The sequence below is a fragment of the Nicotiana tabacum genome, chromosome 5 (assembly GCF_000715075.1).
Source record: "Nicotiana tabacum cultivar K326 chromosome 5, ASM71507v2, whole genome shotgun sequence".
NCBI classification, from domain to species: domain Eukaryota; kingdom Viridiplantae; phylum Streptophyta; class Magnoliopsida; order Solanales; family Solanaceae; genus Nicotiana; species Nicotiana tabacum.
This window is the reverse complement of record NC_134084.1, coordinates 132,653,775-132,725,863: the sequence shown is the minus strand read 5'-3', so window position 1 is coordinate 132,725,863 and position 72,089 is coordinate 132,653,775. Positions and strand designations below refer to the sequence as shown.

The 72,089-nt window shown below is 38.3% G+C and overlaps 1 protein-coding gene and 1 pseudogene across 1 annotated transcript; one reads left to right on the top strand and one right to left on the bottom strand.

Moving 5' to 3' along the window:
- Nucleotides 1–22,141: 22,141 nt before the first annotated feature.
- Nucleotides 22,142–47,273, top strand: LOC107787922 (E3 ubiquitin-protein ligase PRT6-like; annotated as a pseudogene).
- Nucleotides 47,274–50,419: 3,146 nt separating this feature from the next.
- Nucleotides 50,420–56,101, bottom strand: LOC107787919 (uncharacterized). The gene is made up of 5 exons (XM_016609535.2): nucleotides 55,922–56,101; nucleotides 54,638–54,881; nucleotides 53,952–54,037; nucleotides 52,244–53,795; nucleotides 50,420–51,530 (listed from the first exon to the last, which is right to left on the bottom strand). The coding sequence occupies exons 2-5, from the start codon at nucleotides 54,801–54,803 to the stop codon at nucleotides 50,950–50,952; spliced, it is 2,385 nt and encodes a 794-aa protein (XP_016465021.1). The 5' UTR covers nucleotides 54,804–54,881; nucleotides 55,922–56,101; the 3' UTR covers nucleotides 50,420–50,949.
- Nucleotides 56,102–72,089: the final 15,988 nt, after the last annotated feature.

Here is a 72,089-nt window from a genome sequence, read left to right as displayed (position 1 = left end):
TATGTTCTAGCCTAGGGATTTTGCATCTGCGACCCAATTCTCGCTTCTGCAGTCAAGACCACCACATCTGCGGTCCTCACTTAAGTCCCACCTTCTGCATCTGCGATGCACAAGCCGCATATGTGCCATCGCAGGTGCGGTCCCATAATCGCTTCCGCGGTTCCTGCCAATTTCACCATCTTTCACTTCTGCGACCAATCTTCTGCATTTGCGGCATCGCACTTGTGGTCCCCAATCCACAGGTGTGGAAACAACAGAAGCAGCAAAAATCTGCAGCTCCTCCAAACTCCCAAACTTTCCGTCAACCATCCAAAATCACCTCGAGGCCCCCGGGACCTCAACAAAAAACACAAAAAAACCCCATAACCTTATTCAAACTTATACCTATCTTCAAAACACCTCAAACAACATCAAATCAATCAACACTTATCGGATTCAAGCCTAAGTTTCCAAAATCTTCCGAATTTCGCTTTTGATCAAAAATCCAACTAAACCACATCTGAATGACCAAAACTTTTGCACACACATCCCAAATGACACAATGGAACTACTGCAACTCTCGGAATTCCATTCCGACCCCTATATCAAAATCTCACCTATCAGCCGGAAAATGCCAAAAATCCACTTTTGCCAATTCAAGCCTAAATCTACTCCGGACCTTCAAAACACATTTTGATCATGCTCCTAAGTCCCAAATCACCTCCCGAAGCTATCCAAACCATCGGAATTCATATTCGAGCCCTCTAACACATAAGTCAACATCCGGTTGACTTTTCTAACTTAAGCTTCCTCAAAAGAGACTAAGTGTCTCAAACCTTACCAAAACCTTTCCGAACCCGAGCCAACTAACCCGATCACACATAGAACCAATAGACAAAGCAATAAAAAGCAGAAATAGAGAAAACGGAGCGGTAACTCATGAGGTAACTGGTCGGGTTATCACAATAATCCATGCTTAATTATAATTTTGGTACTTTATTGCTAGCCCATAGTAAGTGTCGAAGTCGACCCTTTGTCACAACTTCTTCGAGGTTAGACTAGATACTTACTGGGTATGCGTTGATTTATGTACTCATGCTATACTTGCTGCATATTTTGTGCATGTATATATATGTCTAGTGGTCTTGTGGGCGCAGAGGCACGGCTACTGCAGGGACTTACGGTGAGCTGCATTCCATGTATGAATCTGCAGCATACAGAGTCCCCATAAGAGTTATTTACATTCTCCTATCTAATTTGTATTCTAGACATGTGTTGTATGTTATCATATTTCCTAGTTGATGCTCATGCACTTGTAACACCGGGTCTTGGGATTCCTACTGGATGTTTAGTATGGTAGTTCACGTAATTATCATTGTTTTACCCTGTAAATTCTATTTCAAACTATTTAATTAATGGAAATTATGATTTCAAAAGTAATAAAAATGAGTAGTTAAGTGTATCAATCATCATTGGCTTGCCTAACGGCGGTGTTAGGTGCTATCACGACCTAGAGTGGATTTTGGGTCATGACAACTTGGTATCAGAGCGTTAGGTTCACTTAGGTCTCACGAGTCATGAGCAAGTCTAGTAGAGTCTTGCGGATCAATACGGAGACATCTGTACTTATCTTCGAGAGGCTACAAGGCTGTTAGGAGCACTTCCCTTCTTGATTCCTCATCGTGCGATTTGATTCCTTTGAGTCTTATGCCTTTATTTCCTTCCTTATCATTCTTATACGATGTTGAGCACTTGGGGCGATTTGGGCTTTGAGGAGTTGTAGTGGTACTATAGATGTGGTGCATGATGTTTTTCCCTGCGTGTTTGGTCAGGCTATTATCGTCGCCATGCAGAAGGATATTCTTTTATTCCAGCTCAGTATCTGTATTCTCTATGGTTTTGAGGTTGTACACAAATTGCTATAATGTTCATGAGTTGTTATCGCACAGTATTGATGTAATGGTGGGGTGCTTGATTATGCGTAGAGGCGGTGAAGGACTTGAAAGGAAGATTTCTCAACGCGTGATTTAGAGGTTCAGCGTTTAATTCCAGCAAAGGAAAGTCAATCAGACTATGAATGTTTAGGTTTAGGGTTGATGGAGTAACGAGATTTGGTATTTTCAAATGTGGTGGAATTTTTAACTATGATGTAGTGTCGATGTCCTTTTTTAAAGTATTATGGTTCACCGGTGTTATGGCCTCTTTGATTCGCCTACGGGGTAGAGTGCTATGAAATGGTGCCTGAGAAGCAGTTGTTAGATATAGCGGTATGTAGAGGTTCGGGATCGAATCAGTGTTTCTAATGTTGATGTATCGAGAAAGATGATCTTCAAGGAGTCTTAGAGTTGGTGGCAATTGGTCAGATCAGGGGCCACAAAGATGGATTATGCTTTGAGGCAGTATTTGGGGCGGGAAAATATGAGGAAGGACGTCGCGGAAAGAGTCTCACGGTGGTTGAATTACTAGTAGGTCAAGTATGAAAAGCAGAAGTAAAGAAGTTGCTTGAAGGAGAGGGTTTAACCAAAGTGGGAGAGTGGCAAAGTAACATATGGGTTCTGTGATTGGATAGCCACATGCTTTGAGGGAAGTTTAGAGCAATTTGGGGATCGTGATGGGCACTGACTAGGACCGCGGATTTTATTTGGATGCAACATGACTTCGAGTTTGGAATGTATTGCCAGGAGGGTTTTACTGATTTCGTAGAAATTGTACATAGAGCAGCGTCGTTGGAAGATGTCAGCATGGAATTTTCACATGTGGGCTATATCCTGAGGGCAGGTTAGCGGTGGCATGATGTTGATGGAGTTTCTACGAAGAATTCCACTGCAGAGGGTCAAATTTGTAATTATAGTTAATTATTCGGGATATTCTTAAAAAGTTTAACATAAGATTTCGAGAATTTTGGTGGGTTAAGGGTGAAAGCTCATGGTAATTGAGAAGAAGGAATCTTTATGGGCTTTAGAATTATGTGATTGTAGCTTAAAAGCTAAGTGGGGGAGCCCACCGTCTACGAATGGATTGCGTGGTTGTCTGCTTGTGTAGTTTCGGGTTATCAATGTATCTATAGGTTAATATGAAAAAGAAATAAAGCATTAGTGGTAATTCGAGCAAAGGTTTTGAGGAATGTGTGCTATATTTGGGCTTTATCGGTTCATGTGCAGGTTTTGGGAAGACTCAGAGTTTATGCTTTTTGCGGATGTGATATACAAGGAAAAGAATTTAGCTGGTTGCTTATTTGAGAAGGTGTTCATGTGCCAGCAGAGCGTCAGACTTGGTTATATTCGGGACTGGGTTAGAGTGGGTGACTCTCAATAATGGTCCAAGAGGGTTTAAGAATTTAAGCGCAGTGCCTAAGGATTTCGGGCTCATTGTGTAGTTAAGGATCAAGTTTTCGTAGTAAGTTGTGAATGAGACTTGGAGTGTTCTATGTTATCATCAGGTATGCGGTGTAGTAGAGGAAAGGAAGAAATAGCTTCGGATTCACGGAATGTTTTGCAGAATGGGTGTACCAGATGGAGATGCCATTATGCACATGAGAAAGGCATGCGATGATTCATTAGTAATGAGATGATGTAGTCTCGTGATGCGGGTCACTCTGGACAAGCATGGATTTGGTTCGTTACATTTATGAATGTAGCTATTGTTATCTCTAAGGCGAGTCGAGAATAAATGGGAAGAAGTTGGGTCAGTTAGTTATGGTTGAATCAGCATGATTGTAGTCGTGATCAGTTTCTTCAGCATGAAGTTATACAAGTCGTTTGAGGTTGTACACTTGGGCTTGAGCACCACCATAACTTGGTCAATTTGGAAGGTATTTGATTCGAATGGCTTTGTGGTGTAAATGGATTCTCAGGAGAGTCGTAGTGGTTTAGATCCCGACTTGAGGTTTGTATGTTTCTGCGGTTTAAGAATTTAGTTACATGTTGCATTGTTTCTTCTGAAATGAGCTAAGTGAGGATGTTTTCTAGCCAATGAAGTGACTATTCCACTAGTAGTTCTAGGGTTATGGTGAATACGTGTATTATCATGTAGCGGCACGATATGTGCAGTTAGCGGCATGGGAACTAGAAGTTGAAGGTCAAGATTGTGGTTCGGTGTTGATAGATGTCACGAGCTCGGATGAGCAGAGAGAATTCAGATTCAAAGTAAGATGGCATTTTCTTTAGTGTCACATGATAATGGTGTTCTGTGTAAGAGGCTTTGTGTATTGACTTATGGATTTTTGATTCGCTTTACTGAATTAGAACGGCTTGGTAGTATGGATGAGCAGACCTTGCTACCTGGTATGGAAGGTCGTAAGAGTGTATTCCATGGAGAAATTGGTATAAGTGTGGCATGTTGATCACTTGACTGTTAAAGATTGAAACCAAGCATGAAGATCATGGTACTATCGTTAATGTGAGGGTTTATACCTGGAAGGCGCTTTATTCCTTTGGTTGTGAACTTCGGGAGATTGTTCCTGTTTGGGACGGCTGCTCGTGTGTGGCATGAATAGGGATATTGTGGGCCCTTAGTAGGTTTTTGGCTCAGTATGGTATGATTAGAATTGGCTTGGGGTCTGTTGTTAGGTGTAACATGAATGTGTGCTCTACAATCAGGTCGGGTGTGTTCATTCAGCATGGCATTTCTTATGGAGGAGTCTTCGAGAATTGGATGTTATTCCTATCGTCAACTATCCCACGTACCACTATATTATGCCATGTGGGTTGTGAGATGGCTTGATCATTCACATATGTGTTGTGATCCCGTGTAGCTTGTGGTGTTATATGAGCGAGATGGCTCTCGAGATGCAGGTCATTTATTACACCTTAGTTGTGCCTGATTTCATTGCGTATGGCGCTATTCATCTCCGTAGGATCTGCATTATGCACTTGGCATGCTTGTGTTTGATACTCATGCATTTTGTGAGTATAAGCGTTATGCCTTGAAATGTGTTTTTTATCGTTATGTGCGGGTCGGGTGGCACGCCTCCACAGGTATGTTGTGTGGATCGGGTTGCACGCTGCGACATTGTCATGTTTGGATCGGGTTGCACACCGCAATAGTGTCATATTGGATCGGGTTGCATGCCGAAACAGTGAGATGCCAAGCACGATTCCTTATATTTATTATTGGGTGTCCTATTTCTTACCTCTGAGAAAGACTCATAGTATTTGATGGTCGTTCTATTCGTTACGCGGACTGGATAGTTCTTTTCCAAAGTTTGTTCTTCCTTATGTGTCATATTCAAGTTGTAGCTTGTTGGATCATTGATGGCATCATATGAAATCTTAGATAGTATTTGCGGTGGCTCATTGCCGGAGCAGCTTGTACTGGATGAGACGAGATTGTTAGACTTGGGATCAGTGCGATCGGATTTGTATGAGGCAGATTAAATAGCAAATATTGATATTTAGTTCAGAATGAGGTAATGGTTCTTGTCAGGAGGAGAGACTCAATGATTTGTTTATTCGGCAGGTGGTTAGGAATTTCTACACATCTCTTCCGATGGACAGTATTGCAAGAGTTGGAACATGATTTACATGTGTCATGAGGTGTGTTGCAGGCGTCAGATTCATGAAATTCAAGCTATTGTGGTCGGAGGATGTTATTATGGGTAACCGACTTATGTGATGCATGGTGTGATTTCAGAGTAGGTGCATAATCATATTTGGTACAGTGTGTGGTGGTTGATACGGTGCTCGTATGTTAGAATCAGGTCTTGTAGAGAAATTCGGAGGTTGGAATTTGGTTCTAAGGATTATTGACTAAATAACAAGGGAGAATCGTCAGTTTGGCTCGGGCTAATATACTCAACTGGGTTGTCGCATCACGGGAAGGCGTACGAGGTATTAAACAGTGATTTTGGACAACCCCAAAGCATTTCTTAGCACATTCGAGGACAAATGTATGTTTAAGTGGGAGAGAATGTAACGACCCCATCGGTCATTTTGAACTCTAGCACGTCGTTCGGCGGTTTAAGTCCATGAGTAGCTTTATTTCATGTATTAAGATTTGTACGCATGGTCGGAATTGAATTTTGGGAGGTTCAGAGTTGATCCGAATGGAACATTCTAAATTCAGAAGCTTTAAGTTGAAAGAGTTGACCAAGGTTTGATTTTGAGTAAATGATCTCAAAATCGAGATTTGAAAGTTATAATAGGTTCGTATGATGATTTTGGACTTAGGCGTGTGTCTGGATCAGATTTTGGATGACCCGAGAGCGTTTCGGCGCTTATTGAGGAAAGTTAGCATTTTGAAAGAATTTCATAATTTTGGGTTGAAATGTATTTTAATGTTATCGATGTCCATTTGGGATTCCGAGCCAAGGAATAGCTCCGAATGGTGATTCTGGTCTTAGGAGTGCGTCCGGATGTGGATTTGGAGGTCCGTAGTTCATTTCGGGGTCATTTGGTGATAGTTGAAAATTTGAAGGTTTTGGGAAGTGATGTTTTATAGTTCAATACCACACAAGAGGGGGGGTGATTTGTGTGGTACCCAATTTTTGCTTAACTGTATTATGGAAGGACCTGGTTCTTCTATGTGTTCCAACTACTACTGTTTGCTGAATAATAAGTAAAGAAAATAAGAACACAGATATTTTTACATGGAAAACACCTGGCTCAAAAGGTGAAAAAACCACGACCTACTACTCAGTAGGATTTTCCTAAACTTTCGCTAAAATCACTGAGCCAAAAACTGTATTTACAAAAACTCTTTTGTAAACCTAGGGTTAACCCTAATCCCGTTGTGGCACACAGCCTCAACTGTTGCGACAACTTCAAGTTAACTCTAACTTGAAAACTCTAAATACCTAATATAATTGCTTCTATAAAAGCTGAAAGGTACAATGTAAAATCACCTACTATAATTGAACTAGAATAAAAGATAGACACTTGAAACTGGTTCTTCTATCTCGTTCAAGTAGCTTCAGGATTGCACACTCGAATCACACATAAATTGCTTGCAAAATCGCCTTGCTCTTTTGCTCTCAATTTAAGTTTAACTTCTGCTTATGTGCATTACCTATAAAAGAGAACAACACTGATATTTAATGGGTTAGTAATTAAAGATTGACTGGGATTCAGATACTACTCTTCTATCGTAGAAGAGTTCTAGTTGATCTCATACTCTAACACTATCTGCTTCCTAAATTGTGTTCTCTTCATGTAAGGAGTTTTTCTCTCCTTATCCAATATGCAACCTTTTCGATCAGATTAGGAGATATTACTTCTGATAAGTTAGATTTATCTCCTTCACATGCCTCTCAAATGTTTGGGTTGATCATGACTGTACTTCACAAGATGGACCTGGTCCATGTCTGAGTTCTTTTGTCAGTCTTCAAAACTTCACTTGTTCTTGGTCCAACAGGAAGTTTGACCGAGAGTGGACTTTTTGATATCGGGTTGGATTCTAATTTCGAAAGTTGGAATGGGTCTGTAATGTGAAATGTGACTTGTGTGCAAAATTTAAGGTCAATCGGACGTGATTTGATAGAAATCAGACGTGCGGAAGTTTTTTTAGAAGTTTTGAGTTTCATGATTTGATTCATGCATTTTGGTATCCGATTTATGCTTTTAGATGTTATTTAGATGTTTCAATCATGCTAGCGAATTCGTATGATATTTTTAGACTTGTGTGGACGTTCGGTGTGGAGCCGCGAGGGCCCGGGTGAGTTTCGAGCGCGTTTGGGGTGGTGAAGAACTTCAATTCTGCACTTCTGCTGGTTTCTGGTCTGGGCTGCAGATCTTGCAAATGCGAGGTTTATTCGCATTTGTAAAGATAGGAAAACACTGAGGGGTTCGCATTTGCAAACATTTTGGTCGCTTTTGCAAAACTGCCCTCCTCGCATTTGCGAATATTTTAGTCGCAAATGCGGCCTTGGCAGGGATGGCTCTGCTTCGCATTTGCGATGCTTTTGTCGCCATTGCGAACAAGGTGTCACAAATGTGACATCTGCGACTGGTGCAAGAGCGTTTTTTATTTTGGGACTTAGTTTTATTTCTCACTTGGTCTTGGACGATTTTGAGAGCATTTTTTAGAGAGGTTACGTCAACATCAAGAGGTAAGTGATCCCTATCGATTCTTTAGCTAAATACACGAATCATAAGTAGATTTAACATGGAAAATGGTAGGATTTATGGGATTTTTGAGGAAAACCTAGAGTTTTGATAAAAATGGGATTTAACCACGAAAATGATTATGGAATGGGGTGAAAATTATACATTTGAGTTCATGAGGCTATGGGTGACAACTTTATTCGAAAGTTTTCAGAATCCGGGCATGTGGGCCCGGGGATGAATTTTAGAAACTCTTCAATTGGGATTTGCTAATTGCTCTAATAGTTAGGATATGAACTTTTGAACATGTATTGAGTATTTTACATAACATTGAATAGTTTCGAGTCGTTTGGTACCGAATTGAGAGTTTAAAGCACAATTGTGGATCGGAAAGTGAGCTTTAAGACGAGGTAAGTATCTTTTTCTATCCTTGTAAGAGGAAATTAACCCCATAGATGAATTGATTTAATATGTTCTTCTATTTGTGGGGGCTACATACGCACGACATGACGAGAGTCCGTACGTAGTTACTAATTATGCTTATATCTTGGTAGTTTAGGATCGAAATCATGTGATACTTGCAATATTTGCACCCTACTTGCTAATTTAAATGCTTAAATCATATCGAAACTTGATAAAGGAATTGTAAAAGGTCTAATTTCATTTTCTTGAGTATTGTACGGGTTACTTGACCGTTAATGAGAATTAGTATTTCTTTGAATATTAGCCTCTTAATAATCTTAAATCAATTGTTTATAAAGTATTTTCTCTTCTTGTGGAGCGGGTCGAGCGCCTCGGTAGCGGATGATGCATCCGTGCTTCGTGTCGTTCGACCCTCAACAATGCACAATTTATATATTTATATGTTGGATCGGATCGTATGACCTCGGCATAATTCGTGCGTAAAAAGAATTCTTGGAGGCCAATTATATTTGTATTGTTTCATTAGCTTGAGAGATTAATTTGGCAAATGATTGAAATTAATTTGGAATTTACTATTAGCGAAAGAATTGTTTATGTATTTCTTGTTATTGAGTTTTCAGCTGTATTTATATGATCCATACTTAATTATAATTCCGGTACTTTATTGTTAGCCCATAGTAAGTGTCAAAGCCGATCCCTTATCACTACTTCTTCAAGGTTAGATTATATATTTACTGGGTATGCGTTGATTTACGTACTCATATTACAGTTGTTGCATATTTTGTGCAGGTACATATATGTTTAGTGGTCTTGTGGGCATAGAGGCGCGACTATTGCGGGGACTTACGGTGAGCTACATTCCACGTACGAATCCGCAACATACATATCACGATCCTAAACCCGGACCGGTCGTGATGGTGCCTCTCGTGAAGACAAGGCCAGTCGACACTTCCCATTTCGATATTTAACAGTTAAACAGTAAGAAACAGTCTAAGTATGATAGAATAATCCAAAGTTTAAGCAGATAACAACATAATTTGCAGAATACAACCCAACACAGCCCGTTACCGTGGTGTCACTAGTCATGAGCATCTAAACAATCCGGAATACTCAGAGGAAACTACAAGGTTTAATACAGAAACTAAGAACATGAAGAAATAAGATAGGGAAGAGCTCCGAGCTGCGGACACCGATAACTACCTAGAGACTCCTCGGATCCGCCTGAGCTGGAAATGATCAGCACTCGGGAGCGGGACCAGATGCACCTGAATCTGCACACAGGGTGCAGGGAGTAAAGTGGGTACTCCAACTCAGTGAGTAATAATCATAAATAAGGACTGAAAGTAGGAAATCACGTAAAGCATATTTGTAGACTATAATGAAGCAGTAAAACCAGTGAAAGATATGTGAAAGCCATTTAACTCGAATTAAACTTTGCGAAAGCCTTTTTCAACAATTTAAACAGGTAAATGGCAGACAATCAAGTAAAATAAACACATAAAGGTTCGCCCCTCGGGCACAGTATCAACAAATCCGCCCCTCGGACACATTATCAACAAATCCGCCCCTCGGGCAATATCTCAGAATAATACCAGCCCCTCGGCCAATATCTCACATCACAATGGGTACCCGCGCTCACAGACTCCTGGAGGGGCCCCTTACGACCCAAGCGCAATATCAAGACATTTCGTGGCATCATCACTAGGCCCTCGGCCTCATATCAACAAGCCACCTCGTGGCGTACATATCTCAGGCCCTCAATCTCATAATCAATATCAAATGTTTCCTCACAACATAGGCCCTCGGCCTTACTCAGTCAAAATCCTCACAAGCCACTCGGGCAATAGTAAAATATGATTCTCAGCCCAAAATATCACTTAAAAGATCAATTAAGTGTTAAAATAGAGTAAACATGGCTGAGTACGAAAACAGTGAAATATAACATGACTGAGTTCAAGTATAAAGTCAAAACAGTGAGGAAATATCAATAAAAGTCCCTTAAGGGTTCAAATGGTTGGCACGAAGCCCAAATATGACATTCAACCCAAATAATGATGATAGCAAATAGATTTCAGTTAAATACGCGGCAAAATAGTCACTCGGTACGGACTAAGTCACAATCCTCAATAGTGCATGACCCCACGCTCGTCATCTAGCGTGTGTATCACCTCAATATAGCACAACGATGTGCAATTCGGGGTTTCATACACTCAGAACATTATTTACAATCATTACTCACCTCAATCCGGTCAAATCTCTAGCTCACGATGCCTTTGCCCCTCGAATCGGCCTCCACTCACGTCGAATCTAACAAAAATCAGAATCACAGCGTCAAAATATGTTAAAGGAACGAAGCCCAAGCGAAAATAATCAATTTACAACACAAATCCCAAAATTACCAAAACCTGACCCCCGGGCCCACATCTCGGAATTCAATAATTTTTACATCAATAGATTCCTTATCTCCCCACGAGTTCATACATATCAAAAGTACCGAAATTTGACCACAATAGGTCCCTCAAATCCTCAAGTCTAGGTCTCCAATACCAAGCCCTAGTTCCCCCAATTTTTAACCTTGAATTCCATTAATTATAGCTCTAATCCATGAAATAATAGCATAGGAACGAGTTTCAGGTCCAAATTCCTTACTTCAATGAAGTTCCCTTGAAATCCCTTTTCAAAATCATCAAAAAAGCTCCCAAGCCGAATTAGAAATGGTGAAAATAGCTCAAAATCGTGAAGGACACAATTTATACTTTTTGGCCCGGGCATTTTCGCATATGCGGCCACTTTACCGCTTCTATGGTACTGCATTTGCGGTCCTTGATTCACTTCTGCGAAAATCACTTAAACTACCCAAACCGCATCTGCGATGAAATATCCGCACTTGCGTCATCGTAATTGTGGCCCCTAGAACGCTTCTGCGGTTTCCTGCCAACTACCTAACTTCCGCTTCTGCGACCCTTCTCCCGCATCGGCGTCGCACCTGCGGTCTTCAATCCGTAGGTGCGGAAATACCAAAAGCAGCAAAAATCTGCAGCTCACCAAAAACTCCAACTCTCCGTCAACCATCCGAAATTACCCCGAAGCCCCCGGGATCTCAACCAAAAACACCAACACATCCAAAAACCTTATTCAAACTTGTCCAATCTTCAAAACACCTCAAACAACATCAAATCAACCAAAACACATCGGATTCAAGCCTAAGTCTCCAAAATCTTCCGAATTACGCTTTTAATCAAAAACCCAACCCAACCCAACCACGTCCGAATGACTTGAAATTTTGCATACACCTTCCAAATGACACAACAGAACTATTACAACTCTCGGAATTCCATTCCGAACCCTATATCAAAATCTCGCCTACCAACCGGAAATCGCCAAAATATCAACTTCGCCAATTCAAGCCTAAATCTAGTCCGAACCTCCAAAACTCATTTCGATCACGCTCTTAAGTCTCAAATCACCCCCCGAAGCTATCTGAACCATCAAAACTCATATCTGAGCCCTCTAACACATAAGTCAATATCCGGTAGACTTTTTCAACTTAAGCTTCCTTAAAGAGACTAAGTATTTCAAACCTTCTCAAAACCTTTCTGAACCCGAGCCAATCAACCTGATCACTCATAGAACCGACAGACAAAGTAGTAAGAAGCAGAAATGGGAGAAACAGAGTGGTAACTCATGAGACGACTGGTCGGGTCATCACAATATAGAGTCCTCATAAGAGTTATTTACATTCTCCTGTCTAATTTATATTCTAGACAGGTGTTCATATTTCCTAGTTGATGCTCATGCACTTGTGACACCGGGTCTCGGGGGTTCCTACTGGATGTTTAGTATGGTAGTTCACATAATTATCATTGTTTCACACTGTAAATTCTATTTCATACTATTTAATTAATGGAAATTATGATTTCAAAAGTAATAAAAATGAGTAATTAAGTGGATCAATCATCGTTGGCTTACCTGACGGCAACATTAGGCACCATCACGACCTATAGAAGATTTTGGGTCATGATAATAACACATAAAACTTATGCAAACTCTGAAATAACAAGGTAGAAGTTTATATACATCGCTCTGGTACCAACTGTTAGAGCAGATCACAACGAAAATTAAAGATCGGACATACCTCTACCCATTGTTGTGAAGTCGTTGTCGAAATCGACGTCGGTTTTTTCTACTCCAACAAGTCTTTTCCAGTTAGTCTTCTAAGCACTCTAAACCTCACTATTTAGATGGTATGAAGATTAACGGAAGATTTGTGCTTTAGGGATCCAACCAGAATATATATATATATATTGTTCTTCCATCAAGAATAATTTTGAAACAGTCACATAAATGAGCAGAAGTTTCTGCACAACTTGGGCAGTTATATAAATTGAAGAAGGGAGTTTCAACTAGTCCAAATTAAATGAAAAACCTTCTGAAACGTTCAATGTAAAAGAACGTTTATACCATGATATTTTTCCCTTAAAAAAGTAACTTTCAATAAAAATATCACTTGACCGCATCAACTTTAAAATTTGAAGTCTTCACTTGTAATTCGATAAAGTAATAATCAAATGAAACATGAAACATATATCCTTAATGTAGTAGTGCATTCATTTTATTGAATTCCTAGATCCACCATTGGCTCGAGTTCATGAAGAAATAGATTGATGAATTTTTCGTTGATAGACTTTTTTAGAACAGTCGATTGTATTCACACTCTTCAAAAGTCAATACTTTTGGAACAAGCACAAATAGTACTTTTTATGCTACTATCTTATATTTTGTCTCTGCTATTAAATTTTTTGTAAATATGACTCATGCGCGACACATCCGAAAGAGAAAAATTTGAACAAACATTTTCGAACAATGCTATGAAGTTTTGATCTTAATTTTTTTACAACTTTAGACCATTATATTGGACTAAAAGTTATCAGTGAACTTTCGTGGAAATTAAACCTTCTAAGACAACTTTAAATTAATCATGGTCTGAAGTTTGATCATAAATTATATTCTATTTATCGATAGTGTATTTCTTGGATCTTTGATATAATGTTCTATTGAACTTTCATATGTAAAACCTTCCAAACACCTTTATATCATTGTCTAAAGTTTGATCATAAATTTTTTATAAATAATTTAATTTTTAGGCCTTGGTTAAAAAGTTTATAGTTAATTTTGCGTGAGACTTCTAGACAACTTCATAACTCAGTCTAAAGTTTGTCCATGCATTTTTTGTAGGAAGTTTAATTTCTAACCCTATTCTAAAAGTTCTTATGAGTTTGTAACATAATTTAACAAGAAACCAAGCATAACAGATAAAAAAAATTCATAGAGCTTGATTGAGAATGTGGTTAATTGATAACATAATGACAAGAAACAAACACAAGTTTATAGCTTTTATTAATATACACAACATGATTTTGTATCTCTCTCTATATATATTACATAAGATGACATATTTTATTAGCTTTTGGGTATAAAATAGAGAGACAAGTATAAATATTGATTCAACTACAAAAGAGTATTTTTTGTAGTTAATCACTGGCCAAGAAAAATAAAATAAAGAGGAGGACTAAGAAGGAGGATGAGAAGATCTATATGCTAAAAAAAAACATAGCACGAGTATCATTTACTAAACAGTGGGTACCAAAAGAGATACTGGGTGAAATTTTTAGAGCACTTCATATTATAATAACCCGAAAAATTAAAGATTTACTTTTCGATATACTATTATTCTTAAGCTAGGCAGAAGAAGCGAATAGTCCCTAAAAGTAAATATATGTAAAAATCACTCATTGCAAAATTCACAAATGACAGAGAAATAATATTAAGAGTATCATCAAAGGATGTTTATAAAATATCCCATTTTTAAAGAATTATATACATAATACACAAATGTGATGACCCGATAGGTCATCTAGAGTTTTGAACGTTAATTTTGTGTTTCGAAACCTTACATATCTCGTTTTAGTTTTTTTTGATTTGTGTGTGCAGTCCGTCGGTTTTTTCGGAAGGCTTTTATGTTAAAAATTGATAAAACGTGAAATTTTATTTTAAAAATCCATTTGAGTTGACTTCGGTCAACGTTTTAAGCAAACGGACCCGGATCCGTATTTTGACGGTTCCGGTAGGTCCGTATCATGATTTAGGACCGGGCCGTATGCTCGGATTCAAATTCGGAGGTCCCTATCTCGATTTAACGCATATTGTCGAAAATTTGAAGTTCAAAGGTTTAATGAAATTAAAGATTTGACCAAGGTTTGATTTTATTGCTACCATGTCCGGAGCTTGTTATATGTTCATTACCATATTTATGACTTGTCTGCTAAATTTGATAAGAAATGGAGTTAGTTTGACGTGATTCATACGTCCAATTATTAAAATAGAATTTCTTAAGTTTTATTGAAAGTTCCATTTGAGTTGGTATCCGATTCATAGTTGTAGGTGTTATTTTGGTTTTTTGATTGCGTGAGTGAGTTCATATTATATTTTTGAACTTGCGTGCATATTTGGTTTGGAGCCCCGAGGGCTCGGGTGAGTTCCGGATAGCCTCCAGACCTTGTGATCTTTGAAAATTCTGGTTTCCCTTAGCTGCTAGTGTCATCTGATATTTCCTTCTTCGTGATCCCGAAGGAACTCACGCGATCACGAAGAGTGATATGGGTTAGGGTGGGAATAAACCTACGTGAACGCGAGGCATAGGACGCGAACGCGAAGCAGTGAGGGGACTACCCTTCGCGAATGTGTCCACATCCACGAGAACACGTAGCTTTGAGAGGAGGGAGCTGGGATTTGAAGTTACTCTACGCGAACACGAGCCCAGTCTCGCGAACGCGGAGGTGAGGCGGGCTAAACCTTCATGACCGCGTGGAGTCTCTTGTGATCGCGTAATCCAGTTAGGCCATGTTGTTCGTAAACGCGTTAAATATCACGCGAACACGATGAATACCTGACGCCAATGACTTAAAATAGTCCCAAAACGGGATTTCTCCAATTTTTCATAAACTTTCCATTAGAGCTCGACCTAGAGGTGATTTTGAAGAGAAAACTCAACATAAATTTATAGGTTTGTGCATTTAACTCATTTTCTTCCATTACTAACATCACCTATAATTTCTAGCCCTAATCTTTATTCTTCCATGGTAGAAATTGAGGATTTGGGTAGAATTAGAAATTTTGTAAAATTAGAATTTAGACCTCAAATTGAGGTCAAATTTCAAAATAATTTACATAACCATGCTCGGGGTGGGAGTGGTGGTGGTGGTGGTGAATGTATAATAGGATTTTGGTCCTAATTTTGTGTTTGGACCAAGCGGGTCCGGGAGTTGACTTTTGTTGACTTTTTCAATAATGACCTAAATTGAATCTCTTTCATTCGTGGATAGTTTTTAAGGTTTATTTTGAATCGCTTGGTTATTAAATTGCTAGATTTGATTGGTTCGGAGACTTGTTCGAAAGGCAAAATCGTGATTGAGCTTTGAGCCGATTTTGGAGCGAGGTAAGTATTGAGTTTAACCTTGATTTGAGGGAACTAGGAACCCTCATGTGCTATGTGAATTTCATACGTTGTGGTGTATATGCGAGGTGACGAGTGCTTATACGCCGCCGAATTACTTGTTTCCCCGATTCTCCGTTTTTCCTTAATTATTTCCTTCCATGCCTTAACTGTTATGTGCTTAAATGTCTCCCATGCTCTAATTGCCACTTCTCAATCATTGTTTTTCGTGTTAAAAATGTTAGACATTTCCATACTTTCATGACTCGCTACTATTTGTCTTAATTGACCTACTTGCACCTTTTAATTGTCATTTATTGGACTTGTCTTGTCGTGTAATATTTCATATGTGAATTCTCAAGTTAGTACGAGGTTTCCTTTCTGATTCAGATTTTTATTCATCAATCGTAGAGGTTTTTTTGTGATTTGAGTTGTTGATTTGATTGTACTCATTGAATATTTGATATCGATACAATGGGATCAGGTTGCACGCTGCAACATGTGAAATAAGGGTGTTGTGGGTTGATCACTTATTTTAAAAGTAAATTTTGTATTCTGAGGCCTCAAAAACCTCTTTTGGCATCATCTCGATTTGCGTGCGCAGTCCGGGCACGTAGTCGGAAAGCCATTATGTGAAAATCTGTGAAAAATGATGAATTTTGACTTAAAAAATGGATTTAAGTTGACTTCGGTCAACATTTTGGATAAACGGACCTGGACCCATGATTTGACGGTCCTGGAGGGTCCGTAAGAAAATATGGGACTACGGAATCGAATTCCGAGGTCCCAAGCCCGTGAAATGAATTTTTAAAGAAAATTATTTTCTGGAATTATTTATGAGTTTTGAAAATTAAATGTGTTTAAAACTTGATGGTATCAGGCCCGTATTTTGGTTCCGGCGCCCGGTACAGGTCTTATATGTGATTTAAGATAAATCTGTGAAATTTGGTAATAAACGGACTTGAGATGACGTGAATCGGATCGTAATTGAGAAATTTGGAAAATTTGAAGCTCTTAAGGAATTTTATGATTTTGATGCTAAATTCACAATTGTTGATGTTATTTTAGTGATTTGAATGCACGAGCAAGTCCGTATGATGTTTTTAGGTTGATGTGCATGTTTGGTTTGGAGCCCCGAGGGCTCAGGTGAGTTTTGGATAGGCCACGAGGTAGATTTTGGACTTGAGAAATTGCAGATTTCAGCTGTTGCATTGCAGGCCTGCAGGCTTCGCAAATGCGAAGACTATGTCGCAAATGCGAAAATAGCCCATGCCGGCCAACCTCGCAAATGCGAGGGATTTATCGCAAATGCGATTCCCCTCCCCCCCCAAGTTTTGCCAGTCATCGCAAATGCAACATACGGTTCGCAATTCCTACTTCACAAATATGAAAGCTTCTTCGCAAATGCGAAGTTAGCATATATCTGGGTTCGCAATTGCGAACCCTGGTCGCAATTGCGATATCTGCAACCTGCAATTTTATAAGTTAGCCGAAATTCTTTCATTTTTCACACTCTTTCAAAACCAAAACACTCTTGGGCGATTTTTCAAAGACAACTCTTCTTCCAAATCGATTATAAGTCAATTTTAACTCGTTTTCTTCAATCATTAACATCTTTTCACATGATTTCAACTCAAAATCAATGATTTTCATGGGGAAAATTGGGTTTTTTGGGTAGAACCTAGGTTTTTCAAAAATTGGGGATTTGGACCTCAATTTGAGGTCCGATTTCAAAACAAATTATATATTTGAGTTCTTGGGGGAATGGATAATCGGGTTTTGGTTTGAACACGGGTTTCGACCATGTGGGCCCGGAGGCGATTTTTGACTTTTTGGGTAAAACTTTAGAAAACTCATTTTCATGCATTAGAATTGATTCATTTAGCATTTATTGATGTAATTAAGTAACTTGTGCTAGATACGAGCGAATTGGTGGTGAAATCAAGAGGTAAAACAATAGTAGAGACTTGAATTGTGTCCGTGACATCGAGGTAAGTGTTTGGTCTAACCTTAGCTTGAGGGATTAGGAGTCGAGTCCTATTTGCTATATGGTATTTGTTGAGTACGACGTATAGGCATAGTGACGAGTATCTATACGTTAGTGTCAAGCATGCCTGTGAGTCTTGTATTGTGATTATTATGATTTCGTTGTATTATTCATGCTTTGATGATGATTTCTATTGTTGGGCAAAGTTTGTGGAAGTAATTGTGACATTTGAACATTGAGGAGCATTGACTCAAGTTGTATAATGAAACGTGAAAGTATAAGTGATAATTGAATCTCTTAGAGCATTGGCTCAAGCTGTGAAGTGAGTTGTGAAGTAAAAGTGAGAAAAAGAAGAGAATTATTACGTGGCCTCCCTTGCCGGGGGTATTGTTGCTTTTGATGTTATCTCCCTTGCCAGAATGTTGATGTTTTTTTTGATGTTATTCCCTTGCCAGGATTCTTATTGTAATTTCATTTATTCCCTTGCCCTATTTTTTGTGATTGTTGTTTGGGTGAGGAAGAGTGTCAAAGCACGAAAGGTGATGTCATGTATTGTTTGGTGAGAGAGTGTTAAAGCACGAAGGGTGATGCCGTGTATGATTTGTGAGGAAAGAGTGTAAAGCACGAAGGGTGATACCGTGCCACATGATGTACCATTCCGTGCCGATTATATTGATTATATGGTGAGGACGAGAGTAAAAGCACGAAGGGTGATGCCGTACACATTTTCATTACTTGATTGCTTTGGCGAGGACGAGAGTAAAAACACGAAGGGTGATGCCGTGCACTTATAGATTCGTGATTCTTTGTTGATATCTGAGATATGTTGTTTCTTTTAATTATCCGTTGTCTTTCTATTCTAAATTGATAGTTCCCCGCAACATGTTACCCCTCCCATACTTGACTGTATATTACTGTTCATCTTTTTCACTATATATAGTTAAATTGCACAGGTTTATTTGGTAGCCTGGTCCTAGCCTCGTCACTACTTCGCCGAGGTTAGGCTAGACACTTACCAGCACATAGGGTCGGTTGTGCTGATACTACACTCTGCACTATGTGCAGATCTCGCAGCAGCAGCTTTTGGATCGTAGATTGGGTGGCTGCCTTCAGTCCACGCGGAGATCCAAGGTAGTCCTGCAGGCGTCCGCAGGCCCCGACGTCTCCCTCTTCCCTCTACTTCTGTTTCATTTACTTAGTTCAGAAACAATTGTATATTGTATCTTTCAAACATTGTATGTAGTATTCTTAGATCGTCTGTGAAACTGTGACACCAGTTCTGGGTGGTCGAGGCTCAAACAATTGTATTAGATTCATATTTTAGATAGTTTACTGCATTTCTTCCGCTTATTGTAATTTTTGCTGTCTACACGTTATTTCTTTATAATTGTTAAAGAATATAAATTGGCAAAGAGGTAATTTGTTCAAACAGTCGGCTTGCCTAGATCACATTAGTAGGCGCCATCACGACATCCCGAGGGTGAAAAATTCGGGTCGTGACAGGTGGATTGATATGGTGAAATAAGGGTGAATTTGTACTAATATGGTGGAATTAGGTTGCACGACGCAAAAGGTAAAATAAGGGTGGATTGATACGGTAAAATAAGGGTGAATTATGTTACTGATTTTGTTATATGGTGGGATCGGGTTGTGTGCCGCAATATGTATTTATTCATGATTGTTGATATTGTTACGGTGGAATAGGGGATGATTGTGCTGTATGATGGGATCGAGTTGCGCGCCGCAAAAGTCTATGCGTTTCTATTTCCTTGTGTTGTGTTAGTTTTCGACATTTTTCATACGAGACTCTAAGGATTGGTAATTCTGACCTTCACTGGTTTTCTTTGAGGATTTAACTATTTTCTTCGGTTAACTGCCTTATTTCGCTCCGTATTTTCCTTTCATGTCTTTATTTATACTGCGTACAAGTTATAATGTAAGTGACCCGCCTTAGCCTCGTCACTACTTCGCCGAGGTTAGGCCTTACAGAGTACGTGGGGCCAGTTGTACTCGTACTATACTCTACACTTCTTGTGCAAATTTTGGAGTTGGTCCCAACGACGGTTGTTAGCGTGCTCGGGTTGACTAGCAGTGTGGAGACTTGAGGTACAACTGCTCGGTATCCGGAGCCCTTGGAGTCCCTTTTTTTTAATTAGTTGTGTATTTTCTCTCATATAGCTTTATGTTTTATTCAGATATTTTATTTGTACTATTCTAGTAGCTCGTGCACTTGTGACACCGGGTCTAGGGTTGTATTAGATATTTCAATTGCTATGATTTCCGCACCATACGTTAGATTATTGCAGTTATTTCAGTTCCTTTCTTATCATTTAATTTTAACTGTTAAAAATGGATAAATTGTTTTAACGTTGGCTTGGCTAGCAAATGAAATGTTAGGCGCCATCACGACTCCGAAGGTGGGAATTCTGAATCGTGAGAATAAATAACTCAACTTTTATAATATTTAAAATAACAATCCAAACACTAACATTTATAGCACATTTAAAGAAACAATTACATGCCTTTTGTAACTAATTAAAGCAGTCAAAACCCGCTAAAACATGTCATATAAATCATTATATCTCCAAGATAATCTCCACAATATTGTTAATGCAACTTTCATTGGTTGTGTTTATAAATTATGCGAGAATGTAATTTTATGCTGTATAAAATAGGGAAAAGAAATATATGTTGTAAACAAGAATATGGTTATCCAAAGACAAAAGTTCTCCAAATTAGAGAATTCATGTTTTTCAACAATCACAGTGTATACTCGTCACCAAAATTTACGTTATTGTTTATTCCATAATACCTATCATATTATTATTTACTGCATTAATAATTATTGCATCATAATTAATGAATAACTAGCCTATGAATAATTTCATATATTATTATGTGAATTTTGTGATACATAAATTATTAAGTTACTAATTAGTATTTCAATTCACATTTTACTTAAAAATATTATTAAGTGTACTCATATATAACAAAGATCAAAGTTAGAATTTATTAATAATTAAGGAGCAAAAGTGCTATTATTCCTTATTAATATACATATTCATAATTACACTAAATAACAAAAAGAAATTCATAATTCTCTAACTTATCTATACTATATTAAAAGCACGAAGGTTCTTAACAAAATATCATTCGCTTTTTTTAACCTTTTACAATAGAATTCATACTAGACAAAATTGTCATTTTATTATTTTCCTAAAATTTAGGATTTCAAAATTCACTAATAATTTTTACTATCAAGCATTTCTTTATTTAAATACAATTTCAAGATTTTAAAAACATTTCCTTCTTGAATACAATTTCAAGATTTTTAAAAGGCATAAGAGCAATATATTTTAACTAATTTAGACGCCTTTATTAAAGACATCGGAATTCAATTGCTACATTAAGTTTTAGTAATTAACTATCACTATTTAAATATTTGCTTCCAAGGCCTAATATTTAGGACTACTTGTTCTTTTCCTATATAAAAAGGAATCCTTCCAAACATAAAAAGGTAACGTGGTGTTGACCACTTTCTTTTTTTAACCAATTATATTTATTTTAATTTTTTAAATGCAAATTAAATTTGACAAAGTTTATATAGTGTTAGTTATAAGATGGTGATAATAACAAAATTTAGTAGCATTGTTGCAAGAAGATCAAAATAAGATCTCCGTTCTTCTTTGTATTCAGTTAATGATATTAAGGATATTATAACTAATGACCTTGAATTGGACATGATTTTTGATAATTTATCGTTATTTTTTATTGAGCGACGGAGTTTTGCTGCTTAGCTACATAATTTATATGTCGCGATTTCTTTTTTTATTAGTTGACCTATTTAAAATGCACAGTACCTAAAACAATTATTTTAATACAATATTAAAATAAAAGAGGCGGATACGTGATAGATCACGTATCTGAATTATCTGAATTGCTTTCATGCTTAGCTAGGTCATCTGTTATTTTTTAACTAAATAGAATCAATATATGTCATTTCAAGAGCTTATATTTTTTAAATTTTATTTTATAACTCAAATATATTATTTAATATTATTTATTAAATTTTTAAAAAGTTATACTCATATATACGTATCTAATACTAATTTACAAAAGTTAAGGGTTAAAAATAACAACATAGAAACTTTAACCAAACATTATGTCAGGAACAAAAGTGTGTGCTTCACATTTAAGAATCATGGTGAAGTGCAAAAGATCATAGGAGTAGTAGTTGTTACAAGTCGCAAAGGTGTTGGCCTATTTGCTATTTCTATTATTAAGACTGTCTTTTATTTTCATTTTGGCCTTTCATTTTGTAAGACGAATTACCAAAGGCTAAAGTCAAATAGTACTGCACATACGCAATTAGGCTTTATCCGAAAAAAATTAAAAAGAGTACTATTACAGATCGTTCCAGAGCGATGACACTGTTGTTAAAATTTCCCAATTTTACAAATAAAAGTTCAGTGCTTTGAACTCTAATTTAAGGATCTGATGCTCTATAATCAGCTAGGGTTCAATATATTTGATAGTACAACTATAAAGTATAACTGACACTGGTGTTTAACCCTGGGGAGACGAAATTGTGGAATTGTGAATTGTAATTGCACCGATTGGATTAGGTCAATGTTCCGAATGGAGATTGACTCATCGCCCGAGTCAAACACGCTCACTTTTCGGGACCGTATTCTTCAGGTAATCATATATTGGTCGTGTTTGAGGCAATTATAATTTACAAGATTCATTTTTTGATTCTATATTTGTTCTGTTTTTTTTTTTTTTTTTGTTTTCCTGTTTTCGAATTAAGCTCTGCAGCAAGACAATGACCGGGGGTGGGGGTGGGGGTGGGGGTGGGAGGGGAGCAAAACATTCAAATGGACCTTTTTCATAGTTCTCAGTAAATTGACATGTCAGCTGACCAAATGTGCGAATATTTAAACATTTGCATTGAGGTTATATGTTACTTAGAGTTTGCACCCGCTTATTTATCTGTAAGAAGAGGGAACAGACAAAGACGAATACACAATTTGAACTTTATGGGTTTGGGATTCTAGGACAAACAATGACCTCAAGTGCTAGTTACCGGGTTCATAATTTTAATATTTGTACATATCTAGTGAATTTCCTGACACATATTTAGGATTTGGGGAAAAGCTACTTTACTTCCTCCTCTGGGAACAGACCATGCAATATCATGGTCTACTGAGAGGACCCTATCTAAATTAGGAGCAGTTTTTCTTAAATCCTGTTCTTAAGTTGTTCAATAGAAGATCCAAAAACTGTTGTTGGATGAGAAGAAAATCATTCTCGTGTAATTGGCCATAACAAATGGAACTTTTTGGCTGAAGCTGATTTACTATTAATCCTATGATTAAGAAACAAGGTAGTCTTTTACTTTGGAAATTGAAGGATGGCTACATGGAGGCAGGATTTTAGGTAGCCAAAAAGGAGAGTGTTAACTTAGGGGATTATTCGAAGACTCTGCGTGCTTTTGAGGCTATATGGAGATTTAAATTGTTTGATGTACGAGTAGTTCTGCTATAAGGGGTCTTGACGTTTGACTAGGAGGAGCTTATGTTGTTGGACAAATGAATCAGACGGTTATCAGTGGGCGGTGGAGTTTTCATAATGGTGATTGGTGAGTGGTAAGACAATTAAAGTAAGGATCTGCAGGTGAAAATGGGAGAAGCATATCTGTTATTTGATGATTTGCAGATAGATATAGAAGAAAGATTTTGGTTGGTAAAGTGAAAATGCATGACCCCATTGTCACTATTTAAGGTGTTATGTAAATGGTGATATTGTAAGGCTTAGAACTGATTCATTGTAAAAAAAAGAAGGCTTAGAACTGATTTTTTAATGTTTGAAATTATTAGGGTCATAAATGGATCACCTTGTAACGAGGTCAGTAGTGGTCAGAGGCAAAAAAGAAGAAGAGTACCTTTGCTTAGAGATGGTCCTTTTCAGGTTGCATCAAGGAGGATTCTAAGTTTCGAGGAAAAGGAACATAGACACAGTTACAGAATTTGCAGCTTTCTTCCCCTCTCTTTTCTCTTTTATGCTTTCATGTATTGAAAGTTCAATTTCCAAGAGATGCAATGATGGCCTACATGTTTTTATTGCGATGGTACTTGTTGCTCTCTTAGTACTTACCAAAAAAAAAGGTACTTGTTGCTCTCATAATATCTGCTGCCTTCTTGTTAGATGATATCGATCAATCGAGCAACTACGCCACAATCCCAAACTAGTTGGGTTCGGCTGTATGAATCCTCTATATTTATCCCGCTCTATTCTCATTTCATTCCAATAGTTCTTTGTTCTTATTAGATGATATATTTAGGAAAAATAGTTTGGATATGTGTTGTGTATCTCTCGGAAACTGGCTCTTAAAGCACTAATGTTGGGACAACTCAAATGCTTCCTTATGGCTTTTGTGATTTTTATGGTTGAGAACTATGCTCGCCCTCTTCCCATTCTCAGAACTGTGCAGAATATCCCTTCGATCAACTATTGTTTTCCTTTCTTCCTTTGTTTATTTAGGGGGAGGGGGGTAGTTGGTTCTAGTTGGTGCTACTTTATTAACCCTAGTTGACTAGTTATTATATGTTTTAGCTGTCGAGATTAAAAGGAAAATCATAAACAATGATGGGTATATCGCATTTTCCCTGCTTTGATAGTAAATTCTGCCATTTCTAGATATTTTTGTATGGTGTGGAGGAATGACTATGAATAGGATAAGTGAACTGTGAGAATCAGAAAAGAAAAACAGATTTGATCTCTTGTTGATATTTTGTCTATTCCCTATTTGTTCTTGGTTTAAGAAGTGGGAATTGGTTCTTTCAAATGGATCTTAACATCTAACCCCTTGTTCTCTTGTCAGAGGCTTGACAGTCTTGGAGTTCCTGCAGAGAATTTGGAACAACTAGAGCCTGGTTTAGTTGCTTATGTGAAGAGTAATAAGTCTCAAATGGGAGAGTTGGTCTCTGCACTTTTGCCTACTAATGAGGAGGCAATGGAGGTTATTACAGAACAGCAAATAGAGTCTCCAAAATCCACCGGCAGCTCAAGCATTAATGTTAAAGATTTATTCGGAGAAAGTATGAATTGGTTACAGTGGTTGATGTTTGACGGTGAACCAAGTAGAGCACTGGAGCAACTGGCAGACACTGGTCAGCGTGGTGTTTGTGGGGCCGTTTGGGGTAACAATGACATTGCATATCGTTGCCGTACATGTGAGCATGATCCAACATGTGCAATTTGTGTTCCATGTTTCCAGAATGGGAACCACAAGGACCACGATTACTCTATCATTTATACAGGTGGGGGTTGCTGCGATTGTGGAGATGTTACTGCTTGGAAACGTGAAGGGTTCTGTTCCAAGCATAAAGGTGCTGAGCAGATACAACCTCTTCCAGAGGAGTTTGCAAACTCATTGGGGCCTGTACTTGATTTATTACTGTCTTCTTGGAGAAATAGGCTCCTATTTCCAGAAAGCGTCTCCGAGCAAAACCCAAGAGAAAATGATCATACTACTGAGCTCAAAACGGTTACAGATGAGTTGACATCTGCAGTGGTGGAGATGCTATTGAAGTTCTGTAAGCATAGTGAAAGTTTGCTTAGTTTTATCTCTAGGAGAGTATCTTCTTCAGCAGGGTTACTAGATATTCTGGTGAGGGCAGAGAGGTTCATGGTCACTGAAGAAAATGTGAAGAAGATTCATGAATTGCTATTGAAATTATTGGGCGAACCTCAATTTAAATACGAATTTGCAAAAGTATTTATGAGCTATTACCCAACTGTTGTGAATGAGGCAATAAGGGAATGTAATGATACAGTTTTCAACAAATATCCTCTACTATCAACATTCTCCGTGCAGATATTTACGGTGCCTACTTTGACCCCACGCCTTGTGAAGGAAATGAATCTTTTGTCCATGCTGTTGGGATGTTTAGGGGACATACTTGTGTCTTGCGCTGGAGAAGATGGTAAATTGCAGGTAATGCTCTATGCTTTCAATTTATCAATAAGCATGATTTGGATAATTATATTACATTAAGGATCATTGTTATTATTGTGCGAAATCTAAAGTTCTGATATAAGCATATTTATATACTTGTTTTTTTCCCGATAAAAAACATATTTATATACTTGTTAAACGTGTGTAAATAGCAATCCTCTTTCCTTCTCCGTTTAGACGTGTGTAAAAATCTCCTTGTGTAGCTTATGTTACTAAGACGGGGACGCTTGGGATAATAGTAAGAATTGCTGCCGTTGACCAGAAGGTTATGGTTCAAGCCGTGGAAAGAGCCTCCTATAGAAATGCAAGAAGGCTGTGTATAATCGATCCAATATGGTCCGATCTTTCCTTGGACCCGCACATAACGGGATCCTGGTGCACTAAGCTGCCCTTTAGCTTATTTTACTAAATATGTTCTTCCTTGTTCTTGGATGGAGATGTATGTATGATTCCTCTGCAAAATTTTGTATATTAGGTGTAGACTTCTTTGGATATCACCTCATAAATGCTCTAACTTTTCCTATGCATGGATAGATTAAGCTATAAATTACATCGAATATAGGAGTTGAAATGAAGTCATACAACATAACTTTTTTAATGAGTCGGAATCAGAATACATAAAATAGTTTTAGTTTCTGCGATATGTAGACAAATGCGTGAAATGAAGGCCATTAACTCCTGCACTAGAATCTGTTCTCATCTTATTTTAATAGAATAGCCTTGAATGGCCAAGTTTGGTTTTGAATCTCGTGTGTATTAGTTGACCTGACGTTCAAAAATAAATTTCTTTGCTCTGCTTTTTTCCTCCGTTGGTGGTTGGATCAACTTGCACAACTCGACTATTTTTTTTTTGATAAGGGCACAACTCGACTATTCTACTTAGTACCTCATACTCCCACTGGTTAATTAGGATTCTTTCTTTATATAGGGGGTTCCTTTTTGTTTAATGCATTGAACTTTATCCACTATATCTTACTTAAAGAAATACCTTACGAGTTAAGAGAATAATAGACACAACCATAATTAATAACGTAGAGGGTCCTTTATTTATTTATTTACTTATTTTTTAATTTAATTTCATCATATTTTGCCTTCTATATCTTTTATATACTTTTAGCATGTAATAGTTACCAATACAAGGAATATCGACTTCGGAGTAACTTTGCTACCAAAGCTTATGCATATGGAAGAAATCACCTAGCTTTTTGCCTCTGTTGGGATTCGAGATAAGATCTCCCATGATCTTCATTCTAACTTTATCAACCAATAGGGACACTGTTGGCTGCGAAAATTTCTTCTCTGTTTCGACGAAATAAGCAAAAAAAGCAATATCAGCTAGTATTTAAACATATAACTGCTAGATCATTTTTTCATGGGTCATTATATTTTTCCCAAGGTCAAATGCTCTTTAATGCATCCATTAATGCTGTGTTTTTGAGTGTGAATAATTATGTATAGTCATAGTTTAGTTGGCAATTCATTGTTTTAATGAATTTTACTGAACACCTTTGTCAGATTATTCACCATTGGGGTTTCTGATGTACACCTTGACCGATTTTTTATTTTTATTTTTTATGATAAGGGAAACACTTGACTAATTGATTAAGAGGAATTTTCAAGTGCTTCCGTCTTGGTTCTTTTCTCCTCTGTAGTGGAGTAAATGCTCTCCGTTGATGGCTGTCTTTAGCAGGTCATCTGAGCATAAATTGCGCTGGATGTAGTTTATCTGAAAGTTAATTAACGGTGGTTGGTATGTTGCTTCATAATCCATTTAAAAGAAACAATGAAGGAGAAATGTTCATGCTTGACAAAGGTGCTTGATAAAATTGTGCTCTTTTCTTGGGCTTACTTTCCGCCGATCAAACAAGGATGTCATCTGAAATATATGAACACTCAATATGAGTTTTATTTCTGGTGGACCTTAGGCTCTTTGCAAATGCAGAACTAGTTTGTTTTCTTTTCCTTTTCTTTCTTTTTACAGTTCTGTTCAGTGATGACATACCTAGTCTTGTTTGATTTTCTGCTCGTTTTACCTAGGTTTTATGATATTGTCAGTTCGCTTTTACTATTAGCTGTATTACCATATTTCTGTATTGCCAGCCATTGGTTTGCTGAGGTTGCTTGGTTATTCAGGTCATGAAATGGGCAAATTTGTATGAAACTACTCTCCGTGTGGTTGAAGATATCCGATTTGTCATGAGCCATTCTGCTGTACCCAGATATGTGACTTGTGATCGAAGAGATATATTGAGAACATGGATGAAACTACTGGCTTTTGTGCAAGGAATGAACCCACAAAAAAGAGAAACTGGTGTTCATGTAGAAGAAGAGGATGAGAATATGCATTTGCCTTTTGTTTTGGGTCATTCTATTGCAAATATTCATTCTCTTTTGGCGGGTGGTGCTTTCTCTATGAGTAGTGCAGAAGATGCTGATGATACTTTCTCCAATACACACACAGAAGATTTTGAAGAACAAGATAGCCAAAGACATGCAAAAGTGGGAAGGCTATCACAGGAAAGTTCTGTATGCAGTATGACTGGAAGGAGTCCACTAGAACACACATCCAGGCCCCCTGAAGTAATATCTGATAGTTTTTCAGTATCATCATCGGTTTTATGTTTAACATTCGAGTGCATAAAGGCCATTGAAAATTGGCTGGTAGTCGATAACTCTTTGGGACCTCTCCTTCAGATATTATGTCCAAAAAAAAGTTCTACTCCTGGCAATAATTTCTCCGTGTTTAAAAAGACACTTTCAAAGTTTAGAAGAGGCAGAGAAATCCTCAAGTCACAGAATCCTCCTTCAAATGGCGTTAGACTCTCGACTTCTGCTGAAGGTTCTAATAAAGAATATTTTTATCCTTCCCGGAATGGTGGCACTACCTTGGATTCTGGCCAAAGTTCCGGCCGAGAAGCAGCTTGCCTTGGTGGTCATGATGCCAGTTTGCTGGAAGGAGATCATGCATCTGAATTAGAAGCTCTCCGGTTGCTGAGTTTGTCTGATTGGCCTGATATAGTATATAAAGTTAGTTTGCAGGATATATCTGTTCACATTCCATTGCACGTTTACTTTCGATGGTTTTACAGAAGGCACTAGGAAAATGTTATGGGGAGACTGCACAACCAGGTGCTATTTCTGCTAATTTGTCATCTTCTATCCCTTGTGACTTTTTTGGACATATTCTGGGAGGCTACCACCCACATGGGTTTTCTGCCTTCATTATGGAACACACTCTTCGGATTAGGGTGTTTTGTGCTCAGGTTCATGCTGGAATGTGGCGTAAGAATGGTGATGCGGCCATATTATCCTGTGAGTGCTATCGCTCTGTTCGCTGGTACGTAAATGGTTCAATGTGCAATCTTTATACATGGCCCTACAATGTAGACTAAGGAATTTCTTTTGTTATGCTAATCTATATGAGATTTAATCTTTAAAGATTCCTCAGATAGTATTTAAACATTCTTCTTCTGAACTTTTTGTGCAGGTCTGAGCAGGGTCTGGAACTTGACCTCTTTCTGCTTCAATGCTGTGCTGCACTAGCCCCTGCTGATCTATTTATTAATAGAATCTTAGAACGTTTTGAGCTATCAAATTACTTATCCTTCAATCTTGAACGCCCTAGTGAGTATGTCTCACATTTCCTTTTCTTTCCTAGACGACTTCCGTTTTTCATCCACTATGTGTTTGCTTCAGCGGATTAAATATATAGCACTCTTTTCTTTAATTAATGATTTAGTCTTAAAGTACACCATCAGTACATATGGACGATCTTGACACTTAGATTGGTCATTGTCATAATAATCATATTCCATAATTTGTTCTTAATTGTACAAAAGTAATACTTGTGATTAATACTGGTCCTTTCAATTAGTCTTGTTAAGTGATATACACATTTATCATATGTTTAACAGTGGTTAGATCCTTATAGAAAGAAATGCTTGATTAGTTACATCTTTCCGAACTTTTTTAGCAACAATTCCATTTTGGAAAAGTGGTAGTGAAAAATGTTGATGGTTTTATATATTTTGAGATTTTCTGATGATAGTTTTGCTCTTGAGAATAAATTATTCTGATGGCTTTTTCTATTGAATATTTACATTACATGTGTTACTGAGTAGCATATAATCTTCCAGATTTTTTTGGTATGTCCTTACTAGTACTAAAAAGCAAAAAAGAAAATAACCCAAGAGATGATAGAAGAGTCACTGATCTTGTTAAAATTTGTAATTTTTATAGTTTCACTGGAGCCAAAGATGTTAAATTGTGTCTTATTTCATGAATCATGGGAGAGGTGTCTGCACAAATCTGCATATCCTGAAACTTAAAACAAATAAGATCAGAAAGAAGATTGGATAATAGCTAGGGACATGTTTTTTATATTTAACTTCTCCCTTGAAGAGAGAGAGTGCGTGTGGGGCGGGGGAGGGGTTAGACATTGTCCCCTACCTTGGATATTAATATCTAAAGATGAAATATTTGATAGGAGGGGAGGCGATAAGGTACCCCGTATGCTATTTTATAGTTGAACCTACTCAACTCTTTTCACTGTGAGTACTTTACAAAGGTTTCTAAAAATCATGCCTATAGTGATCATTATACATGTCGGGAAAAAAATGTATAGGGATGTGTCGGACATCTATGAATAGAGTCATCCTTGCATTCACATGATTTTGACGAGTCAAACAAAAAAAGAAACCCTTTTAAGATCGCTTGCTGGAGGATTTTTGGTTGCTTATTAGAGAACAGCGGGAGTTTGTATAGGGGTTCTTAGTTGCTATATACTCTTTGAGTTGATTGATGGTCCCTTCATTGAGGCTATTGCTGGACATAGATTGGCTAATATTCTTATTGGTTAACTAGACTTGAATTTTGATTCACTTGAGATCTGCACTGTATGTTTTTGCTTGATAGTGTATCTTGTTGTATATGTTCTGTATTGATAATGTGTGATGCTTTGGGATCTCACAAGTACTTTTTCCATGCATCTAATACTTGCTCTATCTAATACCATTTGCCATTCTTTTCAGGTATGAACCGGCTTTAGTTCAAGAGATGCTTACTCTAATTATTCAAATAGTGAAAGAACGACGGTTTTGTGGGCTAACCTTGAGTGGATGTTTGCAAAGAGAGTTGGTGTATAGACTATCAATTGGTGATGCCACTCATAGTCAGTTGGTGAAGTCTCTTCCTCGTGACCTCTCCAAGATTGATAAATTTCAGGAAGTTTTGGACAGAATAGCAATGTATTCAAATCCCTCTGGCATGAATCAGGTTTATGTCTAACATTTTGTTTATTCTTTAACCCTTGTACATTTCCAAAGGAAATCAATCTGATATTTTGATATCCTGTGATGTCCACTAATTCCTTATCTATCACAGGGTATGTACAAACTGCGGTTACCCTATTGGAAGGAACTGGATCTGTACCATCCTCGATGGAGTTCAAGGGACTTGCAAGTTGCCGAAGAAAGATATATGCGTTTCTGTAATGCATCAGCATTGACCACTCAGCTTCCAGGATGGAGCATGATTTATCAACCTCTTAGTCGAATAGCTGAAGTAGCTACCTGTAGGACGATCCTCCAAATTATCCGCACAGTTGTATCTTATGCTGCTTTTTCTGATAAATCAAATGCTTCACGTGCTCCAGATGGTGTTCTGTTAACATCACTGCATTTGCTATCACTAGCATTGGATATTTGTTATGCACATAGGGAATCTGGTGAACATTTTTGCTGTGAGGGTGACATTGTTCCTATTTTAGCACTAGCTTGTGAAGAAATATCAGTGGGTAGATTTGGTGATCAGAGCTTGCTGTCTCTACTCGTTTTCTTAATGAGGAAACATAAGAAAGTAAATGACTTTATGGAAGCTGGAATGTTTAATCTGTCATCTTTGATTGAAAGTCTCCTGAAGAAATTTGCTGAACTACAACCCGAATGCATGGACAAACTGCAAGACCTTGCTCCGGAAGTGGTCAATCAATTATCTCGATCCTTTCCAAGTGATGATACTAATAGCTTCAGATCATTTTCAGACAGTGATAAGCGTAAGGCTAAAGCTCGAGAGAGACAAGCTGCTATACTGGTGAGATTACACAAGAGAAAGTTAATGATATGTTGTTCAATAATTTGCTAAATATGGCCTGTTCAAAAAATAATTTGGTAGATATGGATAGTCTGTTTTCAGCTCTCTAAGCAATTAGCGGGAAGTTGTTGATTTTGCTGCTCTGTTGTGTCGACTGTTTGCTATGTATGTCAAGACTTGAGAATTGGAAATTCCTTCTTTGGCATACGGGCGAGGGATAGTCTAATGGTAAAGACCCACATCCAACCATAAGGTTTGGGGTTCGAGTCACATGCAACTGGACTTCTAGGTAGGGGGTTTGGGGGTAGTAGACGGTACCAAATCAAAAAATAATTATCCTTATCTGGCATACAGGTTTTAGCAATCTCCACATTAAATTCTACATGCTTGGTCAAAGCAACTTTCGTTTTTGTCTAATAGCAGTATTTAAAAAAAATACATGTTTGGTATAAAAATCTTTATGTACCAGAAAAGGATAATGTTAGTGGAATGAAAATAATAGGGTAAACTAACATCCCTCTAGTTACAATCACAAAAATACATTCTCTATTGTCTAAAATCACAATCTTCCCTGTTAGTGATTTGGCTGGTGGAGTTAACTTTGAGTCTATTGACTACGTTATGCCTTACCTGGACTATAGGCGTATAATGTTCAGAATAATATTTATTTTTTAAGTAAAATTATAAGCTAAAAATTCTTCAGTTGATTAGTGAAGGTATCTCTTTTCTTAACTCAGAAAAGTGTATTAACATCTTTTGTGTCAATATGTGTAATTACAATGACCAAATGAAAAATAATACAACTTAGTATTAATGACAAAGCAACAACAACAATAACAACAACAACGGCCTAGTGTAATCCCACTAGTGGGGTCTGGGGAGGCTAATGTGTACGCAGACCTTACCCCTACCCTTAGAGGCAGAGAGGCTGTTTCCAGGAGACCCTCGGCTCAAGAAGGAAACAAGAGACGATATATTAGTACCATCAATAGAATCATAATAAAATAACAACAATATAGGAAATACAAAATAGATGGAAAGTACAATAATAACTAGTAGATAAAGCCATGCATCAGTAGATAACCACTAGCATCCTAAAACTAAATCTTAAATGTCTAGTCCTACTCGAGTGTGCCGTAGAAATATTCGCAACTTCCTCCTAACCTACAACCTTAATGCTCGACCTCCACAATACCCTGTCAAGGGCCATGTCCTCAGTAATCCTAAGTCGCGCCATGTCCTGCCTGATCACCTCTCCCCAATCCTTCTTGGACCGCCCTCTACCTCTCCTCGTGCCCACCACAGCCAGTCGCTCACACCTCCTCACCGATGCATCAGTGCTCCTCCTCTGAATGTGCCCGAGCCATCTGAGTCTTGCTTCACGCATCTTGTCCTCCATGGGGGCCACACCCACCTTCTCCCGAATATCTTCATTCCTAATCATATCCATCTTAGTGTGCCCGCACATCCACTTCAACATTCTCATCTTTGCTACTTTCATCTTCTGGATGTGTGATTTCTTAACCGGCCAACACTCAGTCCCGTACAATAAGGCAGGCCTAACCACTGCTCTATAGAACTTACCTTTTACTAACGCTGACACTTTCTTGTCACACAGGACACCCGACGCTAACCTCCACTTCATCCACCCTACCCCAATACGGTGTGTGACATCCTCATCGATCTCCCCAATCCCCTGCATAACCGACCCAAGGTACTTGAAACTACCCCTCTTGGGAATAACTTGAGAGTTAAGCCTCACGTCCACTACCGCTTCCGTCGGCTCGACGCTGAACTTGCACTCTAGGTATTCCATCTTAGTCCTGCTCAACTTGAAACCCTTCGACTCAAGGGCCTGTCTCCAGACCTCCAACCTCTCATTGATGCCGCCTCGTGTCTCATCAATTAGAACTATGTCATCAGCAAATAGCATACACCATGACACCTCCCCTTGAATATGATGAGTCAGTACGTCCATCACCAGGGCAAATAGGAATGGGCTGAGCGCAGACTCTTGATGCAACCCCATATCAACCGGAAAGTGCTCTGAGTCGCCTCCTACTGTCCTAACTCTTGTCTTAGCTCCATCATACATATCTTTAATCACCCTAATGTAGGCAACTGGAACCCCTTTAGCCTCCAAACAGCTCCATAGAACCTCCCTAGGAACCCTATCGTACACTTTCTCCAAATCAATAAACACCATGTGGAGGTCCTTCTTCCTATCCCTGTACTGTTCCACCATCCTCCTAATTAGGTGGATAGCTTCTGTGGTAGAACGCCCCGGCATGAACCCATACTGGTTGTCTGAAATAGACACCGTCCTTCGCACTCTCATTTTTACCACTTTCTCCCAAACTTTCATGGTATGACTTAGTAATTTGATACCCATATAATTGTTACAACATTGGATATCACCTTTATTCTTGTACAACAGAACCATTGTACTCCACCTCCACTCCTCAGGCATCCTATTCGTCTTGAATATAACATTAAACAACTCAGTCAGCCATTCCAAACCTGCTCTACCCACACACCTCCAAAGTTCAACCGGAATTTCGTCTGGCCCGGTTGCTTTGCCCCTACTCATCTTACGCATTGCCTCCATGACCTCCTCGACCTCAATGTGCCTACAAATGCTAATGTCATTGAGACTGTCGGCATTCCTCAATTCACCTAGAACAATATCTTGATCCCCTTCTTCATTTAGAAGTTTATGAAAGTAGGTCTGCCATCTCCTCTTAATCTGGTCATCCCCCATCAAAACGAAATGACAAAGCATTCGTACTTAATGTAGGTTATGCTATAATTGCTGCTACTGAGAATATTCTGCCTCACACCTGTTCAGGGCAAGAAACCTATTCCATTCCACATGAAGTAGGAGACCTAACTTTATCCTGCAATACTACAATGCATATTCTCCGGAGGAGGAGGATGGTGACCTAGCAAACTCTACCTTCTTTAGTATTATCACAGCTGCATAATTTAATGAACAGAAGTTCTCCCAAACTGCAAAACATCCTTCTAGGGTTCCAAACAGGCAATTGTAATATTTTTTAGATGAACAGGCAATTGTAATTGTTATTATATCTGTGTCTATGACTTGATGCTTTATACACCGCAAAGGATAACACTGGAACAATACTTTCCTCCATCATATCTTGAACAAGTATTAATGTCAAGTCTACCATGGAATGTTGGAGACCCAAATATTTATATCATGGAGGGAATTATTGTTCCAGATAAGAACCTAAGCGTGTGGCTTCGTGGTCAATGAAAGGGGAGGAGAACCATGGGTCTCAAGTTCAAGTCCCGCAAAGGCAAAAAGCACTAGGTTTTTACTTTCCATCAGTCCAAGCCTTGGTGGATAGAGTTACCTGGTATCTGTTGTTGGTGGGAGGTAGCAAGTATCTCGTGATATTAATCAAGGTGTGTGCAAGCTGGTCCGGACACGATTATAAAAAGAGTAGTTTCTTCCCATTTGCCTAAGTCTTGGTGGCAAGAGTTACCCTGTATCTGTGCTGGTGGGAGATAGCAGGTACCTTGTGAAGTTGTCGAGGTGTATGCGCAACTGGCCTGGAAACTAACATCAATTTTAATAAAAGAGAGTATTTCCGAATAAAGGAAGACAGTTGGATACCTGTTTGAACTTACATATTACCAAATATGGTAACAAACATGTACATGTATCTCCTATTTATTAACATGCACTGTCCCCATAAAAAAGCTCCTTGGTGCTAAAAAGAATCAAGTGTTGCAATTTAGTTTTCTCCCTAAAGTTGAAGCTAGCATTGCTTTTCCTCTATATATGAAACATAGATTTAGAGAATTGCACAACATATCATAGATTTGAATGTTGTTTGTGTCATTGTCATTCTGATACATACTTCCATTGCGCTATGTTGCCATACCATAGTAGAACTAGAGAAAACTTAATCTCTCTGTTTTTAGTTAACAGTACAGGGAGAATCTGGTTTGACTCGGTCACTTTCTCAATGTATTCCATGCCTACTGTACAGGAGAAGATGAGGGCCCAGCAATCCAAGTTTTTAGCAAGCATTGATACCACAGCAGATGCTGCTGTAGATGATTCTAAACGTGGTAAAGAGTCATGCAATTCAGATGCTAGACCTAGATCTGAAGAGGCTACTCCTGTGATTTGCTCTCTTTGCCATGACCCAAATTCTAAAAGTCCTGTATCTTACCTAATTCTTCTTCAGGTAGGTGGCCCTATTTTATGTGTTGATATCATTTTCTTCTACTTGGATATGACTGGTGATTTATCTGATTATTGAACGTTAATTTATCCTCCTGATAAAGTGAACGATACTAATTTCATCTTGATTCCTGATATAAGAAATCCAGGCTTCTCAGTTTCACCAACAAAGGTCCTCCTTCATGGGAACAAACTCGCCGCTCTGGGAAAGAGCCCATGTCTTGTGCCAAAAAAATGAAAGACATTTTATCTGAAAGGAGCAATCTCTCAAGAAGTTCAGAAATTATTTCATCGTCTTGGTTAATGCAATTAATCCAAAATAAAGTAAATGAGCTTGCTTTAGAAGGACAACCTAATGAAGTGGAAGCATTTGTGGAATATATCAAGGCAAAATTCCCCTCAATGAAGAACATTCAACCTCCTTGTGTATCAAGCATTGTAAAGAAAAAGACAGTCTCTTCCTTTGAGATGCTAGAAGAACACATGTACTCGTTGATTCGGGAAGAAATGGATGTTAACTCATGGAACTGGGATCCTTTGAAAAATGATAAGCAGCTCTCAGCATTGGGTGGTAGTAGGCGTGCTGCGTCACTTTTGCTTGGAAGATACATTTCTGCTCTTTCAAGAGAACATAGTCCTTCTGCGTCGGTGAATAGCCACAAAGCACAACTGGAGTCAAGTATGGTGCGTCCAGCATATGATGGATTTGGTCCATCAGATTGTGATGGGGTATATCTTTCATCCTGTGGTCATGCGGTGCATCAGGGATGTCTTGACCGCTATTTATCATCGCTAAAGGAAAGGTACTAATTTCTTAACCAAAAAAGTGGGTGGGTGCCTTGTAAGCTTTTTTTATTCCTTCCTTTTGTTGTTGTACTTCTGAGGCTGTCTTAAGCCATTATCAATCTTTGCTGTTCTTCAAGATTTGATTTCGTTTGGTTCCTTTCATTTACCGACTTTACTGTCACGTCTATGTTATATTTGGCGAAATTCAATTTCTCTCTGTCACTGGGTTGTTTTCCTATCACTGATCTTCTATTTTAGTATACTTTATTCTAGTATTTCCTTCTCAAATTTAAAAAGGTTACTTTATGTTAGACTTACTATGCGGGATGTATTATTGTGCTCCATAGTTGGCCTTCCGTCCAATTCCTCAAGTTTATAGCAGTAATTGGCTCGTAACTTTTACGCAGGTATACCAGAAGACTTGTTATAGAAGGAGGTCATATTGTAAACCCGGATCAGGTTCAGAAACTCCTTTATATTCTTCTTCTCTGCTCTCTTATGGAGTGAATTGCTAAATTATTGTCATTTATTCTTTTTTTTCAGGGGGAGTTCCTCTGTCCTGTATGCCGTGGACTTGCCAACTCAGTGCTGCCAGCATTACCTGAAGACACTAAAAGGTCGACACAGTCTGTTTCAACTGGTCCATCAGATGCTGTAGGCCTTTCAGCACTTCGTTTTCAAGAAGCTTTATTTCTCCTGCAAAGCGCAGCTGATGTTGCTGGAAGTAAAGAGATTCTACACAGTTTTCCACTTCAGCAATTTGGGCAGATGAGAATAAATCTTGAATCTGTGGTTGGGGTATTATGTGAAATGTATTTCCCAGACAAGGATAAGATTTCAGAATCTGGTAGGCTTAGTAATTCTCTGATCTTGTTTGACACACTCAAGTACTCACTTGTATCAACAGAAATTGCTGCTCGATCTGTGAAGACTTCTTTAGCTCCAAACTACAGCCTTGATGCTCTATTCAAAGAACTCAAAGCTTCAAACTGTTTTATATTAGCCTTGTTACTAAGTATTGTACAAAGCACACGGACAAAGAATTCACTTACTGTCCTGTTGAGGTTAAGAGGTATTCAGTTGTTTGCAGAGTCTATATGCTCAGGCACTTCTGCAGATGAGCCTCCAGACAGTCCATCTGTTGGAGGTATGGTTCCTGCTCCATAAGTTGCTTTTTATGATTCTATTATTTATAAAGGATAGAGCTGAGATTCTGGGAACATGGATATAGTGGTAATTGATGTCGGGAATCTAGAAGCAGTTTATGATTGTTGGTGTGCTTTGCAGGTAATATGCAAGACATTTTGGAGTGTTCTGAAACAGAATTACAGTACCCCGATATTCAGTTCTGGAAACGAGCTTCTGATCCAGTTCTTGCACATGATGCTTTTTCATCATTAATGTGGGTGTTATATTGCCTTCCGAGCCCATTTCTGTCGTGCGAGGAATCATTCTTGTCTCTTGTTCATCTTTTCTATGTTGTCACTATCACTCAGGTTATTGCAAATTTTCTTCGTCCAATCGTTATCTTTGTTACAGATTAGGTCTTTTGTGCTTGATTGGTGCTAAGTCATTTCTTTTCTTTTCAGGTTATAATTACCTATTGCAGAAAGCGGCAAACTAGTTTGACCGAGTCAGGAGGCAGTGATTCTCTGGTTACTGATGTCTACAGAATAATGGAGGAATATGGAGTTGCTTATAAATATTTTGATTCTAATCATATTGAAACTTGTGACATCAAAGATGCAATTCGTAGCCAGAGTTTTCCTTATTTAAGAAGATGTGCATTATTGTGGAAACTGATTCGTTCTTCTATATCAGAACCATTTAGTGACGGGAATAACGTATTAGATGGATTACCATATTCCATGGCTGAAACAATGGAATGTGGCGAAAAATTTGCAGATGAGTTCATTGAGATTGAAAAATTGGAAAAGTTATTTAAGATTCCCCAACTTGATGATGTTATTAATGATAACATAATACGTTTTGTGGTTCCAAGATGGTTGCATCGTTTCTCCAAGCAGTTTGAAGCTCATAGTCTAAAGAGTGTTTTGTATTCTACCCCTGCTGTCCCATTTAAACTGATGCTTTTGCCTCATCTTTACCAGGACCTCTTACAGAGGTTGGTATATACATGCTCACATACATTATTTGACTTGTCTAAACTATCTTTTTATAACCCTGGAATGTTCTGCTACTTTCAGGTATATTAAACAGCACTGTCCAGACTGTGGAGTTGTACAGGAAGAGCCTGCATTGTGCTTGCTGTGTGGTAAACTGTGCTCTCCGAATTGGAAGTCATGTTGCGGGTACAAATGCACTTGCAATGCATCTTTCTTTTATTCTTCTAATAGTCCCTGAAATTCTGTTTGACATTTGATTTCGTCAGGGAAAGTGGGTGCCAAACACATGCAATGGTTTGTGGAGCGGGTACTGGGGTGTTCTTATTAGTCAGAGTAAGTGTTATTTCCTTTTTGTCTTGTTTACTTGACTTGATCTTTCTGATGCAATATACCGTCTTTTAGGGCAAGTAGAATGACTTATGATTGTCCTTTCACTACAGAAAACCACAATATTGCTTCAAAAATTCGCTCATCAGGCATCATGGCCTTCCCCATACTTGGACGCATTTGGTGAAGAGGTAAGTCAGTGGTTTAGCTATCCTTGCATAGTGTAAAAGGACTTGGATTGCACAAGGTTAGTGTTTAGTTAACATCAATTTTTTTTTCTTCATCTACATTCTTAAGAATATGGAGGAAGAGAGAAAATAGACTGTTTCACCCAAGGAGAAAGCACTGAAAGTCTCAAGAAAATCCTCCCAAATTGGGGTCAATTCAGTAAGGCACCAAAGTTATTTTCCGTGCTTTTCTCCACAAACTGAAGAAAGTAGAGTTGGAACTGGTCATAAATGGTCGCCTCTTTGTAGCCATCTGCTGACAAGTCACTTTTCATATTGACCAAAAGGATGTTTCCCATCACCATCCCCTTTTTCTTCCGTCTTTCGCAATGCCAAACTCTCTTTCTCTCTCTCTCTCTCTCTCCATACATACATACATATATATATATATGTGTGTGTGTGGGTGTGTGTGTGTGTGTGTGTCTCCCCTCTTGGCGTGCTACTTTCTCTCCAACCCACAGCTCTAAAATGCAACCTGACATCCATCATCTTCTGCTGCTTCTCTGTGTTGTTGCCAGTGAATATATCAACTTTGGTTTGGGGGTATGGATCCAGCTCATAGCAGAAGAAAGACTTTGCTTCACACGTTGGTAGCAATATCTTCTTTTCACTCGAAGATTTGGAACAGCTATTTGTGGTTCTATTCCTTTATTTCATCTTCCATCTTTTTCTTTTTGGGGCTATGTTGGAGCTTGGATTTATGTGGTGAAGAACGGGAAAAGTGATTTTTTATAAGATGATGATAGGATACTCTCCGACCACTCCAAAGAAGTTTCTAAAATCCTGGGGAAAAACTAACATGAATTTGAAATGTGGTATTTGTGTAAAGTCGATATATAAAATGTTCTAATTGAGCAGCCCCGAGTTCAGTAGTTTTTGAAGGCCTTTTTGTGCTCTCATGGTGGGCTTGGATCAGTGTTGTCAAAGGCGCGCTTAAGCCCTGAAGCGAGGCTCAAAACATGTTGAGCGCTTCGCCTCGCTTTGTGGGCGCTATAGTGTCGCATCAAGGCTCTAAGGCATACTTTTCCTTGCCAATGAGTGTAATCCTATTAAACTATTGATATTTTACTTTATCGTAATTTTTTTTCAATTTCTTTGTCCATATATTTGCTATTCATGCTTATAATTGTTTGTCTTGGACTACATATACATATTTTTACTTTTTTCTCCGGCTGCGCCTTTTTTCATTAAAGCCCACGCTTTATTGCGCTTTGCGCTTAAAGCCCAACCTTAGAGCTTTTTTGCACTTTTCGCCTTTGATAACACTGGCTTGGATATAATTATCTTTCTTTTTATTGCTTCTTACTTGAGATTTTGCTACAAAGTGGGATAGACAATCAAGTAATTCATATCCTTCTTATAACCAGTTCGTTTTGGGCTTTAATTTTTGAAGTTGAATTGTGGGTCATGCATTTATTCAAATTGGAGCTAAATCTTTCAACTGATGGAGCACTATTTGTTAGAGGTTTAAAAGGCCACCTATTGGACGTCTTGCTACCTAATAATCAGTTTTGTAAGAAAAGGTTTTATTTGTCAAAAAAGGGGGACGGGTGTATAAGAATAGTGTTAACACATGGTTTGATGTTCTAATATTGATCAAGGCTTCAAGATACAGTGTTGTTCCATGGTTCATTCTACCCATTAGTATTTTCCTCATACAGCTAACCGTAATTTGCTTGTAAAAGATTAGTTCCTATCCTATTGGACATGCTTGGGTACATACTTGGCTTGTTCCCTTTCTTCCCTTTCAGCTCCTTCCCCGTAGTTTATATCATTATTCCCATTCTTCATGTATTTTGTGTTCCACAATGTATCTGGCACTAATATCAGAAGCTTTTTAACAGTCATATTATGTACACGTAGGTTGCACGGTGCAAATAAAACAGTGCAAGAATATAGACATATTATTTTTAAAGCTGTGTATACTTCCTCTATAAAATGCTATTGCATTTCCCTCTTGGTGTTGTCCCAAAATGTATCCACTTTTTGATGAATGGCTTTCCTAGCTCCTGTCAATGTTCTTTACATATGATATTACCGAAACATGGATCCACTACCTCTCTCCTTGGAAGAGCAGCTTATTCTTGCTTGCTTAGGCTCTTATCTCTTTTGACCTATCAAGATAGATAGGCTATCTATAGTATATGAATAAATGTATAAGTTCATCAACGAGCTGTCTTTATCTCCACTTCTATTCACTATTTCCACTTAGAAACCCTCTATGTTTGTATACGATAAAATTTTGGACTTTTGCCTTGTCAAATTTGCGCAGCTTATTTGTGAAGAAGATTGATCTTTGATATATAAAATATGGCTTACTCTTTCTTCATTCGGGTTTCTGTGGTTCAGTAATAGATGTACTGCAAATAATTGGACTGTTGCTTAGTAGTCATATTAAGATTCAGCTCATCTATCTAGACGTCAATTTTGCAAATCATAGACCAAATGCCAGATGTAAAATAGAATTGTTGAAAGGAATAATGGAAAGTTCGCAAATAAATAAACATCTGAAACTTCTCTTGAAGGGCCAAAGCTTGTAAATACAGTATTAGTCTTTCAGATAAATTCCTTGGGAATTACAGAGTCTGACAGGACTAGGTGCATGCTGAAGCACGTTATGAAAATACCATACAACTGAAAATTGACAAACTTAAAAATGTGAAAGTGGAGTACCATGGAAGATGTATAGGAGTAAAAGAACTAAAAAAGAAGAAGAAGATGAAAGTCAAAATAGCACAGGACTCAAACATGTGAAGGATTAGAGATGCAAAAGTATCAAGTGGCAGTTTAGGTTCTATTTCAAAGGTTGCCCGCTATTTTGAACCGCCAAGCTCAAAATAAAATCTGGAACAATCTTGTTATGTACTTTTTTTATGTGAAGAAAAGTTTCTTTCTAAGTTTCTTGTACCCTCAAATCATCTTCAACTTTTTTGTTTTTGTTATGTATTTATTTATTTAGTTTTATATTTTGAGTCAAAAAGTGAGAAGAAATTTGGTCTCAGTCAAATTCATGTTAGGAAATGTCTCCAAAGTATCCAATTTGTGACAGTCCAACTTAATCTGTCATTAAGATATTTCTAAGGATCCGAAAGATAAGTGGTTTTTATCCCCCTTGTTTTGTATTTCCTTCTTTTGTGGGTCAATGATTTTCAATCCTTGTCGAGACTAGTGTGGATGGATATACATGTGCAGTGCTATGGAATTTGGTGTTTATCATTTGGATCTTAAACTCTCTTTATACTTGCAGGATAGCGAAATGCATCGTGGGAAGCCATTGTATCTAAATGAGGAACGCTATGCTGCCTTAACTCATATGGTATAGAAAGAACTTTGCATAATTTACTGCTGCGGTGACTGAGTTTCTATTGTTGTACTATTTGTTAGGTGGTCTGATTAATGTCCTTGGAGGCAGTTCCTCTTATTGTGCTATTTGTTAGGTGGCCTGTTTAATGTCCTTGGAGATAAAGCAAGACAACGGGTTAAAAAAAAAAGACCCTGATCTATGGAGGAAAAGAGAAATAGAGAATCTTCCTTCTCTGATTATTATGGATTAACAGAAAAAGCTGTTGAAGGAACCGAAAGTAGTAGTATGGCTTAAGCTAGAGTTAATTATGTACACCATGTGCACCTCTGAGCTTTTAAATGTCTTAAAGTGCAAACAGTTAGCCACTGCTTAGGGACCTCATTTTGCTTAGACGGTTAAATGCGCTTTCATACATATATAATGTACTGAAAATTGAGCAGGTAAGACGTTAAGAGCCATTTTTTCTCGTTTCACAACGTTCATGGTTCTCTACTGCCAAATGTGCCTAAACTAGACTTACAGTAATTGCATGTCTTGTACTGTGTTGTCTTCTAATATTTTTTTACTTTTTCTTATTCCCCTTCCCTCTATCATTTGTCCTCTTCTTTGATGTTAGTAACTACCATGATTATCTCATCATAGCAAGGAAGTTTTGTAGGGTTATTAAAAGCGAGCGCTTCTCGCTTAAAGCGCTGAAGCGAGGCGAGGCGCAAGGTCTACGCTTTTCTGACCCAAAGCGAGGCATCTGAAAAAAAGCGAGCGCTTCAGGCAAAAAAGCGAGAAGCGAGGCGAGGAAAAAAAGTGAGAAAAGCCTGCTTAAGCGAGGTCCAGCGGCTGCCTAGGTTTTTTTCTAAAAAAATTTGCAAATACACTTACACACCTTTCTTCCAAAATATTTCTCGCTACTGCTACAAGCCAAAACATCCTGCGACATCTCTTCTTCAGTTCTTTTCTTATTCTCTCAAGGTAAGTTTCTCTTCTCTTCCTCTTCTGCTTTTCTCCAGTTTACCTGCTTCCTCTCGACTCCTCTCCTCGTTTCTCTTCTCTTTCTCTTCTTCTTTTCTATTTTTTTTCAGTTCTTCTTTTCTCTATTCTACCCTGTTTTCTAGTTATGCTACTGCTCTGTTTTTTTATAAAAAAACTGTTGTTCACTGGTTCTGCCGTGTTCTTCCAGTTCTGTTTTTTATTTTTTTTGGTGATTGTAGTAAATTCTATCTCATTATCCACTGGCATCAAGCCAAAATAAAGATCCAGCTTGGGCGTATGGAGTTGCAATTGGCAGTAGCACAAAAGTCCAATGTTATTTTAAGAATTGAAACATTTATTTAATATGTTATTTTTATTGAGTTCTTAGTCATTTATCTATGCCTATTTAGTACTATTTTTTATTTATATATTAAATTGCGCTTCACATGAAAAGAGCGCGCGCTTTGCTTTCCGCTTATCGCTTCGGTGAAGCGAGGCCGCCTCGCTTTTTTCCGCTTCTCGCTCTCCAAAACACTGGCTGTACTTCTGAGTTCTGAAATCTAAACGAGCATAGCTATTGCTTTAAATTCACATTTATCTTTATTCCATACCTCTAGTTATAGCAGCTTGCTAATTTATTTGAATCAACTATTTAGGTGGCTTCTCATGGACTGGATCGTAGTTCAAAGGTGCTTCGTCAGACGAATATTGGCGCTTTTTTCATGCTTTAGTTCGACTGTTTCGTAAGGTCTGGTAAAGGTCGTTTCATGATCACCATATTCGGTATATTTGTCTTTACTTACTGACAGGTAGTTTATCTTTATGCTTATCTGGACTCTTGCAGGTTAACTAGGTCCCCGGAATTAGTCAAAGATGGTAAAAAGTTATTAGCTGTCTGGTTCTGAGTTTTGACTCAGACACAGCATGTCCAATGTTCTGGGTTTGCTACTGTCTAATATACAAATTATCGAGGTTAGTCTATAATTTTGGCGTTTTCCTATTCTGAGAAACATTCGCTTCAGACGTAATGCAGTGTGTGAATAGATCAGTTTCATTTGCTTGTCTTGGAAGCAGGGTTCTCCAGACAGTTCCTTTTTGTGATTATTCGTGATTAATGGTTCTTATATTCCGTTTTTTGGTACAAAGTTAATTTATTTTTCCTGATATTTCAGTTAACGCTGTTAATGAAGTGCCTGAGCTAAAATACTTAAGGTGAAGTGCCTTAAGCCATGTTAGTGAAGTGGCTGAGATTTTAAAAAATGGTTTCCAACAAATGAACTCCAGACTTGGCACCAAAATTCTAGGTGGAGGCTCAAAATTGGTCAATGAGATTTTACAATAAACAATGCAATCTTGGTCAAGGACAGGCAATCCATTTGGATTTTCTGCATAGTAGGGCATTCTAGGTGCCCTCGTGGAAAACTCAGAGGTCTTAGACCAACTTGATTCTAAATACAGGGTTATTTGGCATCCTTGTCTGTGACTGTTAGGTCCAAGTTTTACATGATTTTAGGGAGTACTAGTTTCAGATAGTGTTTGCCAGAAGTCTTCTTATTTTGGTTTAATTTGGTTAGAGTTTGTATGTCAATTTAAGGATAAGAGTGAGATTTAGAGAACATCTAATTTTAGAGGTCCCCATTTTTATCTTAAGAGAGAAATTATTGGGTATTGGGATGAAATGGGCCAAATAGAAGATGTTTTCCTTTTGAGGTTTCATATGAGGACCAAAAGATATGATTAAAAATCTATACATATAGTTTTATTCCTGGTTTATTTGGATTTTTTTTTTGGGGTTGGGGGGGGGGGGAGGGTGTGAGGGTTATTAGATCTTTAAATTTGCAGTTCTCTTGGAAATCTTTAGCCATCCAAAACTCTAGTGTATGAATTGACCTGTGAAATCTGATTAAAATGACTGGACTACGCTGCATCAGCCCCTCTGTTTCTTTTCTAAACTGATGGTAAAAATTTGAATCGTTTGAAGTAAACATATTTCTTTTCATTCCTCCGCGCACCACACAACCCCCCCCCCCCCCCCCAAAAAAAAAAAAAAAAAGAACCCCCGGTAAGCCAAAAAAATATGCTAGCCTTAAGTTCTGTTATGTTAGTTTTTAGTATTTAATCATCTATATAGTTGAGCTAGACGAGTGTCCTCAAATTTGATTTTTTTGTTTGCATCTGGTTTCCAAGGCAGTCAAGTAAGCATTTAATGCTTTGCCATTTTATTCCCTATGTTCCAAAATCATTATCCAATTTGCTCAGTAATAGTTAAAAAAACTGGAATTTCTGAATGATAGTTGGACAGGTAATCAAAATAAAGTTGCATAGTTTCTGCGCAGGGTATTGCTGGGGGCAGGGTAACCTTAGTTGATATGTTATGCATTCAAGATGAGTTTGCAATATTACAATCTAATCTGATGTTTCACTAAATTTAATTTAGTTTTCGAAATCTTAATCAAAGCATAATAGTTTGTTAAGAATCAGAAAGGTTTAACACGGAAAATTACTAATAGAAGACGTCTAGAATAATTTTGTTAAGTTGAGCTGAACTTGGTGATAGATATGCTGCTAAATAAAAAGAAACAAAAACAATATTGACCTGCTAAGTATCTCTCCACTTTCATTCATGCGTGGGTGGGATGGACCTGTCTCATTGCCATCCCATCCCACATTCATGTTGCAGTCTCTACTGCTGCTGCTGCATTGAGATTTTCTGCTAAAAAATATTACAAAATGTTGTTGCGAAAAGTTTCTTAGTGCCTCCCTCTGATTCTTCTTTTGTTTTGACGTTACTGCAACTTGCAAGCACCTGATCAATCCAGTCATTATTTTTTCCTGTGTTACTTTGTTCTCGTCTTCTTTTCTTCACAAGGAAATAGAAAAAATCCTTTGATGGTTCAGATTTGCTAATTTATGGCATGTTTAGCGTAGTTATTTTGCTAACATATAAGCATGTGGCAGATAAATAGGCTTGACATCTGCGGCAGAGAAGTAGGATTTGCTTTTACCGGAAAGGGATGTTTCGTAGCCCATGAAAGTGACTTTGGTGGAGCGGCTGATTATCACACATTGCTGTACAGAGATTGTAAATATATGTCGTGTTCTATTGTAGTTTTGATCCATTGAATTGGTTTCCTAAAGGTGTAAATTATAGTCTAAGTAGGTATATGGATTATTAATACGATATCCTTCCCCCTCCTCGCCAACCCCTTCTGACTACTGTGAAAATGTAGATTCTGACGTAATTAACAATATGTTGAAAAGCGATGATAGGTTTTGAGTTTTTCTTTGATCTTTCTCAGCGTACTTCTGCACTGCCCTCCAGCTTCAATAAATTTATCTGGCCTTACCTCGAACCTTATTAAAAAGATCTCTTTATGTTCCTTGATCCAATGAGCTGTCTCAGATACGTTTTGGAGAATTAATTTCACACATGGACACTGAATCTAATTCACTATAATGGAAAATTTATAAAAGACAGTCAAATTGTAGTAGTTAATTTTACAACTATAACAGTCAAGTTTTACCTGACCTTTTCTAGATATGGTAAAGGCGGTAGCTGGTGTAAATTTTTTCTGTTTAATTTAATCAATGAGGTCATATTACAACTTTATGAGAGACTAGTAATAATGGAGAAGTGTGAGCGCACAGAAGTAAAAAGAGCTAATCCGCCAACCGTGGTGCTCGAACCCACGACCACAGCTCTACCAACTGAGCCAGATGGGCACTTTGCACTCTGTCAACAGTTTCTTTGATCTTAGAATTAACCAAAACAATTGGGGCGGGCAGGGCAAACAGTAAACGAGGCAGGGCAGGGCAGGGCAAAACTATATTTTTGCAGAATCTTAATGGGGCAGGGCAGGTTGTAGGTCAGCCCTTAGTCGTAAAAATAGCACGGTATAGTCAGTTTTCGGACTGGTCATTCAAAAATATCCAGCGTTTACGAAGTCAATGAAAAATAGCCACTATTTTGCTGCAACAGAGACCGATCCAACATAATATACTGGAGTTCGGTGCACCTGTGTATGAACTCCAGCATATTATGCTGAACCGATATACTTTGGTGACTCCAGTATATTATACTGGACAATTATACTTGCTGGAACTCCAGTATATTATGCTGGAGTTCAAGCATACTTATGCTGGAACTCCAGTATAATATACTGGCGTATTTTCCGGGTTTTGAACACTGTTTTCGCTCAGTTTATCTTTACATGGTGGCTAAATTTCGATTACTTTTGAAACTGGGCTATTTTTGAACGACCAGTTGTAAATCTGGCTATTTTTGAATTTCTCCTCCCTTAGTCCCAATAGTGGGCCATTAGGTAGTCGTAAAAATTGCACGGGGCGCCCTATTTGGTCGCCCCCATTTAACCTATACCCATTTTTTTAAAAAACTTTTAACTTGTACTCACTTCTTAAATAACTTCTGCCCCCTTTCTCCTCCCTCTCCTCCTCCTTCGTTTTCTTCTTCTCAACAAAAGACAAAATGCAGAGCCTATTTTTTTATTGGTCTTGCGTCGAAAATCTTTTTTCACCCTGGGAGTAGCAGTTAATAACTTCAGCTCTTATTCTTAAGATGGAAATATGTTTGATCAATTCGTCAATGTGTTTCTCTGGTGCATTTTGTTAAGTTCTTTTGTTAATAAGTGCTCATAATACAAAGAAGCTAATGCTCTTTGGTTTTATCATGGATTTATAATGTTGTTCTCTATAATATATCTGTAGGCTAACAGAATCCAATTTGAGTTTCACAATAGTGATGCTGAGCATACATTTATGAGGATGGATGGGGAACCGTGGAAACAACAACTTCCCACGGACGATGACACAGTGGTTATAGAAATATCCCATTTTGGTCAAGTAAACATGCTCGCCAGATACTCATGTGTTATGTGCATTACAAAGAGGGAGTTAAAAGTAGCCAATTACAACACAAAAATTACAACACAAAAACTTCAGTTCTAGAGCTGAACTTCAGGCCCGGCTACTAGAATGCTAAAGTTTTGCGTGATTGCCTTTGTTACTTCAGCCCCATGTGCTGAAGTTATGTGAAAAAGCGGGTACGTTTGCAATTTTTTTTGCAAAGCGGACACAAGTTAAAATCTGACACAAAAAGCAGGTATAGATGCAAATGCCCCTAGGTAGTCTGAGTCCTCATTTCGTTCTTGCTTATTTTATTATCCATGTCTTCTTTTCTTTCCTAAATTGATATTGAAGTATAGCTAGAGGATGTCATATACACAAATTTGGGATAATACCTTTAAAGGGTAGTAGAATTTTCTACATATTGATGAATGTGACATGGAAGCTACAATTAAAGAAATAGACAATCCAAAATACTATGCGTTATCATGAGAGTGAGAGAAGCCATGAGTTGTATGATTTTCAACCGTAACATTTACTATGCCAACTTTAATTGTTCGCAATTTATAATTCGTGATAAAAGTCCCTTCTTAATTGTCAATATTTATAAAGGCAAACATCTATATATGAATACACATGTAATTGCAATACTTCAATACCTATTAAGAATTATGTATTTTCTCATAATTAATCTTCGAAGATGATGGTTTAAAACCAAATAGCACGTGAGATCTTTGTTTTTCTTTAGCAAACAACAACAACAACAACAACAACGACCCAGTATAATCCCACAAGTGGGGTCTGGGGAGGGTAATATGTACGCAGACCTTACCCCTATCCCGAAGGTTAGAGAGGCTGTTTCCAGGAGACCCTCGGCTAAAAAAAAAGCAACAGGAGCCGATATATTAGTACCATAAAAATGCATAATAAAATAACAGCAATATAAGAGATATGAAATACAGGATACGAAATACGAAAAATGTGGATGTAAAATATGATATTTATATAAATATATGGGTAAGATAAAGTATTTACTGGAAAATGAAGAAAAAAAAAAGTGAAAATGAATCTAAACGGGGCAGGGCGGGGCGGGACATGACAGGGCAAAATTTTGGAACAAGGCTATACGGGGCAGGGCAGAGCGGGTCAAAATCTTAGTGGGTCAAAGGTTTCCCTCCCCACCTTGCCCTGCCCCGCCCCAATTGCCATCCCTAACCAAAAGGTACTTTTTGCGATCTAAGATACTTGGGGCTCAAAGTTATGTTTTATTTCTTTCCCTCATCACTTGAGCCATAATAAAAATTATTTTATAAAAAAGAAAGAAAGAAAAAAGCTCCATTTTAACCATAATAAAGTGCATGTCCAATGATGAAAAAAGGGAAGCGCATGATCCAATATAACATGGAACTTAATCTTCATAGATATCTATAGATAATTTTTCATTCTTTTAAATTTACATGGCGTTTACCTTTAGATGGTCCTTTGAATAAAAACTTATGGTGAATCATACACTAAAAATACTTCATTCACTTAAATATTCACTTACCAATGAGAATTCAGATGAACATCCTTACACAATCATAATCAATAAGTACATAACACAACCATGCATATACAGATCTTCACTGGAACAAGTAACTGAATGTCAGTAAGACAAAGCTAACTTACATCTATAGGTGCTTCCAAGGGAACAAAGCTTAATTGCTGATTTTGCCAAGGGAAGCTTGTCCTAGTTACAATTCTTGCTAATACTACAAATCTCAATTGAAACTTCTAATATACTCCCTCAAGCTTAATTTACCATATCTGTACAGTCTGAAAGAATTTTGTTAAAGCCATATTCACTCAGCATTCTTTTTTCCTATTATTAGGTTCTTTGACTAGTGAGTATCATATTACTTGAACCTCGTCACTACTTCACCGAGGTTAGTCTTGATACTTACCGAGTACATGTTGTCCCGTACTCATACTACAGTCTGCACATTTTTGTGCAGATCCGGGTGTTTGTAGAAGTGGACCTTGGGAGTGTTTCTATGAAGAGGAAATGTTAAAACACCTACCCCCGAACTAATATTGCACGTACTGAAAGGTATGTTATCTGGCCTTAATAAATGTCGATGAATATTATCTCATCTAAAAGATCATCAAATATGAGATCCTCGAGCTCCAATCCAACACACTCGGCATCAAACTGCAGGTTCACCCAATTGTTGTGTTTTGCAAGATCATGGCTCATAGCATCGTCAAGTGATAGATCATTCTCCAGCTTGAAGCTAAGACACCAGCTTATACCTGTCCATACTTCCTCAAGCAGATGGTATGCCACAGGCGTTGGATGGATAAAAGAACGAGTCGTTAAAGACATTGGCCAGTATAAAGATGATCTCTCATAAAGTTGTAATAAGACCTCATTGATTAAATCAAACAGAAGAAGTTGATCACAGCTTCCATATTCAGCATATCCTGAGCTCTCGGGTTGAGAAAGCAAACATCCATCCATTTCCTCAAATACTGAAGGGTTCATCATAAATATATTTCCACTAAAACCAGATAATTCCAACACATCTTTTACATAATTGAATTCAGCTTTATTTCTTTCATCCACTTGAACTTGCAAAAGACTTTTCTTCTGTTCATTGGCCGATAGTCCTTCTTCATCGGTGTCTAATGCATTTTCCGATATATCTGCGGAATCCAAGTAAAGTTCATTCTCTTAGTTAGCTAATGAAAACAGTGCAGCAGATGTTTTAAAAGTTTGGTTTTCGTTCCAATATGCTTGCAGAGAATAAGATCAGGGACAAGCTACATGTTTGAAGGGGTTCAATTGAATCCCTTTTGCAAAAAACAAATGGCAAAAATGGCAAAAGTAGCTTAAAGATTGCTTCAAGTCATAGGTTTGAAACTGAGATGTTTCATTAACCAGGGTAAGTATAATGCATAGTTTGTTGCTCAATTGAATATCCATTCCACAACTTACGGAAACACCATACTAATAAATGTTTGGCTTTCATGTGGACAGCACATGTTTAAGTCCAGGGACGGATCCAGCTTAGTAGGTGTGGGTTCCTGTGAACCCAGGCACATACCCTGTACATATATTAAAAGTTACTTATTGTATATTTACTTAAGGTCGCTGTAGAAACCCATAAACTTCAAATCCTGGATCCGCCTCTGTGTTTAACAGAGAGAGAAATGAATTATATCCACTAACACCAAATTATAAGTATGTAAAGTTTCTTTGAGAGAAGCAATACATCAAAAGTAAACAGGTATTAGAAAAAAATTGCGAAAATGAGGACTCGTTGTGGGAAGCATTTGAGTAGTGTATATCTTACTGTCAAGAAAGATAAATGGAAATGGGGGAAGAAAGTAAAATGTAAGATTGCCTCAAATAATACCTTCAGTTGCGGAGAGCTCTTCTGGGACAGTATTAGCTTCCTGAAATTTCATATCAGGCAAAGGAATAGGAATTGGTTTATCTAGTTTGGAATTAGGAGATGAAGTGTCCTCCGTATTGCATTCAACTGAAAAAAAATTCAAGTCATTGGAAGTCTCATTGACATCAACGAACTCTTCGGGAATCTTGGAGTCTGAACTAAAATCTTGTTTAGTTTGCTTTTCTGAACCTAAAGGAATAAAATCCAGGGACTTCAGTTTTAAGTTGTTGCTCGATTCAGCCGATGCAGCTGTATCTTGTGTTTCTGAATAACTGGCTTCGGGAGTGTCCTCAATTCGGAAAGAAGGGTAGTTTCTTAGATCAGGTAAAGACAGAATCCTGTCCAGGACAATGGGTCTACTTCTAGCCGGTGAAGGTGATCTTGACGCTCTCAAACTTGACATTTCAGAGCTGTGCTGTTTTTCTTCTCTACTGAAGCAGGATTCAAGTAATCTATTATATCTGTCTACTGACTCATTGAGCGATGACGTTCTTGAAAAGCATTTCATTTGGCTCTTGCTAAATGGAGAAGAGTAGTGACCAGTGTCATTTCCATCTGCAGTTGGCTTCTCAAGTAAATTGGTTCCCTGTTTAACGTCGTTGGATGAACTACGATCATGTGGAACCTTATGAAGGACAGCATCCATGACAATTCGACGCTTCTCCTTACTGCTCTCCTTAAGCATATGTCTTATTTTCTTCCTCAAGTTCTTGAAACGCTCAAGGACAAGTTTACTTTGATGCCGATTCTGTTTGGCAACAGGTGAACTTAAAGGGATGTTATCAGATGAATCTAGTCTTATCGGCACACCTTTTGCAACTTCATCCTCGCTATCCAAATTTGTCGATGTTACTGAGCTCTTATGATTGCTTGATCTCGCAATTTTTCCCAGTGAGAGACGTGAAGGAAATGACACGGACTTGGTTAAGCCTTTGGATGCCTGTGTACCATGTAACTGATGCGCTAACGAAGAATTTGGGTCCTTTAATATTTTTAGGAATACCTCCTCTCTCATGTTTAGTAAATCAAGAGCATCCAAAAATAGCTTTGACTCTTCAATTGAGGCCTTTTTAGTCCGCTCTCTAAAATAAAGTGATTGTGTACGACGAAGACTGAAGTCTGTAATTTGTTGCTTCCCATTCTTGTTAGTGTCACATTGCTTTAAGTGATTCATATCGAGCATAGCAGCACACAACTCACATCTGCCGTTGGTGGTAACAGCATCCTTTCTTTTCTCGAGCAAGGGTGGATCTAACAAACTGGCAACGGAAGAATACTCGTTCTCACGATGCTGCAAAGTCTCATCGTTTAAAGGAATTTTTTGAGAAGGATCTACATTTGCAGGGTCTAGATAATCAATAGAAGCAGTTTGTTCCAGCGGTGTCCTTGCAGGGTAGGACAAACTTCGGCGATGTCTGACCCTTTTTCTAGATAGTAGCTCTTTTGTCATCAAAGCTTTTAAACGAGATTTTATCGAACTTTTGGGCTGTGTCCCTGCTGTTTTCACTACAATCTGAAAATAGTAAAGTTTGTTAACATATACAGTTATGTGCAAATGTTTACACAGGTATTTCTATTTGCACATGTATCAGAAGAAGCAGCACACAAAACAAAAGCAGAAATATACCAAACTTTGAAGCAGGTTCAGTTATATGATGCAGAAACTTACACGGGAATCATCCGCTTTGACATCTGAGTTTTTTGGAATTTTAGCAGAATCAGTGGCAGTTGCATTACTTCCAAGATCTCCTGCCGCTGGAAACAAGGAATTAGTTAGTTATAAACACTATGTTATCACTAACTTGTTCAAAGTGTCAAATCTTGTTAGATCCAATAACTAAAAGGGTTAGGAGAATATGGACAAACTACTTCACAATCAATAGGCTTACAACAACAACAACAAACCCAGTGGATTCCCACAAGTGGGGTCCGAAGAGAGTAGGGTATACACAGATCTTACTCCTACCATGAGAGGACAAAGAGGTTATTTCCGTTAGACCCTCGGCTAAGATGAAAAGAAGCAGTGGCAACAAGCAATAACAATAACAAGATATTAAGAAAACCAAAGCGAATGATAGCAATCAAACAGTAGGTACTGATAGCAATCTAAGAATAAAAAGATACCATACTAACACTAAAACTGCCGGCACGGGAAAGAAAAAGTAAAACGCTCGACTACTTACTAGCCTTCTACTCTAATTATCGATCACAATCAATAGGCTTAATAACAACAATTGAGGAGTATAGTTACTCCTATAACATTAAGCCTTTAATTCTTGTACACAAACCCCTTCATTTTGTAAAATGCTATAATATGAAAATTGATATAGATAAACAACTAATGTTTGTTCTCACCAGGAAGATGCTTTCCACCACCTTGCCTTATGTGCGGGAGGCGTTTCCGGACTAGATGCCACTGATGGTGATGGTGATTCAAATGATGAAGTATCCCAAACAAGCATCCCGGAGGATTACTTTCTTGCGTAAAACTAGAATCTCGAAGGCGCAAACCCTTTCCCATGTGTTGTATACTCTCTGTCAATGATCAGCTACAGGTACTACATCCTAATTGAGTTAAGAGTTTTCCAACATTGTACACCTGATATATACGATGAAACCAAATTAGCCAAAGGGTGATTAGGGATAGCTAGCAATGGCAATACAACAACAAGTATCATTGAAACCAACAAAGTTAACAGTTTTAATTTTGGAGAGTCGTCTTTAGATTGAAGTCATTTTCCACTTATGTGTTTGGGGTGATAGAAAATGGTTTCATCAAGGAAAATATAGTGTTTGTCTACCTTAAAATATAGAAAATGTCTTTTCTAGTGAAAATATTATCTATCAAAATGGAGAAAGTAACTTCCCTCACCTATAGACAGTACAAATACCCAACTCTTATTCAGTCTCACTTCAACCAACACTTAAAACATTATTATCAACTTTTAATACCCAAAAATATCATGAAAACATTACCGTACTATCTATCTTATCTGGTAAGAACTTGTCTGCACCCGGTGTTTACACCAATCCAATGAATACATGACATGTTTTGACATACCACTCTTATTATTAAATCATACTAAGTTAATTAATACACATTCTCACCTGACTTTATAACTTAACCATAGTAAATTAGTATAGTCTAGCGTAAACACTGGGTGCGAGGAATTCTTTACCTATCTCAAACTTGTACAATTATCATGTCACCTACTCTTTATACCCAAACAACATTGGGATTTTTTTTTTCTCCAGAGAATGATTTCTTAAGGGAAAATATTTTCACACCAAATGCAAATCCGACCTGACGTCTAACGGGATCTGGCAAGTAAATATCAATTACCATGTTTGATATTCATAACTAAACAATCAATCAACTGATTCGAAAGTATATAGTATAATGCATGCATGAGGTTGTCTTGCCAATGATAAACTATAGACCTTGCAAAAATTAAACTGTATCAAAATGGAATTTTATAAAAAAAAAATGAGACTTTCCAAATATAATTTAATTCTGCAGCGTAAGCGGTTTGAGATCCATGAAAATAAAATAACAGCGGAAAATGGAAACATAACGAATTGGCATCACTGTAAAAAGGAAAATGGACAAAATTGGACATTGAATTATCATAGTTGTACCTTTGTGAATAGAGAGTACCACAGGCATTGCACATCCGTAGGAGAAAAATCGAAATCGAAATTTGCAGAGAAAAAGAGAAAGTGAAAGAAAGAGAGAAACTGCTTTTATTTGTTTTTGACGGGTGGAAAATAATGGAAAAGACTTGCTTTTTTCTTCTCTGTTTTGGCGCCATTTGTCCGCCAACCGTTTTCCGTATCTCGCTCTTATATACTAACCGCTTTTTCTAGTGTGTATACTTTGCATTTCAATTTCTTTCTTACAATCTTCTATCTATAATCTATAATCTATAATTAAAAGGAGAAGAAAAGGCATTATCATTATGCCAAGTGGCATCATCACAATATACCACTTGACACTTTAGGACAATCCTCCAAAAAAAATAGGAACTATAAAATATTTTGGAAAAACTAAAAACTCCTTCACAAATTTCAGGTTTCTTTGTTTTCTTTTAAAAAAAATAAAAAATTCTTTTATTTTTAAAAAAATTAACTGATTTTAAATATATATTTTTTAATCTTTAACTTTTAATAAATAAATCTGATTTACACTATTATTAAAAAATTAAAAATTAAAAGTTGCACATTTTAAAAATACATTTTTTACTCTTTAACTTTGAACCATGAAGAGCGAACTTTTTTTAAAGAGCTTTATTTAATTCAAAATTTCAGCTTTATTTACTTCAAATTTCATATTTCTTTAATTATAAAACATCAACTAATTTTAAAATATACGTACTCTTTCACTTTAAAAAGAGAAAACTGTTGTAAATTCAAACAAAAGAAGTTACATATTTTAAACTCACTTTTCCCTAAATTTTCTCTACAAAACCCAATCTAAGGATAATGGACAGTTGCTCAACCACGCATAACTCATGAACCATACGCACATGAAACTCACAAAACCAAAATGCCGCCCAACTTCTATTTCTCCGATTGATAGTGTTCTTAAATTCAAATCTTCCACTGCTATAAAAAATTCAAGAAACCATACGATTTCTGCAAAAATTGAATCAAAGCTATAAAAATTTCAAGAATGCAATATTTTGGAATAACTAGATCGTTACAATTTAGACGCTACTTTCTCGCTTGAATAGGTTCTATAAGATGAAAAGGTATTAAAAATTTATTTTGGTAACTGTGTCTTTTAATTTGCATGTGTGTATTCATGGGATAATCAGTACCAAAACTCGATTGAAGAATTTATGCACCAAACATATGTATCCTCAAATATGTTTCTCAGTGATATACTACACCATATATCACGTTTGCTTCTACGTTTTATTATTTTCAAATCTGAATTTTTTGATTTGCTCTTCGTGTATTTTTTAAATTTCTATGTGCATATTCATGGGATAATCAATAGCAAAAACATGTAGTTAAGTTGCAGGTTTTGTTAAATCTACTATTTTAAGTCTTTTTCGAACTCAATAATTTTTTTATATTTGTTAGGATCCTGACTTCAATACTATTCAAGGGGTAGATAAAGAGAAGGAATGCGATGTAAGTGCATGCTCACTTTTAATTTGTCCTTTAAGATGACACTTATTTTACTTATATATATGTGGATAGATATATTTGATAATAAAATTTTAGATCTAGTCAAACCCGGATTCTTCGAAGGATACACTAAATAACTTGATTATTAGAATACAAGGATTTATATTCAGTAGTAAGTAGGCATATATGATGTATTAAAACTTAATAAACTACATTAATATTTGTATCACAAGATTGTGTTTTGTGATAAATTGCTGCTATTTTTGTAACAAGGATGAGTTAGTCAATTATTATTTGTTTCTTTATTCTAAGAAGGCACAATCAGGTTTGAAACATGTTTCTTTTGTATAAGATGCATTGTGTAGTGGCTAATTATGGTAATATTTAATTGTAATTATATAAACAACTCATACAATTATCAAATAACTTTTGAATGATACTCAAATATTGTAATTATATAGGACGTGCTACAAATAATATGAAAATATAAGATGATTCAAAACGAATAAATTATTAATAAATGAATCTAAAAAATTCTTTATTTACTAATTTTCTAACTTCATTTGTTATTTATCCATCATCATCAGTACAATATTCAATCCCTTCCTACTTATAACTCGTGATGAAAATCATAAAGAGCTTCATTTGTAAATACATGTTTATTTAGAAATAGCCCTATATGAGATAATAATTTATCTCGACTTATAATGATGATAAAATAATAATGTGATAGAAAAGAACTAAAGTCATACTATATGGATTGCGTTAATTTAAAACATGAGAAACTGATGATTTATCCTCTCTGGTATTCCCAATTTTCTCAAACTAACATAATTTACTTATTTTGCTTTCTTCTGGCGGCAATACCTTAGGGCCAAAAGTGTAACAATTATGGTTATGCCATTTCTTTCTATCATATTGCCTCAACTATTACAGGTGGAATAATTTCATAAGTATTTTGACTAATGTTTTAGAATCTTCTACAGAAGGATACATGTTCCTTTAATTTACATTAAAGCAATAGGATGCTATCAATTGACGCCTCTTTAATTCCAAATCAAACACCCATAAGGTATTTTTCGTTCTCCAGATATATTAAAGTTTCCAGTGCAGAAGAAGGGTCATACCAGATCAGGTGAGCATGGGCATAAATCTCTATCAGATTCCAAGATGCAGAATTAAGGTTGTTGGAGAAGACCCTTGAGGCCCCACAATAAAGCTAGCTTGCTTAATATAAAGTGAATAATATTTTCTCAGTAAGCGCTCTTTCTTTTCTTCTTGGTCTCATGGCTATTGGTAAAATCAATCTTACATGTTCTTCAGAGCTTTTCATTCTTTTTTAAATTGGATATCTCGAAGAGAACTAGGAAGTTTTTCTTTCAATTAGGCAAAAGAACCAAAAAAGAAATGAGTGAATTTCCCATGTAATTTTTCAGAATCATTATGGTACTGTTAGTTTTATGCAAGTCAAGGATATGGTACTGTTAGTTTTATGCAAGTCAAGAATATTAGACGACGACATATGATCTGGAGTGTCTACGCAATATATTATTATCAAGAATATGGAAGAAACGATTATGCATAAATGTTCGAAATGTACTCTTAAAGGCAAAAATAATACGCTTTTAATTGATGCAACAATGGAGAGGACTTTGGTCTTTCCCGTGGCTAATGCTATATATACTTCTTTTTCTATTATCTCTCTCAGCTCTTTTTCCCTTTGAACTAATTCGCGCATCGCGCGGGTACGTATGCTAGTTAACTAATTAACTAGTACTTACTCGTGCTTTGCACGGTTTATATGAAATATAACATTTCAAAAAGAATATCATATGAAAAATTTGGTAGATACAAAGGAGCATTAAAATGCTATTATTTTATGAACATATAAATATACTGGATATTCATACATTTAAGTCATGAGAAAATAGACTTATCCATTAGAAACCATCTGGTGAGAAAAGGACTAGTTTAAATATGACATATAGGAAAAAGTAATTGTGATTGAACAATATTTATGTTAAAATAACCACATTTTAGTTGCTACATATCATATCTACTGCTTGCAAAATGCGTAGTCCTTAGTCATTCATCATTATTTTTTCGAAGTTCTAGTAGTTGTTGTGATTTTAGCTAAACTTTTAGTCAAATAATGACTTTACAAATAATACGGAAACGGCAAGAGCTAGTATAATTCACCTCCAAGAAGTTAGCACATTGTGATCATCAAACGCTCATTTGCATTAAAGTTTATAGTAGAACTGTTGGGAAAGCCAAAAAATCCCAAAATGTTCGAGTGATACTGTCTCCATCGGCGAAGTTGAAATGCAAGGCAAAAGGGCAAAAATATTGAACAAATGCATTCATACATCGACTTTTAAAACTTTGGACAATAAGATTTTTGAATCCTCTACATTATAGAACCAGTAAAAAGACAGTTAAAGAACGCCATACTAGCAATAATTAAATTGCTTCTTGTTCCGAAAGAAACTTGAGATTTTGGATGACCTAGGAAGCAATTCTTTAGAACTGATAATATAAAATAAGATGAATTAGTAATGAACTTAACTTTAAAGAAGGTTAGCACCAACCAATAAGTATGAACCAATAAGTATGGTCATGATATTTTCAAAACTAACCTAAAATAACTACATAAAAATATTTAATGTCCACATTGTTTCAATGAAATATTTATGTCAAGGTTGGCACAATAACAACAATAATTCAAAATGCGAAAATTTTACTTCGTAAGGTGTAAGCTTTAGAATTTAAGTAAAAAATCAACAATAGTAAAGTAGTTCAATTGAAGTAAATCAAAATTACTCATTTCATATGAACCTCAAATATTGTGACTGTTATCGATGATTTATTTTATATCTCTGAAATCGAAAAATCTTGATATTCACAAAATACTTGACTTCATGGTGTTGATCTTCACTTTGGGGCTAGCAGATATAAATATCTTATCACGAGTCGATTTCAACAGAACAACCTTCTGTCACGACCCTAAAACTGACCCGGTAGTGATGACGCCTATCGTGAAACTAGGCCAGCTGACACAAACCCCAACACCGCCCAGAAATGCATATTAAGTCATTTAAAGCCAGCAATTAACTAAAATCCCATAGTATAAGTAAAATGAACAGTGCGGAAACACAACACAGCCCGACATCGGGGTGTCACCAGTCATGAGCAACTACAACTCGTCTAAGAATAAGAAAAGATAACATAGTCTGAAAAACAAATACTAATACAAAGCTGAATAAGATGGGAAGGAGAAGCACTAGGTTGCGAACACGAAGCAACTACCTAGTCAACTCCGGAGACCTGCTGGAAAGCTGATCAACACTCGCTATCGCGACCCGAGACTCCTGGATCTGCACATAGGGTGCATGGAGTAATGTGAGTATGCCAACTCAGCAAGTAATCAAAGTAAAAGCAGCTGAGCAGTAAGAAAACACGTAAACCAGAACATAACGCTACAACACAACATTATAAGTCCAAAACAATGCAGTAAAGCAATAAAACTCGTAAAAACATCTCAGTTCAGTAAAACCTTTTAAAAACACCTTTCAATAGTTTCAAACGAGTGACGAAAATAGTGAGTAAAATAACAGAAACGTAAACAGCCCCTCAGACAAAACATGTACCACAACCGCTCCTCGGGCAAAATATCAACAGAACCAACTCCTCGGACTACCTCACAATCACTCGTAATCAGCCCCTCGGGCAACAACAATCCCTCGGGCAATATCATATCTCACACTGGGTACTCGCGCTCACTGGGGGTGTTCAGACTCCGGAGGGGTTCCTACAGCCTAAGCGCTATAACAAGCCATCTCGTGGCATAATCAAATCAGGCCCTCGTCCTCATAATCGTAAATCAATAACAACCTGCTACGGTGCGCAGCCCGATCCCATAATATCCTTACAACATAGAAATCCCCTAAGGGTCAAGTCAGGCCCTCGGCCTCACTCAGTCAGAAAAAACTCTCAAGCCATTTGGGCAATAGTAAAACATGGTGCTCAGCCCAAAATATCATTAATAAAATATAAAAACGGAGTAAATACAGCTGAGTTATAAAAAATGGTAGAATACAACATGACTAAGTACAAACATGAAGTCAAAACAGTGAGGAATAGTAATAAAAATCCCTTAAAGGTTCAAAACAGTTAGGACGAGGCCCAGATATGACATTTAGCCCAAAATATGGTAATACTTTCCAAAACTCAATGATATCAAATAGTTTTAAATCAAATACGCGACTTAATAGTCATACGAGACGGACTAAGTTGCAATCCCCAATGGTGCACGACCCCACGCTCGTCATCTAGCGTGTACGTCACCTCAAAGTAGCACAACAATGTAAAATCCAGGGTTTCATACCCTCCAGACAACATTTACAATCACTACTTACCTCAATTCGGTCCAAACTCTAACCCGCGATGCCTTTGCCTCTCGACTCGGCCTCCGGATGCTCCAAATCTAACCAAAAACAGATTCATACCATCAAAATATGCTAAGGGAACAAAGCCCACTCGAAAATAACCAATTTACATAAAAAACCCCGAAATTGGCCAAACCCGACCCCGAGCCCACGTCTCGGATTCCGATAAAATTGCAAAACTAGAATCCTTACACTCTCACGAATTCATACATATCAAATACATCAAAATCCGACCACAAATGACCCCTCAAATCCTCAAATCAAAGTCTCTAATTTCAAGCCCTAACTCCCCAATTTTAGGCTTTAGATTCCACAAATTTCATGTCTAATTTGGTAGAAATCACAGTAGGATCGAGTATTGAGTCCAAAAATCTTACCTCCAAGTGTTTCCCCTTTGATTCCCTCTTCAATCCTTCTAAAAAAGCTCCAAAATCGCTCAAAAATGGTGGAAGATAGACTGAAAATCGCGAACATGAATATTTAAACATTCTGCCTAGGTGACATTTCCTTCTTCGTGAACGCAGTTAAAGCCCCGCATTCGCGAATTACAAAAATCCGTTGACCACTTATTCCTCCTTTGCGAATGCGACATGCCCCACGCGAACGCGATGCTTCAACTGTCCAAGCCTTCGCGAATGCGACTACACCTACGCGAATGCGAAGCATAAAATCCTTGGGACCCAACTGCTCCAATTGCTCTATGCAAACGCGGGACCTACATTGCGTTTGCGATGCACACTCAACATCAACCTTTGTGAATGCGGGACCAACATCGCAAATGCGAAGGGCAACTGGCTAGCCTCACTCAGCATCTCTTCGCGAACGCGTGTGTCCTCTCGCGAACGCGAAGAGCAAAACTCTACAACAAAACTAAAGAAAAATCTGCAACTTCTAAAACAAGGATTTGATTCGTTTAAAACCCCGAAACACACCCGAGACCCTCGGGACATCAACCAACCATGCCAATACATCCCATAACACCATTGAAACTTGTTCCAACCTTCAGAACACTCAAAATAATATCAAAACATCAAATCATTATCAGATTCAAGCCTGAGAATCCCAAAAACTTTCGAATTCCAAATTCGATCAAAACGTCTATCAAACTCCGTCCGAAAGACCTGAAATTTTGCATACACCTCACAAATGACACAACGGACCTACTCCAATTTCTGTAATTTCATTCCGACCCCTAAATCAAAATTTCCACTATCAACCGGAAAATGCCAAAATTCCAATTTCGCCAATTCAAGCCTAAATCTACCTCGGACCTCCAAAACCCATTCCGATCACGTTCCTAAGTCCCAAATCACCTCTCAAAGCTATACAAATCATAAAAAACAAATTCCGGGACCGTTTACTTACAAGTCAACTTCCAGTTAACTTTTCCAACTAAAAGGCCAACTTAAGAGACTAAGTGTCTCATTTCTCTACAAAACCACTCCGAACCCAAACTAACCAACACGATGCGATGAAGGTGAAAAACATATAAAGAAGCAAAAATGGGGTAAATGGAGTGGTAACTCATGAAATGACCGGCCGGGTCGTTACATCCTCCCCCTCTTAAATAAATGTTCGTCCTCGAACGGGTCAAGAAACATACTTGAAGCCTCAAATAGGTGAGGATATCTGCTCCGCATCTTCTACTCGGTATCCTAGGTAGCCTCCTCCACAGGCCGACCTCTCAACTGCACTTTCACTGAAGCTATATCCTTTGATCTCAACTTTCAAACCTGACGCTCCAAAATAGCTACTGGCTCCACATCATAAGTCAAATCACTGTCTAACTGAACCGTGATGAAGTCCAAAACATGAGACGGATCGCCAATATACTTTCGGAGCATAGAAACATGAAATACCGGATGCACACTCGATAATTTGAGTGGCAAAGCAAGCTCATAAGCCACCTCCCTAATCCTCCGAAGCACCTCAAAAGGCCCAATGAACCGAGGACTCAATTTACCCTTCTTCCCAAATCTCATAACACTCTTCATGGGTGAAATCTTCAATAGAACCTTCTCCCCAACCATGTAGGACACATCGCGAACCTTCCTGTCTGCATAACTCTTTTGTCTTGACTGAACTGTATGAAGCCGTTCCTGAATCACCTCCACCTTGTCCAAAGCATCCTGTACCAAGTATATACCCAATAGTCCAGCCTCACCCTGCTCAAACCAACCAACTGGAGATCTACACCGTCTCCCATACAAAGCCTCATATAGAGCCATCTGAATATTCGACTGATAACTATTGTTATAAGCAAACTCCGCGAGTGGTAGAAACTGATCCCATGACCCTCCAAAATCAATGACACAAGCGCGCAACATGTCTTTCAATATCTGAATAGTACGCTCGGACTGCCCGTCTGTCTGATGGTGAAAAGCTGTGCTCAACTCAACCTGAGTACCCAACTCTCTCTACACGGCTCTCCAAAACTGCGAAGTAAACTAGGTACCTCTATGTGAAATGATGGAAACTGAGACACCATGCAAATGAACAATCTCCCGGATATAGATCTCTGCCAACCGCTCTCAAGAATAGGTAGTACACACTGGAATGAAGTGCTCGGACTTGGTCAGCCGATCCACAATCACCCAAATAGCATCGAACTTCTTCAAAGTCTGTGAGAGCCCAACTACGAAGTCCATGGTGATCCGTTCCCACTTCCACATGGAATATCCATCTGCTGAAGCAAGCCACCCGGTCTCTGATGCTCATATTTCACCTGCTAACAATTGAGACACCGAGCTACATATCCCATAATGTCCTTCTGCATTCTCCTTCACCAATAATACTGTCTCAAATCCTGATATATCTTTGCGGCACCCGGATGGATGGAATACCGCGAGCTGTGGGCCTCCTCTAGAATCAACTCCCGAAGCCCATCTACATTGGGCACGTATATCTGGCCCTGCATCCTCAATACCCCATCATCACCAATAGTCACATCTCTGGCATCGTCGTGCTAAATTCTGTCCTTAAGGACAAACAAATGAGGATCATCATACTGGCGCTCTCTGATGCGATCAAATAAGGAAGACCGAGAAATCATACAAGCCAATACCCGACTAGGCTCCGAAATATCCAACCTCACAAACCGATTGGCCAAGGCCTGAACATTAACTGCAAGTGGTCCCTCCCCAACAGGAATATACGCCAAGTTCCCCATACTCACCGCCTTCCTACTCATAGCATCGTCCACTACATTGGCCTTCCCCGGATGGTACAAGATAGTAATATCATAGTCCTTTAGCAGCTCCAACCATCTCTGCTGCCTCAAATTGAGATCCTTCTGCTTGAATAAGTGCTGGAGGCTACGATGATTAGTAAAAACCTCACAAGACACACCATAAAGATAATGCCTCCAAATCTTCAACGCGTGAACAATGACAACTAACTCCAAATCATGAACATGGTAGTTCTTCTCATGGGGATTCAACTGACGAGAAACAACTCTACACTCCTATATTAACACACACCCAATACCCACTCTCGAATCATCACAATACACTGTATATGAACCTGAAGTTGATGGCAAAACTAACACTGGAGCTGTGGTCAAGGCAGTCTTGAGCTTCTGAAAGCTCTATTCACACTCGTTCGACCACCTGAATGGAGCACCCTTTTGAGTCAATTTGGTCAAGGGTGATGCTATAGATGAAAATTCCTGAACGAATCGGCGGTAATAACCCGCCAATCCAAGAAAGCTACGAATCTCTATGGCTGAGGACGGTCTGGGCCAACTCTGAACCGCCTCTATTTTCTTCGGATCAACCTGAATACCCTCATTGGATACCACGTGCCCCAAGAAAGCCATTGAACTAAGCCAAAACTCACACTTGAAGAACTTTGCATAAAACTTCTCCCCCCTCAACCTCTGCAACACAACTCTCAAATGCTCCGCATGCTCCTCCTAACTACGCGAGTATACCAGAATATCATCAATGAAAACAATCATGAACTAGTTGAGATAAGGCCGAAACATGCTGTTCATCAAATGCATGAATGCTGCTGGGGCATTAGTCAGCCCAAAAGACATCACACGGAACGCATAATGACCATACGGGTCCTGAAAGTTGTCTTAAGAATATCCGAGTCCCTAATCTTCAACTGGTGATAACCTAAACGAAGATCAATATTGGAGAACACTCTCGCTCCCTAAAGCTGGTCAAATAAATCATTGATACGAGGCAAAAGATACTTGTTCTTGATTGTAACTTCGTTCAACTGCCTGTAATCAATGCACATCCTCATCGTGCCATCCTTCTTCTTCACAAATAGAATAGGCGCACCCCAAGGCGACTCACTAGGCCAAATAAACCTCTTATCAAGGAGTTCTTAAAGCTGCTCCTTTAACTCCGCTAGTGCCCTATGATACGGTGGAATAGAAATGGGCTGAGTGCCCGACACCAAATCAATACCAAAATCAATATCCCTATTCGGTGGCATGCCCGACAAGTCTGCATAAAACACATCGGAAAAATCCCTCACTATAGGAGCAGAATCAATACTAGGAGTCTATGCACTGACATCCCTCACAAAGGTTAAGTATGAAAGATAACCTTTCCCAACCATCTGCTGGGCCTTCAAAAACGAAATCACCCTACTGGGGACAAAATCAGACAAACCTCTCCACTCAATCCGTGGCACACCCGGCATAGCCAGCATCACTGTCTTGGCATGACAGTCCAATATAGCATGATACGGAGATAGTCAATACATGCCCAATATCACATCAAAATCCACCATACAAAGCAACAAAAGGTCCACTCGGGTCTCCAGAACCCAAATAGTCACCACACACAACTGGTACATATGGTCCACAACAATAGTATTTCCCACTGGAGTAGATACACGAACAGATGAAACAAGAGACTCACAGGGTGTATCCAAATAATGAGCAAAATATGATGACACATATGAAAAAGTGGAACTGGGATCAAATAACACAGAGGCATCTCTGTGGCAGACAATACCTATAATCACAACATCTGAAACAATAACATCGGGTCTAATTGGGAGTGCATAGAAATGAGCTTGACCACCATCTGATCGACCTCCCTCTCTGGGGCGACCCCTAACTGACTATCCTCCACCACTAGCTGGGTAGGTGGGTGGTGAAGTAATTGATGCTGAAGTCGATGGCTGACTCCTCTGCTGAGATGAACCCCCAAGACGACGAGGACACTGCCTCCACATGTGACCCAACTCTCCATACTCATAACAACTCCCTGGTGCTGGAGACAGGTACTGAAGGGAACCCCTAGCACCGGGATGACTAGCAGATAAACCTGGCATAGAAGAGCCCTGAGCTGATGGAGCACGGGACGAACTCTGGGCTGGAAGGGCACTGAGTGATAAATGGCCCTGCTGAGAATTGTGAGAACCATGACCCAATGATACCCCACGATAACCTAGGCGAGCTGACTGAGCATGCTTGAATGGATGACCTCTGTTGTGATGAAACTGACCCCCATAAGGAGTACCACCAAATCCACCCTGACCACGAGGCCTCTTAACCTCCCTCTCAATCCTCTCTTGACCACGAACTATCTCAATCAATCGAGCTATGTCAACAACCTCATAAAAAATAGCACCAGATACTCTCTTTCTAGTCATGAGCAACCAAAGTTGAAAATCGAGGCCATCTATAAACCTCCTGATCCTCTCTCGATCTGTGGGAACCAACCAGACTGCATGACGAGCCAACTCAAAGAACGCATCTCATACGGTGTTACAGATCTGTCACCCTGATGAAGTTGCTTGAACTGCCTGCGCAGCTTCTCTCCGCGAGACTCAGGTACAAACTTCTCCAAGAAGAGAATAGAGAACTGCTTCCAAGAAAAGGGCGATGTGTCAACTGGACGCCTCTCATAAGCCTCCCACCATCTAAGTGCAACCTTTGAAAACTGGAAAGTAGTGAACGAGACCCCACTGGTCTCCAGAATACATGTGGTCCGAAGCATCCTCTGACACTTATCCAAGAAACCTTGGGCATCCTCTCCCTCTACACCACTGAAAGTCGGAGGCTAAAGTCTACCAAACCTCTCCAACATGCGCTTCTCGTCCTCTAGCATGGTAGGAGCTACATAGTCCTAAGCAGCTGCAACTGGCTGGGCTGGATGTGCCTCCGGTGTCTAAAGTCCCTACACGACTTGCTCAGGTGTGCGAGCGGCAGGAGTTTAAGTGCCTCCCCTGGCCTGAGAAGTAGTTGCGGCTGTAGTAACTGAGACCGCATGAGCTAGCCCAGTGCATACTGATAGAATCTAGGCCAGGGCCTCCTAAAGGCCTGGAATCAAATAGGCACAGTCGGTGCCTGAGCTGGTGCTGCTGGAGCGTCCATAACTGGGACTTGATCATGAACTGAGGCGGCTGGTGGATCTGCAGTTGCTGCCCTAGCTGCTGTGCGAGCTACACCCCTTCCCTTATTATGACCTCGACCGCATCCTCGGCCTTTAGTGGTCCCAGCTGGTGGTACTGGTGTTCGTCCATCCTGATCGGTAACACATGTCCTCATTATCTGTGAGAGAATAGAATAACAGAAGTTTAGTACTAGAATCAACAGATTCGCACGACAAAAATTCAAGAATATGAAGTTTTCCTAAAGGTTATGCAGACTCCCGAGGATAAATACAAACGTCTCCGTATCGATCCGCGGGAATCTACTAAACCTGCTCATGACTCGTGAGACCTATGTAACCTAGACTCTAACCAACTTGTCACGACCTTAAAACTGACCCGGTCAAGATGGCACCTATCGTAAAACTAGGCCAACCGACACAAACCCCAACACCACCCAGAAATGCATAATAAGTCATTTAAAGCCAGCAATTAACTAAAATCCCATAGTATAAGTAAAATGAACAGTGCAGAAACACAACACAGCCTGACATCAGGGTGTCACCAATCATGAGCAACTACAACTCGTCTAGGAATAAGAAAAGACAACATAGTCTGAAAAACAAATACTAATACAAAGCTGAATAAGATGGGAAGGCGAATCACTGGGCTGCGAATGCCAAACAGCTATCTAGTCAACTCCGGAGACCTGCTGGAAAGCTAATAAACACTCGCTATCGCGACCCGAGACTCCTGGATCTGCACATAGGGTGCATGGAGTAATGTGAGTACGCCAACTCAGTAAGTAATAAAAGTAAAGGCAACTGAGCAGTAAGAAAACACGTATACCACATCATAACACTACATCACAACATTATAAGTCCAGAACAATGCAGTAAAACAATAAAACTCATAAAAACATCTCAATTCAGTAAAACCTTTTAAAAACACCTTTCAAGAGTTTCAAACGAGTGACAAAAACAGTGAGTAAAAGAACAGAAACGTAAACAGCCCCTCGGACAAAACATGTACCACAACTGTCCCTCGGGCAAAATATCAATAGAATCAGCCCCTCGAGCTACCTTATAATCACTCGTAATCATCCTCTCGGGCAATAACATGAAACAACAACAGCCCCTCGGGCAATATCACATCTCACACTAGGTACCCGCGCTCACTGGGGGGTGTTCAGACTCCGGAGGGGCTCCTACAACCCAAGCGCTATAACAAGCCATCTTGTGGCATAAGCAAATCAGGCCCTCGGCCTCATAATCATGAATCAGTAACAACCTGCTGCGGCGCGCAGCCTGATCCCATAATATCCTTACAACACAGGCTCTCGGCCTCACTCAGTCAAAAAAATCTCTCAAGCCACTCGGGCAACAGTAAAACATGATGCTTAGCCCAAAATATCATTTAAAATATCAAAACGGAGTAAATACGGCTGAGTTATGAAAAATAGTAGAATACAACATGACTGAGTACAAACATGAAGTCAAAATAGTGAGGAATAGTAATAAAAATTCCCTAAGGCTCCAAAATAGTTTGAACGAAGCCCAAATATGGCATTCAGCCAAAAACATGGTAATACTTTCCAAAACTCAATGATATCAAACAGTTTCAAATCAGATACACGACTTAACAGTCATACGGGACGGACTAAGTTGCAATCCCCAACGGTGCACGACCCTACGCTCGTCATCTAGCATGTGTGTCACCTCAAAGTAGCACAACGATGTGAAATCCGGGGTTTCATACCCTCAGCACAACATTTACAATCATTACTTACCTCAATCCGGTCCAAACTCTAACCCGCGATGACTTTGCCTCTCAACTCGGCCTTCGGATGCTCAAAATCTAACCAAAAACAGATTCATACCATCAACATATACTAAGGGACAAAGCCCACTCGAAAATAACATATTTACATAAAACACCAGAAATTAGCCAAACCTGACCCCCGGGCCCACGTCTCGGATTCTGATAAAAATTACAAAACTAGAATCCTTACACTCTCATGAGTTCATACATATTAAATACATCAAAATCCGACCACAAACAACCCCTCAAATCCTCAAATCAAAGTCTCCAATTTCAAGCCCTAACTCCCCAATTTTAGCCTTTAGATTCCACAAATTTCATGTCTAATTAGGTAGAAATCACAATAGGATCGAGTATTGAGTCCAAAAATCTTACCTCCAAGTGTTTCCCTTTGATTCCCTCCTCAATCCTTCTCAAAAAGCTCCAAAATCATTCAAAAATAGTGGAAGATAGACCAAAAATCGCGAACATGACTATTTAAACATTCTGCACAGGTGACATTTCCTTCTTCGCGAACGCGGTCAAAGCCTCGCGTTCGCGAAGTACAAAAATCCATTGACCACTTATTCCTCCTTCGCGAATGTGACATGCCCCAGGAAATCGCGATGCTTCAACCATCCAAGCCTTCGCGAACGCGACTACACCTACGCGAACGCGAAGCACATCCTTGGGACCCGACTGCTCCAATTTCTCTATGCGAACGCGGGACCTACATCGTGTTCGCGATGCACACTCAGCATCAACCTTCGCGAACACAGGACCAACATCGCGAACACGAAGGGCAACTGGCCAGCCTCAATCAGCATCTCTTTGCGAACGCGAAAAGCAAAACTCTGCAATAGAACTGAAGAAAAATCTGTAACTACTAAAACAAGGATTTGATCCGTTTAATCACCCGAAACACATCCGAGGCCCTCGGTACCTCAACCAACTATGCCAACACATCCCATAACACCATTCAAACTTGTTTCAACCTTTGGAACGCTTAAACAAACATCAAAACATCAAATCATCATCAGATTCAAGCCTAAGAATCCCAAAAACTTTCGAATTCCGAATTCGATCAAAAAGGCTATCAAACCTCGTCCTAATGACCTAAAGTTTTGCATACACATCACAAATGACACAACGGACCTACTCAAATTTCTAGAATTCCATTACGACCCCTAAATCAAAAATTTCACTATCAACCGGAAAACGCCAAAATTCCAATTTCGCCAATTCAAGCCTAAATCTACCCCGGACCTTCAAAACCCATTCTGATCATGCCCCTATGTCCCAAATTACCTCCCGAAGCTATCCGAATCATTAAAAGCAAATTCCGGGATCGTTTACTTACAAGTCAACTTCTGGTTGACTTTTCCAACTAAAAGGCCTACTTAAGACAAAGTGTCTCATTTCTCTACAAAACCACCCCGAACCCAAACTAACCAACATGATGCGATGAAATACAAATGAAAAATATATAAAGAAGCAGAAATGAGAGAAACAGAACGGTAACTCGTGAAACGACCGGCCGGGTCGTTACACTTTCATGTTGGTAGCCTTGCATAAGATAATTTCGAGAACGCCAAATGCTCATTCATTGACCTTTCTGAAAGGTGAAGCGAATAGTCAACAGATTCGTTATTAGCTTGAAATTAGGAATCACCGGAGAATTGATTTGCATTTGAAGAAATTTGGCATTTGAATCCTTTCTATCATCCGTAATCACAATATATGAAAGTTCTTGATGTTTGAAGCGCACCATACTAGCTTGAAATACATGAAATATTCTGTAATGTATGTGACTATATAATTTTACAATTTCAAATTTCCACATAAAAATCTAATAGATAAAATTTGTCGAATGACGTTTGGTGATTTTTTTAATTTCTCATTAATAGTGAAATCATAATGCTTATGTAGCTTCGTCCATATGAGAGACAAAAAAAGGTCTGCATGGGCGATATTTTAAAGGCAAAGCAAGTAGTGATTTTTGTCTGTAAGAGTATTTTTTTAAGGTTTATGTATTATTTTATTTGTCTTATATCTTAATATGACACTCGTAATATATATGTTGT

Bases quoted from the DNA above. Each gene is read 5' to 3' on its own strand.
- LOC107787919 (XM_016609535.2), bottom strand. From the start codon at position 54,803: ATGGGAAAGGGTTTGCGCCTTCGAGATTCTAGTTTTACGCAAGAAAGT. The intron at 54,038-54,637 runs GTGAGAACAAAC...CCTTGTTTCCAG, and splicing joins TGGTGGAAAGCATCTTCCTG to CGGCAGGAGATCTTGGAAGT. The intron at 51,531-52,243 runs GTATTATTTGAG...TGGATTCCGCAG, and splicing joins AGAGCTCTCCGCAACTGAAG to ATATATCGGAAAATGCATTA.